The sequence below is a fragment of the Vanellus vanellus genome (assembly GCF_965231255.1).
Source record: "Vanellus vanellus genome assembly, chromosome: 4".
Lineage (NCBI taxonomy): Eukaryota > Metazoa > Chordata > Aves > Charadriiformes > Charadriidae > Vanellus > Vanellus vanellus.
In genome coordinates, this window is record NC_138909.1 from 74,186,953 (window position 1) to 74,250,049 (window position 63,097).

At 36.7% G+C, this 63,097-nt stretch overlaps 1 protein-coding gene across 2 annotated transcripts; it reads right to left on the minus strand.

Moving 5' to 3' along the window:
* Positions 1-4,579: 4,579 nt before the first annotated feature.
* CLOCK (clock circadian regulator) lies at positions 4,580-33,579 on the minus strand. Of its 2 annotated transcripts, none has more exons than XM_082482831.1 (20): positions 33,528-33,579; positions 31,825-31,884; positions 31,279-31,427; positions 26,988-27,079; positions 25,454-25,543; positions 23,820-23,940; positions 22,560-22,673; positions 20,305-20,423; positions 16,780-16,862; positions 16,449-16,555; positions 15,674-15,821; positions 15,378-15,453; positions 14,331-14,472; positions 13,847-13,947; positions 12,826-12,915; positions 11,752-11,898; positions 9,979-10,185; positions 8,495-8,703; positions 7,951-8,215; positions 4,580-5,701 (listed from the first exon to the last, which is right to left on the minus strand). In XM_082482831.1, the coding sequence occupies exons 1-20, from the start codon at positions 33,572-33,574 to the stop codon at positions 5,516-5,518; spliced, it is 2,553 nt and encodes an 850-aa protein (XP_082338957.1). In that variant the 5' UTR covers positions 33,575-33,579; the 3' UTR covers positions 4,580-5,515. The 2 variants fall into 2 exon arrangements, with proteins under 2 accessions (XP_082338957.1, XP_082338956.1); XM_082482830.1 differs by having other exon boundaries at positions 11,752-11,910.
* Between the last annotated feature and the right edge of the window lie 29,518 nt (positions 33,580-63,097).

Here is a 63,097-nt window from a genome sequence, read left to right on the forward strand (position 1 = left end):
TTTTGAGTTGCGCACATTCGAACAAGTGCTGCGTGAGTGAATTCCAAGGCAGTAATGTAAATAGACAAATCAAAGGTCTCTAGCCTTTAGAGTGGGGCATCAGTTTATAAAAGAGATACAGAGAGAAGACAAGGAAAAAAAAAAAAAAGAATACAGTATGCGTTTTTACTGAAATCTCACAAGTCATTTGTCTGGGTAGGGGAGAGGAGGTAAAATCGACATCAACTTCACACGAGTCGGTTCTGTGGGTGGGGGGGGAGAGAGAGAGTGCCTTTGTTACAGTCGTGGGAAGGGTAAGAGAGCGCTTCACGGTGAAACTTGGATAAAACTGACATCAAACAACTCAGAAAACAACCCAACTTCTAGAACCTTAGAAGCTACAAAAAGCAAAATTTTAAATGAGTTACATTTATTCAGTTAAAAAATTGACAGTTAGTAATGGTCACATGAACACCAGGGAACTGTATCTACATTTCCTGACGTCAATATGAGCGGCACCGGGGTTTTTCTGTTTTTCTTTTACGTATACAAATCTAATGCCAGTTAAAAAAATACAAAACAAAACTGAAACCCAAGACCCTGTGAAATCAACACTGCTTAAAAACTCAAAATTCAATATCTGATATATTTGAAAATAAATAATTTTTAGCTTTCTTGTTAAAAAAAGACAACTCACCGACTGCTTTCAAAGCAGTAACATCTTTAAGACCGTTCCCAGAAGTGTTTCATAAATAATTACCCATTGATTGTCTATTAATGCAGCATCTCTCAGTCTCAGCTGGGGTCTCTATATTAGGCCATACAGTATTTTGTTCAGACACAGTGTTTTGTTTTGTGTTCCCCACCCCTCCCCTCCTTTTTATTTAGGTACAATTTCTTTGAATATAGCATATCATGCTGGCAAAATTCATGCAGATGACGTAGCATGAAGCATAGCAGAGTTTAAAATCACCTGTTTAACAAAAAAAGAAAAAAAAAAAGAAAAAAAAAAGACAAGGAATGTAGTGTTAAAAATCATGAGAGTGAAAAAGCAACTATCCAGTCTCATGGACAATCAAGACAATTTCAAATGTTCTCTCACAGTTGTCTCATCTACTACGATTTGTTTAAATATGTCTTTTTAAATCCAAATTCACTTAACTCTCTTCAACTTTTTCCACCAGGGATAAGTAAAAAAATAAAAGGTTAATTATTAAAACTAGTCTCTTTTCCCTTTTAATCAAAATAACCATTTTCCAGCCCTCTGACTGTACATCTGATTTTAATAATGATTTCAAATAGAGCAACTTATGAATCTGACACGTTTGACATCTCCTGATGCCACGACATTTAAAACACTCATAACAATACCTGGGTTAAATCTCTGAAAATAGAAACAGTTCTTGAATCGACTTCAACATTCGAAAAAGGCCACATCTTTACACCTTCAGAACGTTTTCACACAAATTATAATCCTAAGGGACACTTAGAATTATTGAGCAGGCAAACGAGCCTCCAGATGATTCTCTCTCATAGGCAACCGTGCAACTTAAAAAGCCTCCCTCCAAGGAAGCTGTCCTCGCTCATCCCTTCCCCTGGCCATATAAAACACAAAGCCAACCGGTTTTAGAAGCCTTTTTAATCTTGCACGTTGAGCCTCGAAGGATCACCATAGTAAAGAAACATTTTCCAGAAATGTCTCTCTTGACAGTCTTACGCATGTTATTCCTCAACTCCCCCCCCCCTTTTTAACAGTTTCACTGACTAAAGAAATAAACTGTTTTTCAAATAGTCTTTTCAGTAAAGTGCTTGTTATTACTCAAAAAAAAAAAAAAAAAAAAAAAAAAGAGAAAGTGCTATTTGAGTCTTAAGAGGATTTCTTTTTCTGTGAAAAACTGCCTGATATAGCTTTATTTTACTCATTTTTACATAAAGCTGAAATGAAACCTATCTCTTGTAAGGATACCGGGTTACTAATTTTGGTGTTTGGCAGTAGGCAAGATGCCCACAGAAGTTGGTGACACACTGGAACCGTAGTGCAGAAGGTAAACCTTCTAGGTGAAATGGAAGGCATATGGAGAGCTCCTACTAGAATCCTTTCATATTTATATACAAATATAATATATATTAAATATAATATAAAAATAGCTATATTCTTTTTCTCTGAAGTTATCCTAGAAGCTTTTCTTCAAATCCTCACCCATCGCAGGCAAACAATGTCCGTCTCCTAAAACTCCATGCAACTATGCCGTCTTTTTCACTCCATCAGGTATCACCAGCCCATTTCTTCATAAATACCATCCTCTCCTTAACAGACTCCTTCCTTTCTGTCAGAGCCATTCGGTGACGTTTACGCCCCAGAACCTGCAGCATCACAGCGGTCGTTATCATGCTATTTATTAGGATGCTGCAAATAAGTCTATGCCTGTAGTAAACGAGTCAGGCAGAAGCAAAAGGCTGATTAAGAAAGAGGCAATAGCCTGGTCCTCTCCCCACTAAGGATCGAGGACAGTTCCACAATTGGTTCAGCAACAGGCGAAGCTGCAGACCCTTTAAAAACACACTTTTTAGTCATCAGCTGTGAAACAAAGCACCTGCACCCTTGCACAGAATCTGGAGCAAGTTCTACATACTTGCTTTTTCTAAACAGCTCGCCTGATTCGTGGCAGGGATTTTTCAAACGCGTGCTATATTTTTCCAGTTTCTTTGAATCTCCCCATCTCCTATACTTTCTCTGCTAGCTGGTAGTTCTGTAATCGAAGGACCTCTCTCTGAGGTTACAAAAAGCTTCTTGATCAAAGCGTACATTTCTATAGTTCTCTTTCAGCAGCCATGCTATTGTCATCGTCTAAGTTCTCTCTCACCTAGTTTAGCCTTTTTACTGACAGACCTATAGCAGCACACCAGAGTATTTGGGAAGGGGGAAACGGGAAGAGAAGTTTAAATGAAGCTTTATATAAAAAGCTGCATCATTAACTGTCTGGCTGGTATCTCTATTTTCTGTAATTCTCAGTATAATAGCTTAATAAACCTATTTTACCACTATTCAATAGTTCTAACAGCACTATTAAAGCTCTCCCAGTTGTCTTTTTTAGTGCTATATTATTATTGGAATTGCTTAAAAAAATTTTCATCTAACCTATCTTCCATTAAGCAAAAGTACTGATAGCACAGACTTCTAGTCAACGCAGCTGACTTTAGAAACAGGTGGAATGGCGTGGTAGGGATCGGAGAGCAAGGCAGGATTTCTTCACATAGAACTTTACAGAAAGAGGTTTCTAACAATTATTCCAGCCCAGAAAACCCTTTAAGGAAGGGGACGTGTTCCTTGCTACGTTTGGTATTGGCATCTGTTCCTTGCTCCAGGTTGCAAGAGGCTTCTTGGAGCAGAAAGCAATCTGATTCTCTTTGGTACTGTGTTCCTCACGCTCTCCTTCCTCGTTCACTACTGTGCTTTTTGGTGCCAAACTCTTGCTTTGTCACTGGGGAATAACAAAAGATCTACCGGTGGGACACGTGCAGAGGCAAAGGCTGGCCTCAAAATGCAACCAACTATCAAATGCTTGGCTAAACTGCTATCACCTTCCCGCGGGTTTGGTTCATCCACTAATACAATCAAACTGTTTCGTAGTACAAAATAGTCCACCACCGTTCGGTTACATTCATTCAACTCCTCCTCAGTATTCAAGATTAATCCAGCTTTCTCTCCCTAGTACTAACTTTAACTGCTTTTACTGGTTTTGTTTTTAATTATCAGACCTATCAGCATTTATTCATTTTCCTCTGAAGTTCTGGTTTCCACAAACTAGTACCATAAAAACCTACTGAACATTTACTTAAAATAGCACATTGTATCTGTTGGAACTTTTTATTTTCTTTATAAAGTGAAGTTGCCTTCTGAAGTCTTAGTTCAGTGGTATCTCTTAAATCAATAGCTCAGTAGTGTTAAATGCAATCATGATCTCCCCCAACACACATTTGAAACACTACAAAAATGATTAAAAAAAAACCCCAACAACAAAAAAAAAAATCAGCTTACTATTCCAAAAGGAGTAATTGATACTTTTTTTTTTTTTTTTTTTTAAATCTTTTAAGAGTATTACCTTCAAGGTCTGAGATTTTAGAGACTCCTCTGTTTCTGGCTAGTGTTTGAGGGGGAGCACCACTCAAAAACCCTCATGTTCTCAACTCAGACCATTACTAAAATCAACACGATACAGAAATAGCTATGAAGTAGATACACAAGTTTGGCTGACAATGTACTAAGACTTCAAAATTGAAAATGGTTACAGATTCAAGATGTTGTAATTCAAGATGTTCAACATTATCACCTGAATTAAAATCAAGGCACTATGGGTTTTGTTGTTGTTGTTAAAATGACCCTGAATTAGTTCTGACTAATTTTTGAAGGAGAATAAAAAGATTCCAACATATTTTAACAAGTTACAATTCTCACCACAGAGAAAGTGGTTAAAAAGTGCCCAAAAGGTTATTAAATGTAAATATATTTTTGTGCAAATTACTCCTATAACTGAAACATTCTTGAAAATTACTCTCATTTTTTTTTAAACCTTTTACATAAATATTTCCAACTATGAACTATATCAAAAGATAGCTTTGGGGAATAAAATTCCAAACCATCCGCAAGAAAGCAGTGCAAATTCCTATTTTTCAAATAAAACGATGAATTAATTATGAAATGATGGATGATATTCACGAATCTGAATGTCCTGAACCCTGATGCATGATCACCAGTTCAAACAGCTTCAGCAATAATTTAACTTCGAGAAGTCAACTAACCAACACACTATATACCTCACCGAACAAACCCTGACATCACAGACAAAGCACAAACAAGAGACTTGTGCCCACATTAAGGGTGAAAATAATGATGCATCATGTTGTAAACAAAAGGGTAGAACAGAGGAAAACATTAGTCTGAGTATGGCGTGAGAATTTAGAGAAACATATTCAAACCTACAAATAACAGATTACATTTTCATGCATCATATAAAATATTTTGCTCTTTCTCCTTTTATGCAGACATATACACAATATTTTACAGCATCTGTACAACAGAGAACTGGATTTCACACAACATTTTCAAAATATTTACTGTCCCATAATCATCTGAAAAAAATTAGATGGTTTTTGGACTATATTCCTGGCATTTTTTTCTGCTAAATCAAACAATTGCTCTGTGTCCATTTTAACACTTTAAAAATGTACAGGATTGATAAAAATACCAGTATTTTCAGCATCCCTCTCACTTCAGTCACATTTTGAGATTTCACCTGGACAAATTAAAACATGGCAGCAAATCCTTTAGAACACAGAAACCGGGGCAACTATCAAAGTTGGCCATGTCCCCATCACCGTCTTCTGGCTTTTCCTAACAGATTCCAGAAGTTAGAAGTAGATATCGACACCGTGGTGTTAGAAAGACTTCGTACTACTACCTCTGTAGCCTCAGTGCACCTGTTTGTGGAGCAGCTCCCTCCTGGTAGTTTGCTTCAAAAAGAGGCAGAGCCCCACACTATTGTGGCTGAACTTTGGAAGGATCAGTCATCTTGTCAGTTCTGTGTCGCGAAAGTTGCTGCTGCTGCTGCTGCTGCGACTGATGCTGCTGGTGGTGGGACTGAGTAAAAGTGCTTTGTTGTAGTGGGAAAGCAGCCGAGAGGATGAGCTGAGCTGACTGGTTTCCATGAAGTAACCTGGATGTCTAAAACATGCAAATAGCAAAAGATTATTTTTCCTGCTGCACTGAGAAACACAGGTCTAGCCGGTTTTTAACTTTTCACAAGGGTTCAATCAAAATAAACTTCTGATTTGGTCATTTAAGCTGAGCAAACAATGCAAAGATTAGTTCATACTCATAAAGTTAATCAGAGCATCTGACCAATTAAGAAAACAGCTGTAACTAGTCTTCCTAATTTCCCGTGACAATGGGTAGGAACACATGGCAATTTGTCTCCATTTCAAACCACAAGAGCATAACAGGGCTTAAGGAATCTATTAGAACAAGTGCAGGTGGCTGTCATTGAGGTCAAATGAAAAACCAGTGCATGACTTGGCACAGACCACGTTTATCCCCCCCTCAGCCCCCCCAGCCAAAACGAACAAAGAAACTGCCGCATTTGCAGACCCCAAACATCCCCTTTGAAGGGAATTTATTATTATTGGAAACAGTACTTAGTTTTAATATTAAACTTCTTGGAATCAAAAGATGATGGTTACTGAAGAAAAGTGACGAAGGATGGGTACAAATCATAGAATCATAGAATGGTTTAGGTTGGAAAGGGCCTTGAAGATCATCGAGTTCCAACTCCCCTGCCATAGAATGCACTTGGATCTCTCAATCCAGAAACACAGTCTGCAGCAGAAAAGTAAACTACATCGACTGCTGCACCTACAGAATCAGACTGCAAGGAGCCCCAGTCAGCAGAGGCAGGAAAAGCACTTTTCTCCCTTTTTAAAGAGCATTTGCTTCACTTCGAATTCTAGTACTTTTAATAGCTTGTATTAAAAATACTAAACTTTTGCCTAGAAAGAAACTCTAGGACAGGAACAGACCTTTGGAGATCTTCATCTTTCACAGATCTTCTGTTTTTCAGCAGAACTAAGTCACAATTGTACCAACTTTATGATTTAGAAACAGAAATGCAGACACTACCAACCTGCTAAATAGCACTGTTGTTACAGTATTTATCTGACTTGTGAGAGAACACATTCAAATCTGCGCTCTGGTTTGATTCAGTTCAAGAGCCTCCCACTCAAATCACTAGGTATTCCACAGCTCTCTTTTTGACAGTCAACCCGCAGCTGAAAAGCCTTTGCCTGATGCATGACTGAAATTGGTATGTTCCCATGAAAGACTTTTTTAACAAGTCAATATTTTCTGTCAATGATCTAGTGAAAGAAAATTTTACTCAGCCCTAAACAAAACCGTAACCATTCCTTGTGCATATAGATGTAGGTTAAGCCTCCAGTTACTTACTGCATTTGTATATATCTCACCTATGCACAGGGTACCAAACTTAGTGCAAGTGGGAGACCACACATAGTAAGAAATACTTGCAAAATAAGGACTTTCAATTATGTGTACTCTTAAAGAGTAAACAAAAAAAGTGACAATTCCAGAGTAGTTAAAGAATGTCAGGAATGTGCACAAACTACACTCTGATAAGTTACATGGACTTTATCTTTCTTTGGAGAAGGCAACATCAGAGGCCAAATTAAGACTTTTTTTTAACTCACACCTTCTTGGAAGCACTTCCTCTCTAGTGTTCTAGCTACTAACACATCTCCCTCACCAGCATCACCTGCTGGGTGAGCTACGTGCCAGCGATTAATCGGAATCAACAAATGTCAACAGATTTCCCCACCAATTCTTTCTACACTCTGTTTCTTTTCTTTTTGAGATTTCCTATTTCTAAACTCCTTGGGTTTTGCCTTCCTTCTCTTTTGAGCCAATCTCTCCTCTTTGTCCGCTAAAATAAGGTTCTTCTCTACTCTTTGCTTACAAGGTGACTTGCAGCTCAGTCTCGCCCGTAGCCTCATGTTATGGGGACAAGTCCTGCTTTGGGCTGCATGCCGCTTTCCAGACCAACCAATTCTGTTTGAGATCATCTCTCATACCTTCTTGAATTAATATGTGAAAGCAAAGAAAATGCAATCTGCTTTACAGGGAAACATCTGTTTCTTCATCCCATGCTCAATAAAGAGCAGCAATTCAAAGGGAAGAAGATATAAAACAGGGCATAGCATAGAGTGAAACTGCAGGAAAGACAACCTCTCCTTTAAGTAGTAAGATTTTAAAGAATGGTTGCAAGATAAGTTTATCTCATGCATCAGGCTTGTTCATAGCTTACTATTTTAAGTGCTCTGTTTTCATACAAAGCACCCCTAGGATAAGCTAGCACTGCTGAAAGTATCAGGAGTTTGAAAAATGTGTAGAGAATGCTGCATTACCTGTAGGAACTGCTGGGGGTGCTGGGTCAGCTGCGGCTGAGCTGGTTGCTGAACTGTGGTGAGCTGCTGCTGCTGGTCTTGCTGACTTTGCTGCTGCTGCTGTTGTTGCGTTATTGACAAAGTCTGTGGCTGCTGCTGTTGGGCAGCAAAAGTGGGATAAGCTGTCACCACCTGTCCCATAAACATAGTACTTGGTACCATTACCGCTCCGCATGCTACTGGGGCCGTGACAAGTTTTGTTACAAGTTGCTGACCTTGAGAAAATCTGTTAACCGAAAAAGACATTTGGAGAAAAAAAATATGAAGCATCATGTGCACTTCAGAAATGAAGATTTGTCAGGTTCATACTTTGCTGTAACAATATTGGTTTTGATGAGCCTGTGAACATGTTATTTTGGGCAAAATCTAGTTTAACAGTTGCATCCACAGGTAGTCAAAATAATAAATCACATTAATTTTTTAATGTTACTTGAGTTCTTTCTGTATATGATGTAACTATGTAAGCACATCGTTATAGCAAGTCATTTGAATATTAAAGATTTACCTGATTTGTCTTTCCTGTGTAAAAGTGGTTACTGCAGCAGCATTCTGGTTATTGTTCTGTGGTAAGCTGGAAGGAACCTGGACCACATTTCCCGTAGTTGGCTGAGAAATCACCATAGTGTTATACAAAGGTGCTGAGACTGTGTTCTGTGACTGACTGGCAAGAGAAGACTGTTGATTGTGTCCACTAATTACATTTTGTTGATTATGCTGGAAAGAAAAAATATTTTATGAGCTCGTAATTTGAAAATAGCCAGGTACTACAGCTGCCCTGCTCATTGTCATTGCCCATTATTCACAATTGCCAATGTTTTTCTATTACAAATGAATTCTTAATTTAAAGTACACAGGTATTTCTACTGACTGAGGATTTGGAGGTGGGACTGGCCCTCAGACATCTGAAAATCTCTTAGATTAACCTCTTCCCCTGTTCAGGTTATTTTTTTCCTGATGTTTTCTGCTACTTGCATGCTGTTTGTTCAAGAGCCTATTTTCCACTCCTTTAGCATCTCTGTGCCAGACTTAAGACTAAAATGTACACATCACATCAATCAATTTCTTACTTGAGATTTTGGAACTAGCTAACTGCTGAGATGGTAACACTGTGCACCAGTAGTCTGCCTCTTCACAAATCTCAAAAAGAAAGTATAGAATTTGGATAAAGGCACAGAAGAGGGTGACCATAGAGTCAGAGGCATCAAGAGCCTTCACACACAAAATAGTCAAATCCAGTAGAAGTATTCAGCTTGAAGAACAGGCTTCTGTGGACATACATGTGACACACGACTTTGAAATCATGTAGGACTGAGAAGATGAAAAGTGAATAGCTGCTCAATGTGTTTCCCAGTATATGAACTGGGTGGCAGGTTTAAAAACCAAACATAATCCTATTTCACAGGAAGTAAAGCTGCAGAATGCACTATGAGATACTGTGGATTTCAAAAAGTTTACATGGAATTCAAAGAAACTAAATGAACTCATAGAAGAAAAAGGCTGTTACATTACAGATGTCATACAGCTATTGCATCTAACTGAAATTGCTGAAAAGTAGAAAAGTCATCTGCAGAAGCACCAATATATGGTTGTCCTGTTCCTATGCTTTTCTAGTTATTTGCTCTCAGGACACCAGGTTTCAAGCTCACCTAGTACAAATCTCATGTTGTGTGTTCTGTCAACAGAAGATTCATAAGACATTCAAAGAAAGGCAAGCTAAAAGTTTTCTTGATACTGGTCTTTCCAAAAAGCTACTTGTTATTAATTATTTACATGCCTAACTCTTAAAATAAAAACAAGACCTGAAATTGCATTATCAAGAACATAAATGCATTTCAATTGTAAAACTTGGAACACAGAGAAATTAATACGACTCAAAGCACACCGGTCAAAAAAAATTTGGGAGGTGGATGTCAGGGAAGTAATTGTTGTGTTTCAGCTATGGTTTTCAGCATGTATTTTATCAACCAAAATCGGGAATGAGAATTTTACCTGCGTTGCAGTACTCTGCAAAGGCTGTTGCTGTATCATGTGTGGAGTACTTATATGGCCTGTGTTCATTCCACTTTGAGTCTGATTAGCCTGAACAACTTGACCTTGCATGTTTATTGGCGTAAGCTGCTGAACATTTGAAGAATTTCCAGAAGCAAGCTGCACAGAACCAAAGTTGAGTCCAGAAGTTGACTGCTGCAAGAACATCTTAAAAAACAAATCCACGAGTTAGCTTTTAAGAAAAATCTGTTAATTGTTTAAGATGCTTTAGAGAAACTAAACTTAATTATTTTAAATCAATATAAAATAAAGTTTCATCTTAGCTATTAGAAGTGTCGAAACAGCACTGCATCCACCAACAGCAAAAGGCCCAACTCCTATATAGGGTCAGTATTCAGAGACTCTGATAAGATACAAATCAGAATCCTGATTTATAGAGCCCTAAACATTAAGGTTTAATATTTGTTCTTAAAAGTACTATTTAGAGACTAATTTTTAATGTAGTCTACAACTGGCTAAAGACAAAATGTATTTGAGATCACATTTCTATTTGTAAGATCTCCAGCAGTGAAACTAATTCAAATGAAGAAAATCCCAGAATCAATGGATGGAGGTATAGCACCAAGAACGTAATCTTCCTTGGCAATCACAAGATCATAATGATTATAGTGAACTTTCCAACATTGTTGTAATAAACTGAATTCAGCACAAAAATACTTGAATCTTTACAAAAAGTTAGGCCCAAGACTACCAGGAGACAGGGTAATAAGGTAGAATGTGCAGCACTGAAGTATTTTCCCTAGTTTCAATCGTCCTGAATAAGGTCCCTCCCCCAGTGGGAAGGGAAGGGATGGGAAGAGAGCTGTGAATCTCTCCTTTTGAGGCATCTGTAAGGCAGTCTACCGCTGGCAGGCTTACGCTAGACACGATAAAACACTGAAAACGGCACATGCCAGAAACTCCTACTCTGCAACAGAATTTAAGCAACATACTCAATACTTCCAGGAAGTAATTTTTTCTACTTTTTATTCACATTCCACACTAAAAATATTTAGATTACTTCCTTAAGGTGTATTATAGTTTTGGGTGGGGTTTTGTTTGTTTGTTTGGTGGTGGTGTTTTTTTTTTTTTTTTTAACTAGAAAAACCCAACAGGGTCATTCTTTCCTTCCAAAGACAGCTGCTGAAAAGCGAATGACAAAAATCAGAAAAAAATATACTGGTTAAAATGCAGAAATCAAGTAGTTGGCTGCTAAACTGAGTAATGCATCTTCTAGACTTCCTGTCTGGCTCAGTAACTATGTCAGTACGCCACGCAAAGTAGAACCACTTCACCAGGAGGGTGCGTGAGAGGACCACAGCCTTATAGTTAGGACAGTTTAAGAAAAAGGTATGCATTTGACACCTTTGAGCTAAGAGAGGGAATAAATGCTTATCTTACACATTTTAATGGATTAAATATTATAATGGCTGCAAAACTTTGCAAGAAGTAACGACCACTGTATCCTTTTACATTTCGGTTTAGGCATAAGCTATGCTTGAGCTGCTCAGCATTGAAAAGCTACACCGGGGCACTTCCAGATACGTTCAGAAGCAAAATGGCAGGTACCTCAGGAACAGCAGCTTCAGATGCTACGGATTTTAGGCACATTAGGTCCAGATGGCAGCTGACAGGGCGTAGGGAAGATCAACTTGTGGAAGTTAAGCGCCCAAGTCTCATTTTAGATGGCTGAATTTTCTACAGATCAAACCTGTATGAGTTACACCAACTCACCTGGAGCCCTTGACCGTGGACAATTTGAAGCTGCTCTTGAATCTTACGCAACTCTTCCTGTTGTCGATGAATATTTGCCTCTATCATGCGTGTTCTTTGCTCTAGCTGGTCCTTTAGATGCTGCATAGCTCCTAACTGAGCTGAAAACTGAAACACAGGCTGTAGTGTAAGGAATAAATTAAGAGCTGAGCAAAAATAATGACATTTTATTTACAAGCAGTAAATACACTCCTCCACAGTAGCAATGAAATCAAGCACTGCTTTTTAAACTGCTAATAACCATAATCTGAGGACAAATTCATTAGTACAAAAATGTCACAGAACTCTCATTTAATTGATGCATCAGAATTGGTGAACTAAAAAAAAAAAAAAAACAACAACAAACCCATAGCAAAAGAAATTGACTGGTGTCCAAATCACCAAGACTCTATAAAATGCCTCAGTAATTTACAAGATACTGTGGATGTTAAAGCTCTCTCAGGTTAAAAATTAGAATTGTACCAATTTACCAAAAAAAATCACCCAGAGCTAAAACCTATGCAAATAAATTGGGAATACCCTCAGTCACAAACCATTGAAGGCTGAGCCCACAGAGAAATTATGTTAGCCACTTCTGTTCTTCCCTAGACATCTGCTACAGGCCACAAGTCAACATAAACTTTTGATACTTATATTGATACTTATATCCTATCTACAGGACGTATCAGTTGGACCTGATACCACAGTTCTTATTTCACAAAAGTGTTTCATAGACTAAGTTGCCTTGTGTTAGAAACGTATGTGTAGAAAGTTACCAGCATACTTGATACATTTTTAAGTTCATATCCTAAAATATTTTACCTTAAATTATGTTTGTATCTGTTTCTAATGGCCAAGGCTGAAAACTATATCCACGCAAACAACGAGAAATAAAAAATAAAGAAGTGTCAAATTGTGGAATTTGCTCATTTCAGGAGAATAATGTTAAAGGTGACTTTGGCACCAAACAACTTAATTTCTGAAAGAGAAATTAACCTTATATTCAGAACAAGACTGTTTAAAAAATAATAAACAATAAACCAACTTAACCCATACCTGGGACATGCCGGACTGGAGCTGTAAAGTTGTAGGCTGAGACATCGTTGGCTGCGCTACTGGTTGTCCAAGAGACTGGGAGCTTAAAGACTAGGATTTAAAAAATTATTCCATAACTGGATGAGAATGAACTTCATACTTGACAAGAAATATTTCTTTACATAAAGTGTCAATTCCAAAATAGCACCATATGAACATATGATAAAAACAAGTAAATGTTTCCTGAAACATCTAACCTTAAATATTAGAGAACTAGGAACACAAGAGCAACTGATTATATAGATAATATATATATATATATATAATTTTTCCATTGCTAAAAATATATAAAAGCAGTAGGTATAACACAGGACAAACAGAAATTATAATTACAAGTGTTTTAAAAGTCTTATTTGTAGTAAGGAAAAAACTTTTCAACAAGTTTGGAAGTTGACTCCTTTGATTTGTTCTTAAACAAGTAATTTTAAAAAAATGCATATTTTAATAAGCATTTTATTTTTGAAGTGAATGTATTAGCTCAACTGGAACATGAGCACCAAGTACATGAAGCATGACATCTTCTCATTTTAACAAGATTTCAGAAACTGTATGAAAGTATTCACGAATATTCTTAGAGTCATAAATCTACATGAATTCTCTATAGGGATACACAGCATCACATTACCAATTTTGTGTGTGTATATATATATATGTAATTGCTTATATACATGTATATATTAAAAATGCAGAATTGTAGAAAGAAGTTACGTGTGAGTGAGAGCAGACATTCATATGCAATCTTGCAAACCCTAATGCCAAAAAATACATACATATATGCTTAATTATTGTATTCCCTTAAAATGCAGTATACCCAAGTTGCATATTGATGATACAATTCTGATAGTCATGTACTCCAAGTGGAACTGTTACAGTTTAAATCATGTGTTTTCAGAAGAAATAAAACAAAGTTTATATGGATTTAATAATACCTTTTAAAGGTGAATTACACTGATTAATACAAAATTTTTGTCTGAAGAGTTACCTGACTACTCAGAGATGATCTTCTTTGCGCAGTCTTTTCATGACCAGATAAGCTTTGCCTTGGAGGAGTGCTAGTGTCCACAGTCATTTTAGTTGGCGTTGCTGACAATGTACAGAGTTACAGCAGAAACAGACATGTTAATAGTAATCTCAATTCTGCAATGTAATAATCAAATCACAGGAAGCTTTTCATAACTAAAAAAACCCTTAAGGTTTGGACTCTTTTTTTACCCAGACTATCCAACAATAATGCCATCTGATGGACTGAAATAGGCTGCTATTTTACTTTTAGAAGTAGAAATCGCTATACAAGCTGTGAAAATCTGAACGGTCAGTGGATCTCTGAACCCTCAAAAAGAACATTTTCATTTGCACACTTTTCACAAAATGATGATTAACTACTAGTTATGCATTAATTAAAAGTAAGTAAAGTAGAAAAAGCCTTCACTAGTAAGGCAATTATATTTTCAATATTTGCTGCTTACATGAATGATCTGATACTGCAGTATGTGAAGATTTTCTTGAACTCCTGGAGGAAGCAGAAGGTGTGGGGCTGGTATCAAACCTTTCCAGTGCTTCTTTGAGACTCACTGTGTTTATGTGGTTGTCAGACCCAGAGTCCTGACTCTGAAGAGACACACAGAAAAAACAATTATTTCATCTGATTCAGCATACAACGTACATTTCTGCTAGCAAATATCTAAAACCATGCTGTGTCTAATCAACCCCCTTACACAGGTGACTGTGCAGAAGCAGTGGCCCGGTTGATGTCTGTAAGCTGAGTTTCCATTTGCGGCTTTTATCCTTGGGAAAGAAACCAAACCAAAGCCATATAAGCCTAGAAACTAAAATGCATGCAGACATAGGCCACAAACTGACTGCTGAGTTGACCTCCTTCTCTAGCAACTCAGTTCATTCTGAACACCTGTGTAACGAGTGAACTGCTTATTCTTTTGAGGAAGGATAAGTTAATTCCATGAGAAGGAACACTGTCAAATGAAACTTGCTGAACTGCCAAGGGAAAACATTTCTGAACCGCCAGGGGAAAACACAACAGAGCACCTGCACAAGCTGGCTTATCTAAGACTCACTGAGCTTCCAAGGACGTTAATTCAGAATGAGTTTTGTACACTTCTAAGAAGTAGGACAGAGTCACACAGTAGAACAGCTCCTGCTTTCCTCTTGTGAATTCCTTTAAGCCATCTTTGTGTGTTGACCTTAGTTTTTCAGATTAAAGAACAACACTTATTTATGAATCAAACCCTGCAAGAATCAGATTGTAATAAGGACTTATGGATGTTTGCACATGAACTCATGGAAAGAGCAAGGTAAGTGTTCAGGGCAGAATACAGTTAAACAAACACTCTTCCTTGACTTCTTTGACCATTTTAAATAGTCATATTATTCAGAGATCAAAATAATTACTTTATCTGTACCCAGACAAAATACTTCTTGCTGCTGTGTATTAGCTTACATATCCTTTTTAGTATGAAAGAAAGATGAAGTAAAATAAAATTATATAAGACACTCACTTTATCTGCTGTTATCTCTGGAAGAGACTCCTCAATACCAAGTTCTCGTCGTCTTTCTGCTCTAACTTCTGCATAACTAAAAGAACAAACCAAAGATGACTGCTATATTCTTGGATGACTTAGAAAATATACCTCAAAAAATAAACTCCTCAGAGGTACCTTGCTTACAAAGTATCCTAGGAAGTTTTCCAATGTTTCTTTAAACTGCTAAGATTTCTCTGCCTCCAAAACCACCAGCAATATAGCTCCCATGCCATTAGAACTTCTCTAATACAGATTTATAAAAAATAACTTACCTTACAACTGTGTGCGTACAGACAATAAACTCTGGCCTGGAATTCCACTGGTGATACGTGATATAGTAATGTGTTTGCAGCCAAATCCATTGTTGTCCCTTTGTAAGGAATCTGTAGTAACATGACTTCCCTTTCCCATACTGCATTACTATAAAAGTGAAGAATAAAGTTTGCAATATTTACAGACTGGAAAGACAGTAATTACATAATAAACATATAGCCTCATATGGCCCAAAACCATGTCCAAATCCAGTATTATGACAATGACTAAATCCAGGTTTAAAACTGTAGCTTTCTTAAAAAAAAATTACACTGCATTTTTCAGAGAACTGCAGAATTCAAACTTCCATTTTCCTGTTTTTTTACATATTGTGAAAAATTTATGTGCAAAAAATTTAAATACAGCTTTATAAAGAAAACCATAGCTAAACAGAAAGCTTATTCTATTACATGCTTAATCACTTTTTGCATTTATTAAACTTCACAGGGCCTTTTAAATGCTATTGGAAGAATTGGACAACTATTAATCACAGTTCTATGCATTCCAATTTACCACAATAAACCTCATAAATTATAAGATAAAGTTAAATCTGCTTTGTAGTTTTGTATCAAAAGAAAAAAAGATGAAGATCAGCAGTGCAATAATGTCAATGAATGGGAGTAAAGGCATTTCACTCAAATATATCACTAAATTTCACATTTGTACATTTTAACAAACTTTAAACTGACATCTATAAAGCAAACCTGTTCATTGTAGCAACTTAGTTGTACTCACAATGCTCGTGACATTTTGCCAGATTATCTAGATCATCCACATGATAATAATCATAGCCTGATGTTCCCAAAACTTCAAATGGAAGATAACCTATTATCGGAGGTGCCCTAATTAATACAAAAATTAATGTCATTTTATTTTCACACAAAAAATCCAACCAAAAATTATTTCATTATATAACTTTTCTTGTTTACAGTATGTGCTCTGAAAAAAATTAAAAATTAAACCCAACACAAGCTATGCATACTTAATGCTGATTAGCAAACTCTAAATATTATAGTCACCACTCTGATTCAGCTACTATTGCTGCTATACATAGAAGGAATTGCACCTGTGATCCAAGAATAGGAACTTCCATTCTAAGCTATGTCTAGATGTGAACTCTTCATTGGGTTCTTCAACAGTGCACATTTCCTAAAAAGTAAAAAAATAAAAATCTCTCTCAAAACTGCTCTATTCTAATTCATAAGCTCTTTCGCAATTCAGACTTACCTAAAGTTAGTAGATAACTCCACAATAGTTATAATGTTATTTTTAGACAGCTTCATTGGTTTTGCTTGTTTAGATGCATAATACTGAGGCAGAATCTAATCTCAGCTGTGCCAGGCTGACACTCAGTTGATTTAAATTGAACAACCTCGGCGTGAGATTAAACTCAAACTCAGTATCTACAAACACAGTAGCACAAGCAGAAATCAATAGTTCCTGCAGTTATGCTTTTAACTTGTAACAAGCAAAAGAAGAGATGAAACACTCTCGCCAGACACTCTGATTACAGTATATGCTTATAATGGGTAAAAAACAACATTAGCAAGATGGTCACATTACTTTGACTTCAGGAACAGGATTCTTCCTTTTAATGAACACAGAGTACTCTAAAACACTTTGCCTCGAGGGTACAGGCAGCTACTACGAATAATACACTACTGTTACGTTTAGCACTCATGAACAGTAAGAGAATGATTGTATTTCCACCATTACAACAAATCCTCAAGGTATTCTGTACATCGTTTTAAATGAATTCTGCTCAGACACATGCGCAATCACTGCATGTCAGTCACTTTCTATTGTCCCCTTCCAGAGAGGTAAAGGTGCCCCACCAAGGACTGTGCCTCATGCTGAGACAGTACCAGAGATAAGTACCCCAAGCCAGTCAGTTCTTTTCCAAATACCTCTAGTACTGCCTTTCAAGAAGAAAGATGGATGATGGAATGCATGCACACCTACAAATACACCCCTCAAAGAATTACAGTAAAATTAGAGATCAGTAAATCTTTCTTTTTTGGACACCTGCACACATTTGTCGCACTGGTAGGAGCTTGCAATGGTATTGCCAGGAACACAGTAGAATATACTGATGATCAGATACCACAACAGTTTCCTAAAGGCTAGAGTATGGAACCCGCTGCTGCGCTGACATAATAGTCCCGACAGATGTGGAGAGATGAGCACGCTGCCACTCTGCAACCATCTAAATCAAACGTCTAAACTAAAATGGTCTTGTGGAAAAATACAGTAGAAGGCAAACTCTTGTTCCTACAAAGGGACCACCTTCCTTTTCATTTTTTCATGTTATAATACAAAGAGTTTAAGTGGATGTTTTGCAGTTCTTTAAATAAATTCTTTTTATGAAAAAAAAAAAAAAAAGTAAACATATCTAGTCAATGTTTTTTCCTCACCCTCATCGGTGTAAAATCTAAAGACAATGACCAGAAAGCGAGTTATATGATGGAGGTAATGAACAAAGTTTGTGACTCTTGGTCTGACTTCCGGTTAGCAAAACTTAACCTTCAAAACTGACACTACCCCTAAAACCCAAAGGTCATCTACTTTACTAAGATTACAGCATTTAATAAAGCACCACTTGTAGCAAAGTAAAATAAATTACAGAGCAAATGTATATCCTTGAGAAATAGCTTTGATTTGTTGTTTCTTTTAATAGAATTATTTTGGCAGAAGTCAAAACAAAAGTAAAAATAACTTAAGTGCAGGTAGTAAAATCACAGTAGAAACATCATTGTTAGAGAGAAGCTGGCAGCAGGTTAGTATCTGATTACTCAATGCATTTATATTAATGGTTTACAGATATTCCACTGTAAAATACCCCTGGATAGAAGCTATCTTGTTCAACAAGGCATCTTGTTGAAGTTGTCAACAAGGCATCTAGAAAAGGAATACTTTCATTTGTAACAAAAAGTATTCTGGTAGAATCCTTTTGGCTGGATTAATCCTGCTTTCTTGATAGGATTCAACCACTCACCAGCCAAAATGCAAGGTATCAAAAGACTATAAACAAGTATTGTCAGATTAAGAGTCTTCACTCTAATGTTAAATTGTCTTCACAAGAATATTGCTCAGATGAAAAGCACTAGTCAAAACCCTTGAGAGGATCTTAAAACCTCTGTAACATAAAAGCTTCCTTAGGTGCTATGTGCTCAGAAGTAAAGAAGAAGTAAAGAAGGTAAAGAGGAATGAAAGTTTGGCCAGAGTATAATCTGTAAGGTTTTTGACCTCAGGAGACTAAGAGACCTGAAAGATCACAAATGGATGTTTCTCATCTTCCAAATGTCCTGTTCCAGAAGTAGGAAACACAAAAGCTTTACTATAGTACATTCTAAACTGTCAGACTTTAAAAGACAAAAATGTTTGCAAATACTGCCGGGTTGGTCTTTTTTCCCCCAAATATTTCACGAAGCAAAAATCACACATTTAACATCTCTACCAACCATAGGCATAACAGGAAGAACATTATTTAAACCAGCACAGGAAGAAAGGCATCAGATGAAAGATTTCCATGGTTTCAGGAAAAATAAAAAACAAACTCTCTGGCAGGTAGTCTGGAGAGACCCAATTGCTATTCAGCCTGACAGAACTGAAGAAGTTGATATGATTTCTCCACTACACTTTCAAAATACAAAGCGTGTAAACCATATCTTCAGAGGATACCACCACCAATCTTCAGCTTAAGACACTAGTGCATTCAACTTATATGCAGAACATTTAAATATTCAGAGTTCTGCATGACAGACAGCATCTTAACCATGTGCCATATACATTTCATGGCATTTGTTTATAACTGAATTGAAAGAACAAATGTTTGATAGTAGACTATCTTGTACCTTGATTAATGTATTTGTAGAAAACATATAAACTGAATCACATTCACAGACTATCCTATACTGTATCCTGAGTAATTATTTTGATTCATTTTGGTGAGGAACAGGCTTATACTTATTAAAGTCTATACATTTCACACACATCCAACTCAAAACTTGTAAAGACATCTTCACTTTGCGTAAGCAGTTAAGCAAAATGTTCCCTTGAAACAACTGAGTTATTCAATAGCAAACAGTACTGAAACAAAATGAAATGTCTTTGTTACCTCAAACCTGACTCAGTTGCTGACAAATAATTCAAGCTTTCATTAAGCCCTAAAAGATTTGCTTCTGTGTCCAACTGCAACAAGATCATCATCAGCATAAAATTCACATCAAAGTGTCAACTAAAATTATTCATTTTTCCAGTTAAAGTGGAATCTCAGTGCTATCTTTCATTGTGTTTAAGTTAAACTCAGTAAATAACGTTCCTATGGACTTCTAAATTGATTTCTTGCATATTACTATTTTATATGACTCTTTAGAAATGGCACTCACCATAGCAACTTCATTTGATACTTGGCATAACATTTAACCTATTTGTATGCAAAGTAAGAAACACAGACACTTTCAGTTTCCTGTAATAAAATGTCTTATGTTTTTCATTAATAGCATTTGAAATGTTGTGTGCATTCTCTCTGAAGCTTCCCTGCTCAGAGTACATTAAAAAGGGATATAAAAGGGATTTCATTTGTACATACCTTGATAAATTGAGGTGTAGCTAATCTAACTGTGGCTACAAAGCAAACTTTGTCTTCATATGAAGGCCGGTGTGACCGCTGAATAGTTCCTTCAAAACCGTTGTGCGCTGAGTTGGGAACTGAGGGAAGATAGATGAGGTCAACACAGATTACAATATAAACATGGAGGAAAATGGCAGTAATATCACAGGATAAATGGCTCAATATTTATCTATTGTGGTCTGCTTGTAACTTAACGTGCATTAAGGAAAATGTTACATATTATATATATATGCACAGCAACAGTAGCTGTACAGTAGTAATAGGAACACAACCATCAAGTGACTTTCTCAAAGAACTAAAATTACAGTTAACACGATATTATCTGTGACAAAGCAGTTTTAAGAAACTAATAACAATTCTAATCCTTCTTGGTAACTACTAAAAATGACTGGAATACATCTTAAAAAATATCTGTAAAGTCTTTATCTTATCCCTTTTCCTTTGTTCTTCAGAGTTGATCTTGCCTTGTAAGTTAGGTTTTTAAATTTCTGATTGCTTTCATTGCTCTACTCTGAACTCTTTCCAACTGCTTGACTTAGTTCTGACAAACGGTGTCAAAAACAGGATGAGGACATATGGGTACTAAGAAGTGTAGAGGGATTTCTTCAAGTGGTTTAGACTGTATTTTAGAAAGACTTTTGCATTTTCACAATTTAGTGACTGATCATGGTGTTCAGTTTACATTCCACAGTAGCTCATTTTTCTTAAGGACTGCTGTCTAGATGACTGTAACCTTTTCTACTGTTCAAATAGTTTGTTACTCCTAAATGTAGTAATTTGCATTTGTTCTTAGTCAATTTGTCTGGGTTTTTTTCCCCCAAAAAAATATTTTCCGAATTTGGGGCTGAATTCTTATCCTGGTCTTAGTGTTATTGCATCATTTCATGACTGAAAACTACTTTCCATTATTCATAACATTAATGAAAATACTGATCAAATCCAGTAGTCCATTAAAACTCCATTTTGACGACGAACATTGATAACCTTTCCAACCAATTTCTGCAGCTACTCTCCAGCGTTTCCAATTAACATGTGCTTCTCTTACATGTTTGTGAGAACAGAATATGATAATTGCCAAAAGCATATTAAAAACGGCCATCACTTATTTGCGCTTTGTCCCCGTATTCACACAGTGTGTTACTCTTTGGCAGAGAAAACTGAATTGATTTGATGTCATTTCTACCTCAAAAATCCACGATGGTTGCTATTAAATTCCTTGCTAGCTTCCTGAAGCTCACATATAGTTTAATTATTCGTTCTGGAATATTTCCCAATATTGAATTGCAACCAATAGGCCTGCAGTTTCCCAGCTCCTCCTCTTTCCAAGACTAGCACTGTATTTGGCCTTTTCAAGCCTGTTTCTTCTCTTTCCTATCATATTGCATACCCACATTTGGCACTGAGAATCAACATCTCCCCATTAAGTGAGAAAAATACTGGTATCACATCATATAATACAGGTTTATTTACAAGATACTGTTTTTGACAATATTTTTGGGGGTAATCTTTATGAAGATCTACTACTGACCACACTGCACAACCCATATGTCTGGCTGACCAAATAAACACACCTCTCAATAAACAGCAGGGGCTGGCCAAACAGATGAGATCAGAGATGTCGTACAGAGGAATGATATCAGTACATAACTAATACAAACAACTTCAATGGAAGGGAGAAGGAACTCAGTGTGGAAAACTGTAATGGCCCATCCACTCATCTGAGCGGTAATTCTTGTCAGTGAAAGCACAGAATTGAAATGGGGGGGGGGGGAACGACACACCTACATTTTGTTTCCCAGCTCACTGCATGATGAGAACTGCAGGTACTCAGTACCACTGATCTTCAAATTACTTAGTCACCTGCTTAAGTATGGATTATGCATCATTAACTGAATTCAGGCTATTTATTTTAAAGCGTTTGCTTAGATTTCTTTTACATTCTTTAAAAATGTTTTACAAGATAACAGTTTTCTTTAATTGAAAGCATTAAGCGAAATTATAACATTTCGCATTCAAGCACAGACATGTAACACTCGATAGACAGTTTTTCTTCTTTTTCATTAAAACAGTATACAAGTGATATAACTCTGCTTCAAGTTCTTCTTTTGAAAGACTCATTTTAGTTCATCATTAAATTTTGTCCAATGGTCCCAAGCCTGTTTAGCTGTGAAGCTGCTGAAGTATTTCACTCTAACATCGCTGAAACTACTTACCATTATTCAAACACTTGAAATTTCCTATAAATTTTACATATTCGTATGTAGGTTGCTCTTTTGGATCTATTGTTCCTCGCAGCATATGGCAACAGAATTCTAGTTGATTTTTTGCTGAGAAAAGAATAAACAAATTAAAAGGCTACGCACCTGATGAAGCTCACAGGCAACATGACATGGAAAGGAGGAATAATTAAGCTGCACACTTATTGAGTTACTGCAAATGTTGTGATTACAAATGGCTACAGCCTCTGCTTTTAACCAGTGTGATATTAACTAACCTAAAGAAAAGAACTCCTTTAGAATTTGTGCATGAAAGACCCTGAATGCTTATGACATAGAAAACCCCTGAAACCCAGAGCTATTTTAAAGAAGCAGCTATCCTAAACTTAAGTTTACTAAAGCATGCACTTCCCAAACCCATTAGGCTGCTATATTTTTATTCTTGCCAACTGCTACAACTGTCTAAATAGAAGCTATATAAACAAGACAAATGTTTCTAATACATGGGGAAAGTCATAGTGTGAAAAGCAATGCAACGCTGAAAATTTGTGGGAAAAAACCCACAAAAAAAGCACTTCTGTTCTTCAGGGCTCACACGTATGTTTCTGCTTAAATAACACTGGAAGAAGAGAACTGATCACACGTGATACAAAGCTGATTAATTTTAACACTACTACCATACTGGTTTTGTCTAGGATAGAGTTAATTTTCTTCATAGCAGCTCACATGGTGCTATGCTTTGGATTTTGACAAAACCAGCACTGATAACACAGGGATGTTCTAGCTATTGCTGAGCAGTGCTTGCACAGTGCAAAAGCCTTTTCTGTTTCTCACGCCGCCCCACCAGTTCGCACGCTAGGGGTGCACGAGAATCTGGGAGAGGACACAGCCGGGACAGCTGACCTAAGGGCTATCCCAGACCATATGACATCGTGCTCAGCAATAAAAGATGGGGAAAGAAGGAGGAAGGGGGACAAGACGGTTTGTCTTCCCAAGTAACCACTACACGTGATGAAGCCCTGCTTTCCTCGAGACGGTTAAACACCTGCCTGCCGATAGGAAGAAGCAAATTAATTCCTTATTTCGCTCTGCTTGTGCGCATAGCTTTTGCTTTACCTATTAAACCATCTTTATCTTGACTGACAAGTTTTTTCACTTCCACCCTTCTGATTCTTTCCCCATCCCACTGGGGGAAGTGAGTGAGCAGCTGCGTGGGGCTGAGCTGCCTACTGGGGTTAACCCGCAATAACTACTTACATTTTAAGTATTCAGGTGTCAATGAATCACTTTCCAGCAGATGAGAAGACAATATTTTATATATTTCTGAATGTTCCCCCTCTGGGATAAAATTAAATACACTCTGATCCACAAGATCAGACTGAAAGAAAAAGATTTAATAAGCATTAAAATAACACAAGATGTACAATGTCACAAAGCCTATTATTTTAAAGCAAAACAATTCCACAGATCAGAAAAACATCACTGACTCAACAAAGCCACCTGCTGGAACACACATGAATATTTTGCAAGAAAAAAAAAAAAAAAAAAAAAAAAAATCGCACTTTGATCTGCCTTAATTTTGACACTGCGAACCATTTAATGAAAAACACCGTGAATGCAGCAGGTACACATACACATTAAAGTACAATGGAGCTGGTATTAACCTCCCTGGGATGTAACAATTCCAAGTAAAGGAGCATTTTAATTAGAAATTATAGGGTGTTGTTCTAAGGCACTGTAACCTGTTAGTGGTGTCCAATACATTGAAACAATATCTTGGAACAAAAGACAGTCTCTCCCTACATCATAGAGATTATTATGTTACCAATAATTATATCTAATTGCAATTGACTTTATGAATAAATTTTATAATCAGTTCCCCAACTATGTACACAAAACTGGGAACAAGAGATGCATGCAATAAAACTGAACAACTAAACAAGTGACTATATGCATAAATGCATTTGATTAAGTATTCAGAAAAGAGGGATTTTAGAACTTATGCTTAGAATATATAAATCACACCTAAAAGCCAAGGACAAACATGCCTCTGCAAACTTGGTAAATTCTACTTAAAAAAAAAAAAAAAAAAAAAAAAATCACAATTACCTGTACATTTTTCAAAATTCTCAAGCTGATATCTTGCATACCTTAGTGGAATTTGTGTTTTGCAGAATCATTTTTTAAATATGCCACTCCAAGTTTTACAAAACTTGTGTTTATCACAGTAAGACAACTAGCCTGTAACAATAACTTGTCCATCTCTTCTAAAAAATAACTCATTGTTTCACTCAGTGGTTGTTAGTACTTTTGAGTACTAATTTGCCTCATTTCAGAAAAACATTATTCAAAGGTAACATTAAAAAAAGTAGAATGTTACGCTTACTAATGCCACCAAGATTAAAGATGAGTGAATGGGAAAAAACCCAAAGTATATACCTAGCTTAAACAGCAGAACCAGCAGCAACATATTACTAATAAGAGTTCTATGACAAGAAAGGAGGTAAAGAAGTAGTTTAAAAAAAATCCAAGGATATAGCTCTTTAGCAATACTCTTCTGACTCAAGTAGAGACTGTGACAGGAGTGAGCTCTAAAGGGTCTCCTGCAGTTAACTCTGTTATTTCAGTTATGTTGAAGAGAAACTGATGCTAGTCTGGAACTTCACAATTCTGCCTAACAGAGTGCCAACAGCATTCTGTATTTCCAAAGGAAATGTTTAATATAGGAGACAGACCAGTAGGAAGGAACTGTGCTGAAGAAAAAGCAGAAGCATTAGAACAAAGCATACATCTGTTCTATAACGCCAAAAAGGCTAGCGATTAATTAGTACTCATAGCAGAACACCATCCATAGATAAACTGATATGTTACTGAAAGCAATTTGTACTTACTGGCAAATGTTCAAGTAAGGGAGTTATACTTTCAGACACATATATTATATTTCCATCTGTCATAATTGCTAAAAAAAAACCATCAAGAGCCTGAAATTAAACATAATGGGCAGTTAAACAAAAAGAAACAGAGCATATTAAAAATGTTAAGCTATATTCAACATGGAAAATAATTTAGATCAGTTTTAGTTTCCTTTATTATAAAAATGAGAATACCTTTCCCCACTAAAACTTATTAGTCTTGCTTTTACACTACAAGCATTACAATTCCCATACTGTTCTGTTCTTAAATAATCTGTGGTTCCACAAGCAAGACTTCAGTCCATATACAGCTAGCCACTGTTTCCCCTACCTCCCACTCTGCCTGCCTGTTATTTTGCACATCAGAAAACTCAGAAAAATGAGCTAGAGACAAAAGCAAGAAAAGGTAGAAAAACTAAGAGAAGAACAAGTAAAAAAGGTGGCAAAATCAATGAATTTCAGTATTTACAATCTCAATAAAAGAAACTTGTAGCAAGATTGTGAAATATAGTTCTGACTGCTTCATCTTCTACTTAACTCAAACTTATTTGTACTGAACATAACACAAGTATCTTTTAGTTGAACACTACCAGACATAAAGGCATTTTATGAGAACTATATTTCTAAATAGGAAATTTTAAAGCTCACATCTTTGGAAAATTTTTGTATATCATATTGTTCCACCTTTACTGCCACTAGTTGTGGACATGTAGTTTGTAAGAGGACTTGAGAAACACTAGAAGCAGCTGCAAAAAAAAAAAATCTCGGAAAACAGAAGCAACTACTTCACTGACTTGTGGGAAAAAATGTGCAAATTCACCAGAGTCTTTTTGAAATTTTTTTTAATTACAGAAAATCAGAACTTTTTACTTTTTAAATCTGTGCCTTAAAGAAAAGGTTTAACTATGGAATGAAAATACAAACTTCTTGTTCATTTACTTTAATATTTTTCATTTAACTATTATTAGAAATTGTTTCACTAGCAAGAAACAAATGACTTTTCCTCATTTCCAATGAAATGATAGCTTATACTGAAAGTTTATTTCTAGTAGTAATCCACCTATTCATGTAATCTTCTTTAGCAAAATGATGTTCGCACACCATCTTTGGAAAGTGTAACCAGCAAAGAAATTAAACACTTTATTGCTCACAAGTTACATGGATGTGTTGAGCCTCTTTGATAATTAGGATTTTAAGTTATGCATAACAATTCTTTATTTGACTAGTACCTTCCTTATCTTGATAATTTAAAATACCCATTTTGACAGTAAAGATGTTCATTTGTGGACTAGCTCTGTTATAACGTTTTATGTGATTGAAAATGCAGTTAAAATAAAAACTGTTTTGCATTACACTGCACACATAGGAATTTTGACTGTTTATCTTCATGGAAACGTATAGTTACAATTAAAATATGAATATGAAAAGTTATGTCATGAAACTGAAAAACGTCATCATGGAATGACTCCCTGTGAGGAAATATTCTACTCCCAGAAAAACAGAAATAATATACCTCTAACATTAACTGTGTGAATTCTTCATTACTAAGGAATGTCGGTTTCCAGTCTTGTCGAATCTCACTGGCGTCTGACTGTGCAGTAATTTCTACAATCGAACATATATATAATATAAGGATTCACACTTTCAAAAGGTATTATTTTCCCACTAAGTCGCATATACACAGTAGGAAATTGCAGAAGGTTCTCCAGTCTCCTGTGTTGTTCATTCATTACATATAGATGTTGTTCCTTAAAAAGAAAATAAATGCTTTCTCCCCTACGTCGTAATGAGATTTGCCTTCTTTCCTTCTACCACTTTGTGCTACTATCCTGCCAGACCTCATGGTAATGCTGAAGTTGATGACGGTAAGTAATGGATTTTGACAATAGATAAATATTCTTTCCTCTGAGACTATAATAAAATGTTTTATTGAGAGTGTTACTTTTCAAAGATTCAGAAAGCCAAAATTCCTGATCAGTTGAGGTCATTAAAACATCTAATCCTCAAGTATCTCGGCCAATTCTCGTCACACTAACCTTTGCACTAAAAATTGTCACTGTCCTTTCTCTTCTTCCCACCCTTTTCTGTAAAGAAACAAGGTTACATTCAAAAAAGAATAGTTTTGCAATAAAGACTGTTAAGAGCTGTATGACAGACCCCACTGCAAAAATACTGTATGATTTGTACACAGAGATGAATTTTGAACAGCGATTCCTGTAGGACTTAAGAGAAATACATAGATTAACTTCCCATACATAGGTCAGAGAAAGAACATCTGCGAAGCAAAACTAGAGTCCAGGTTCTGAAAGCTGATGCTCCCTTATCAACTGATAACTGAAACCACAAGAAGCAAGACCACGTACTACTACAGTTTTGATGAGTAACAAGGGCATTACAGAAGTACTGGTTGTAAGAGCAACCTTGAACAAGTAATCGTGAAGGAGGAATTTAGACAAACCAACAGAACCAAACCACTTCTTTAAGGCTTTTTGATTTCTGAAGGACAAGTCCGTACAAAGGCCGTAACCTAGCTTGTCAGTTCAGATGGCTCAAAGAGAAGAGAAAACCTGGAACTGAGTTAAATATGCAAAGGGCTGGAACAGTTCAGAACTTTGTTTCCCGGACTGAAGGAGGAAAACTTTATGAAAGAGCTTTAGACTTAAGTAAAAGAACAGTAAACAGCAGCAATGTCGTGCAAGAAACTGGCAAGAAGCGGAGAGCTGCAAGGAGAGTGGAAAAAAATACCAACAAATAAGACAGACCAGAATTTCCACTGATCAGATCTCACAAAAGACATAAATTGATCAGGCGTTTGCTGTCTCTTTCGAAATGGTATCACAAAGCAGTAAGAGTAGGCTGGAGAATAAGGATAACCTTAGTATAACCCCAAGCCAAACTTTTCAGTCAGAACAAACATATTAAGCACTGAGGGGGAAGGCAAAGGACATGGAAATGAAAAGCTCTGCCACCAAAGTAGAGGCAAAACACAAGGAACTACTCCAGAAATAAATACAATAAAAAAAGTCAGCCTGGCTTCTACAGTAGAAAGGATTCATACTGAAGAAAAACTGAAGTTTATGCCTTTAATGAACCACTCTGAATTATCTTACCACAAGTACGGGTATTTTTTCACATTTCCCATAATTAGTAAAAGTATGATGTTGGAAAACAGAGCCAAAGTAACAGGGAAAATACTTGTTTCAACTTGGTAACTTTAGAGAAATACTTAAAAATGATGGCAGAAGGTTGCATTCAAAGATAAATGCCACTGAGGTCATGTTCCTGAGCTAGATACCAGACAAAGAAGCATAACCAAGCTTGCGTGTTAAACTCATCCAGCCTTCAAATCCTGGAACTGATTCAGCGCTGAGCATCCTTAAAAGAAATTGCCAGCTCAGTCAAGATCCGTAGCATTTACCAGTGGGCTGTACGAATATCAGTCTACTAGTTGTAATTATAAGCAGCAAAATTCTTCAGTATTTCATAATTTTAAAAAAAAATTTTGTTTACAAATTCAAAGGAAGATGATAGACAGTATTAGCCAAGGAGAAGCTATCCATAATATAATTTCAGTGTGCTTAGACTGCTGTTTTTTCCCCAATGAGAAACAGAATCCACACTGGCCAATAACCAGCTCAGATAGTTCATCTGGAGCTGCCGACAGAGTACCAAGCCTGGCCAATATGGAAACGGTCCAGAAAGAACCAGAAGCAACGCAGTTAATCAAAACCTGGTGGCTGAACAGTAGGATTTTCAACAATAAAGCAGCTAATCAGTGCTGAACAATTCATTTATTGCTAGGGTCACTCTGTTTTATTGTAACAAGCAGATCCAAGCACCTCAGGAGGCGAAGCATGCTTCTGACCTTTGCCAATATTTTGTCCAAAACATTTTAATGTAAACCAGTGCAGAGCAATGCTACTAAGTACTGGCAGCCAGGGCTTTAGAGACCTTAATATGATATGTGCAGTCACACAAAGCTGCATTCTGTCCCACCAGGTGAAGGACAAAAGCACCATGCCCTAAAAGGCACCCACTTCCAGAGCTGCTTTTTTCCCCTTTGTCCTAAAAAAGTAAAAATAATTAAAAAAAAAAAATCTCAGAAAGAACTGTGAAGAAAAAAAATATGACTGGTGCTGCTGGTCAGCTGATGCATGTTCATTCTACACTTCATATTTTATGATAGGAGGCATCAATACAAGATAAAGTGATTTTGAAACAGAACCAATTTTCACAAAGGCCTTAGAATCTACAGAACTGACTTGTACAGAAAAGAAGCCTTCATACTATTTTTCTTTTTGTTATGAGACAAATATGTCTCAGAGAATTAAAACAGCATAATTGGCAAAAAATTTTAACTGGCAACATCTCCCCTCCCCCCCAAACCCATGAAGTCATGCCCAAATTATTTCCCCTCCCTTTCCATTTTAATTGTTATGTTTACCTTTTAATGGCACTATTCAGTACACATCTGGTGCTACTGGAACCATAACACTAATGGAAGAGGTGTGCTAAGGGCATGGAAAAATATTTATCATACCTTAACATACCTTAAATTGACACACATACTGTTTATAAATACATACCTAACCATACACTTAATACGTTTACTTATTTTCCTCTATAACCTAACGGCTGCTTCTTTTGTCTGTACTGCTTTCTAATTATTATGCATGGTCAGAAATTACTCAGAGAAATAGGTTAACTAGTGAAAGAGCTCATTTTCTTGAATTTTTTATCTTGTTTTTGGCAGCGTGTCCCACAAGGTGCCATATTAAGAACAAGTGTAGGAGCAGGAACAGAGATTTTTTATATACACAAATATCAAACAGCCATAAATAAGTGTAGGCTTGGTGGAAGAATTTTTTCGTGACAGAAATAACGATCTGTAACGAACTTCAGTACAATGTATCTGGGTATATCCTACCATGACCTGATGCAAATAACCAGAAAAACAAAACAGAGCAAGGATGTTCAAAGGCATTCATCGTTTTGACATTTCACATGACGGTTTACAAAACAACAAACACACGCTCACCGGCTTACACATCAGTGGATACATCTTGAAAATTAGAAAGTTCAGCTAAAAGTATTTATAGATTTTCTAGGGTTTTTTTTGCAGCTAAAAAGTAAAATGCCCATGCTCCTCGTCTGTATGCCCACTGCACGCCGCCCTCTCTCATCAGACAACCTAGCCCAATAATGCTTGCTGGAGACCACAATGCCCTATTGCCTCCTGTTCTTTGTTAAAGCAGCCAGTTGTGTAGGTACCTGACATGAAGAGAGGGAGCATGAAGTTCCCTCAGACTACCTTTTTCAGTGATTTATCTTGCTCTCTGTGGAACTTGGAAAGACAAACCAACTGTTCAAACCAGTCTTATCTAAATATCAAAATAAGTACTTCCAGCAAGTACTTCCGCTGAAATGGATCAGCAGAGTTTTCCTGAGAAGCAAAACTTTGACAACTTGCATCTTATGAAGCAACTATATTCTAGAGGTCTCAATCTGTCCACAACAAAAAACTTGAAGGTTACTTCAAAAACAAATGCTTCTCTTTATGAAACAGACTTCTTTAACAACTATGGGACAAAAAAATATTAGTACTGGCTTTTGCATAATATTAGCAAAAATACAGTTATATCTCTGCTACCTAATTTATGATCTTAAGGATATCTTTCTTTGGGAACTCTTTATTTTTTAACAATCTCCTTAAAGGAGTTGCAAAATTGTTAATATTTTATGAATATAATTAAAATAATTAAGAATTTACAAGGTTTTTTTTTGTAATTATTGCAAAGAATTACCTTTGTGCTTCCGTAAAAAGTCAATGCTCTTCTGCAGTACAGTGGATTTATCCATCTTCCGAGCATTACCTGGAAGCATGGAACCCAGCTCTTTGATAAGTACATTAAACTGATCACGACGTTTCTTTTCAGACTTGTTTCTAGACACTCTGAAAAACAAACCAAAACATTTTATTACAACTATGACACCTTTTTACAATAACCTGCATACTACTGCCAGGTTCCTGATGCAAATACACCCTTAAGAATCTCTGCTGTGGGAACTGTCACAAAAACATGTACTCCAGATCTCAGACACCATTTTTGAAGAATTGCTTCCTCCTTCCCAGGGAGGGGTGCAGCTAAGCCTTTGGAATAAAGCATATTCTGAAAAAAATACAAATAATTGAACCACGGTTACACAACAACATATCTGAATAATGACAGTAAAAAAAATGCTGTTGAATAATATGGTTATTCACATTTTTATTGTTTTGAAATCACCCTGGTAAGCCCAAGTATACTAGTATAGGACATTTCTTAGCTTTAAATAACTTTAAAACTTACCTCTTTGCTTTATCTTTGTCATCTTCTTCCACCAGCCCATCAAAAATGCTTCCATCATTTCTGAAAGAAACAGATGTTACAGTGTAAAATTTCTCCCTTATGGAGTCCGACCACAACAAAGCAGAAAAAAAACTATTCACCATCTCCATTACATCAAAAAACCAAAGCACTGTTTTACTGTGATGTCTCACAAAGATCGTCATCAATTACCTAAAGCTAAGTCTGCTATATGTTCTTCTTGCCGGACATTTACTAAACAGAAAGCAAAAAACCTTGCATTTCCGACACAACTCCAAGGATTTTCAGACTATTTTTAATGAGGACTTACAACCCTATGCAAACATTTAACTGAACACTACTTAATTTTATTTTTCTGTCTTCTTGATTATTTGGATTACCTCACCCTTTTGAAAATGTAAAAGAGGACAAATGTAATTTATTTTTTACTTATTGCCAACTTCTATTATAATTACTGGGAATATTTATAGTAATAAAACATATTTTTCATAAATACTGAAGTATCATTAATGGAAGAGGGCTGAGGAATATGCTATACTTTGTCCTTGTATGTAATTTTATAAACATACAATTAATATCAATGTTAAACAGTAACAATAATTATTCATTATATTTGTTTCCCAACCAAGTATCACATAAATTTTCCTTAATTCACAACTGTCCATGTATTGCTAAGGAGGTGTTACAATATCAAAATGAGAACGTTTCCCTTTGAAGGTGCGCAGCGTACTTCATACAACACCTCTGTTTCATTTCCTTTTGTTTTAAGTCAAGTCAAAACTGTTCTGTTTTCCAAAACTGCTGTATAACAGATTTTCACATTTTATTTCTTTAACTTCTCTGTCTGCTCCGAGTATATTTAGTCCTGTCCACACTGACCTATGTGTGTCCAGCCTTAACTTTTTTATCCTCCTCTTAACGCAAGTAACCGTCATCAAGCAATCATACATTACGATAAGCAGTGTTGTTAGGAAGTAATTATTTTGTACATTGCTACATAAACATAAATCAATTAAAAGGAATTTGTATATTAAAAAGGCTGATGTTTCAATGAAATGTCACAAAACCTCACTAAATGAACTGAGAACTCAGACAACTTTTACCCTTTGCTTTTATTGTTATTTATTTAGAACAGGTTTAAGTTTCTGTAAATTTGATGCAAGCTTCATTTGCTGAAGTCTCAAAAATGGCAATACACAGCATATTAAGGACAGCTGTTCACCTAAGCTGCCTAGAAAGTCCAGCTCTAGAAATCAAGCAGAAACCATGTCTCTGCTATTACTTTTCCCCTGAAATAGGTTAGCAGGTCACTTTATATCATCTGCAGCATCACTAATTATTCAAATGTTTCTGTTTTCCTTAATCAAAGATTGAAGTACTCCAAAAAAATTGAAGTAAACATTAAAAATCAACTCAAATTGCACAGATGCAGTTCCATGGCTGAAAACAAGTAATTCGTTTTAAGACTCATCTCAAACAATAAAACTCGCTATTTCCAATGACTACAAAACAACACATCGAACAACTACCAAAATAACTTTGTAAAAACAAAAAAAAAGCCCTAAACTCACTCCTCTTATTTTTTGCATAAATTAATATTCTCTATGTATTAACCATAAGAAAAGATTATTAAAGAAAGCATTGAGCAGTAATTCCCCCAAAACTCTTAGTGTTTATTAACATACCTGTCTGCAATGGAGCTCATTTTATGGGTGCTTATGGTAAAAAACATAACATATCACACTTTAGTCTTGTGGTAGACATTTGTACGTTTGCCTATAAGAGAAGAAAAAAACATTAAAATGTGACTCTGGAGGAACAAGCATGGTCTTCGTTAAAGCATCCTGAAATTTTCATTTCCTCTATGAGCTGCTCTTAATCTTCCCTTCTCTTCCAACCTCCTGCTTTGCCGTCCTACCTTCTCTAGGGCAGTCTCCATTACCAACGTAACCTGTGCTTTAATATCTCATTTTACATGACAGAATTCAAGAGAACATTGTTTTATTAAATGTCATGATAAATAAGTCTGGACTAAACCAATACAAACCCTTCTCTGACTTTGAGTTCAGATATAGCTTTTCTTTTTTAACTTTTACCTAAAAGACTCTCATAATTTTGAACGTTGAACAGATGTAAAATACATTCCTCAGTAGTAATACATTCTGTTTAAAAATTGTGCAAACAAAAAGGATTTGGTATATAGTCTTTTACAGCTATTATTTATTTCTTACTATATTTTTTTCTTGAGCACATTGCTATAATAGACATGTGAAATGATGACAATAAGATACCTATTAGAATGTGACTTCCATACTGTGAGGAAGTTATAGTTAATCTGGCCATTTCTTAAAGCAGTCACTTATTCGTTACAAAGGTTCAGTAGGAAGCTTTTGTTTTTTCATGTGTACATATGATTTTGAATAAAGAATGTGAATGAAATATTAATAGTGAGAGAAGGGAAATAAAATTAAAGTATTTAATTCAAAAAGTACCTGCTTTTAGGCTACCCAAAAATTACATGACTGTATGGAAATACTGAAATGTTTACGAACACATAAACCAATGCAATTAAACCTTTCTCCTTGAAACAGAAAAGTCAGATGTCAGAAGCTGCTCAAAGCGAGGAGCAGGACTGTAACTCTGTCAGTGATTAAGGAACAACTGCATGCAGAAAGGAGTTTTACATGAGCTTCAGGAATTTTTACTATGTTATAAACTTAATAGTAAAAAGGCACTGCATTTATTTCAAAGGAGCTGAAGGTTTAGTCACTTTAGTGACTCATCATTTCTGAGAAGGAAGGATTTGTTTGTTTCTGAAAGTGCCAAACTCGGTGGAACTTGCAGTGTTAACACCACAAGAAATATGGCAGCTGCAACTCCACGATCCAGACAGTCTGCAAAACATTCCAGGAAAATTGTATCCCAGTTTTTTAATATATGGGGAAACTGAGGAAGAAAGCTTATGTTTCCACCAAATTGTCTCAGGATCTACAACAGTCATATACTATGCAGGTTTGCTTCACAAGGCCGGGATTTTTCCCCCCAGTTTCACAACTTGAGCGCAGCAGGAAAGCAGCTGGGAGAGCAGTGCTGCAGCACAATCTCTTTCAAGGCGCATCACAAGGTGCGCAGGCAGTTTTGCCCAAGTTCCCCATGAGCCCCCTTACCTACTTCAATTAATAAGGCCCAACTTCGTCCTGCCCTTATTATCCAAATCTAGTGCCCTGAAGAGACACCGGAAACAAACCATTCCTTCACTCCAATTCTTCAAAATAACAACTGCATTGTCCATACCGACAAATTAAATTCCCCAAATTAGTTGGCCAGGTTTTAAAAAGTAACAGAGTTGTGCTATTTAAAAACCAGCCAGAAATGGCAGGAGGAAAGTAAATTAAGAAGTGTTTGTTTTTATCAAAAGCAAGCAACAACAGACAGGTTGCTCAGCAGTAAAAGCAAACTACCATCATGGGCAAGGAATTGGGTTTTAAATCAAGACACCAATTAGAAACTTGTTTTCGTTTAACTTACGTGGTATGCACTAATAGAGGGATGTACTAATTACATTTTCAGCCCTTTTAAAAATTTTAATTGAATTTAATTTAATTTGGTACCTAACATTATAGGGATCGAGAGTAACATGAAATTCTGTAGGACAAATGATTTATCGTTCCATTAATCTGCAAAAGAAAAATACATGTAAAGATAAATACAAAAACCTTTCACCTGTGACACAACTGACATCTTCATTATGCAGAATCAGAATTTAAGAACCAAAGCACTCAATTTCTAGAATTCAGCAAAACCAATCACTTGTTACAGTACACAGGGCCTACGTCAGAACTAGCAACCTAGGTATGGTAATCCAAGACAAATAGTTAAAAGAACCTAAAGACTACAGGAAATGCACCTGCAGTGCATTTGTTTCTCTGTCTTCGACGTCTGACCCTTCTGTCTTTGCAGCCAAATTTGCAATACACTAAGCATTTTCAGCACTTATACGTGCCACTGGGCAAGACGGCAGAGATGATTCCAATGAAACCACTCACGTTTAAAGCAAACAAACACTATAAGAAAACAAGGACTATATCTATTTCTAAGAATCAAATTCAGTTGTGTTCTGGAGAACAAAAAGACACTACTTAACATTGCTACTCAGCCCTTCAGTGTTGATTCTCAGCCCTTCAGTGTTGATGACTGAAAGCCACAGGAACCTTATTAATTGTAAGAGTATAATTTTACCTTTTACACTTTGGGACTTGTTAAAGCGTGAGGTTTAGTGATAAAACCTGGTTCCTTTGAAGAACAACGTGGAATCAAATGTATCCTCTTCTGCAGAAAAGCATTAAATTCTGAACTGTAAAAATATAAAAAAGAAGAATTCTATAATCCAGGAGTTTTAAAACAATCATTATTTTTTTAATAAAAAAGAAGTAATCATTCCAACAAGAGTAATTTATAAATGCAATATTCTGCTTGCTAAAAATATCCCAAATATTTCACTATCCGAATTCACGTTGATTTAAAGCTCTTCTTTATAAAATGGATATTCTGAAATAATTTCATTCTGCTTTAAGCTATCACTTTATGCCATTGTTTAATCTTGATGTCATTTTTACTTTTGAATTCGGTACCTTCCACACCATCTACATCTTCACTTGCACTTGCCACCTTCAAAGTATATCTTCATACCATAATTTCAATACCTTTTCTACAAAGACTCTTCCTTGGGCCTCCACTGGCTTTTTCAGTTACGTCTTTTCCCCTCCCTGTCTCCAAAATTGTCGCTTCCAGGACTCCAGAATGCCTAGAATGCTGCTGCTGGCAACTAGCAAAGTTGCCCAGCTACGTTATTGCTGCTACCTCAGATACAGTCATTAACCCCTTCTTTCAAAATCCAATTCAAAAACACTTTCAAGAATGTATTCCAAAGCTACCCCACAAAGGCACTTTTCCCATAAAAGTCTCAGCACCAGTATAAGTGATGACCAACTTCCAGTCTCTTTATTTACATAGTTTCTTCCCTTGAATCATGCTATTTTCTACATTTTTAAGTTAAACGAAATCTGTATTTTCTCCCATCTTTATTCTGTTTCTCTCTGCTTTGCTTACTGTTCTTAAAATAAAATGTATTCACTATAAAATGCACATGTTACCACTTCCAAAAATTGTATTTTAAAGCATATTAAGTTCTAAAAAGCAGGTTGCGATCTAAAAACTAAGCTTATGCTACTCCTAAATTCATTAATGGATTTTATGGAAAACACCAGAATTATCTCTTATTTGACTAGAAAAGTTAAGTTTCTCCTTCCCTGCACCTAACAGAGGCTCTTCAGTGGTTAAAATACAGATGCAAATATTAACATAGGCAGTTAAAGCACAGCAGAACAATCTGCCAACAGAAGAAAAACAATTACAGCATGATTCAATGAAGCCACTCGTTCTTTTCTGGCCAAATAACCTGCTGGCCCATTGACCTACTTTTTTAGGTGCTTACAGCCTCCTCTCTTATTCTGTTTTGTTCCGTTTGACAAGCGCAAACATTAATAGTGACAAAGACTCCCATGGAAGTCTAGGTTACAGAGACTGCAACATGAAACCCGTGTCTTTAAACTGCTCGGAGTCAAACAACTCTGCCAACTCTCACCCAGCTCCTAACAGAGTTCCGATGAGGCAAATTTTAGACCTCAACTCTGCAGTATGCAGAGGTGCATTTTTCAAAATATCACAACTAAACACTAAACACAAATACCACCAGACTTTAGCACAGAACTGTATTTGATAATGTCTAAAACAGAATAAAAATTAAAAAAAGGAAGTTTTAAAGGATATTTCAAAAAGGGATCTTAAGATGAGGAGGAAAGGAAAATGTTTATGTCATAAATGAACATAAGCAAGCTTAAACCAGACCAAAAGGAAAACTCATCACAGTGGAAAAGCTTTTGTAACCAAAACCACATAGATCTCTAACTCAGTAGAAATGGCATGCGTGTGAAAGCCAGCAGAAAGGTTAAGACGCCTACACGCCAGCATGGTCAGCCACAAGTGTTCAAAGGTCATGGGTCTGTCTCCACAATTCATGAGGTTTTTTTTTTTTTTTTTTTTTAATACAATGAATTATGTGTATTTGTCTCTAGATACCATGTCTTTTGTACACATTCAGTGCATGTTTTCAAACTTTTCTGCAACTCAGAAGGCTAGAACCTTACTGTCTTTAAGAAAGCTGAGGTCCTCAATCAAAAACCTTAGCTGCTGCCATGGATATACGAACTATTAATATACAACATTGCTCAATCTGTAGCAAAATCACAAAAACTAGCAACACTGCGACTTCTGCACTATGCTGACTTAACACTCACAGAGAGGCAATAAGTTATTGGGTGCCAAGTTACTGCTTGGCCAAAGAAACAAGGATCTGAATAAGTCATGGGGTAAAAAGCCACAAACCAACCTAAGGTAAGAGTGAAAAGTTCACACCATCTGGTAAAACATTCCATGTTTTAGACCGAAAGAATTCCAGTAACTTAAATTTTATCATCAATACTGGCATGCATGTTGGTGGTATTAAATCTTAGAAACGAATTCAAAGATTGAACAAATGGTGAAATTACACTACAGTCTTGCTCGTGACAGATGTTCTCTCAGGACTGAACTAAAAAAAACGGATGGGACAACAGACAATGTGTTACCTGTACTTAATACTGTATATAGTCAGTACTGAAACCCTTATGTCTCCAGCATTGCACCATAACGGTAACATTGCTAAATATTTCTGAGGAAGAATCACTATTGCCCTTATATTGTAAAAAAAAAAAAAAAAAAAAAAAATTACATAAATGTCTTGATTTTATAAGTAATATTTTTGTGACTTTTCAGATTACAGTCCTCAGACAGATGTAATGCGAGGTGACATGTATTACTAAGACAAATGCTTTCACCCAGGAAAGATTACAGGAAAAACATAGGAAACAACACAGTTTTCCAACACTACAGTTTCTGCAAACAGAAACAGATTAACTTCTTTAATACAACCTGATCTCTGTGCCATAATCCTATTTTGCCAGGGGAGCAAACTAGTTATTATAATCACTGAGGATTAGCCGGAGAGAAGATCTTGTTTAAAGAATCAAAATCACAGGATGCTAGTCTGCACTTCCCCAGCACCTGATGCCCCAGCAGAGCTCCAGCACCAGTTCCATACCAGCGGAAAGAAACCAAGGAAAAGAAAAACCACACTGTAAGCAGACAGTTGAGACAGAACCTGACTCCCAACGTCAGCACAACACCAAAAGCCCTGTTCATTATACAGATTCTGAGGATAATTATAAACCTTCTTAATACGCCTTTTCAGCAGCAAAGAAACGCTTCTGATAACCTGGATTATGAACTTCTGGGGGTTTACTCTACTGGGACACCCCACTGTAATGGGCAAGCAGAGATCCACCCATTATCTCATACCCAGAATAGCACATCACTATCATTCATGTTTTCCATTTCGCTCTTTGCTTCATAGATTTCCCCCTCCCCAGCCCAACCATTTCTCTCTTTAGCTCTTTCTGTTTTGGAGGCAATATAGACGGCAGGAAAAAGGGAAGAATTTGCTTCGGTTTAGTTCCTCTCTAGTAACCATAAACTTTTGGAGAGAGCAAGAGATCTTTAGACAGGTAAACCATAACCTGCTCTCTAATCAGACATAGTTTGGCCTAATAGAACAAGCTAACAGGTTTTGAGATACTTGCTCCTTTGCTTGCAATGGTATACACACCGACTGAAAGCAAATTAGGGTAATGACTGATTGATCCCCTATCACAGGCTATCAAAGGCTCTGTTAAAATACTATGTTTTTAAAACTGCCATATGTCTCTCTCATTTCCTACCTCAAAATAACAATAGAGGAAAAAAAAGCAGAACAAACCAATACGCAAAAATATCAGAAGATAGGGCTGAAAGGAATTTCAAGAAATGTTGTCAAAACTTTGAGCTGGAAAGGTTATTCTAGCAGCTAGGAATAGTCATATAGCACAACCTTTTCTCTACCATGTCAACAAACCAAGAGTAATCTTGGTCTGCACTTGTGCAGAAGAGATGACACATCCCAGAAATGTTATTTTCTGTAGATACAGGAAACCAGAGTGGGAGAGGGCTGCTTCTAGCACAGGCATCCATGCAACTTGATCCCAGATAGCCTTTTAATAGGAAAATTTGTGAGTGGACAGAGAAATGGTGAGCAGGAATGTTTTCTCTAACCATGAACAAACCTAACTAAGTTTATATGACAAATTTGAAAGACAGTGTTTAATGACCTGGCCATCAGAAACAATTGTTATTGTTCTTTATTCTCATTTAAAATATTTTCTCAGTCCTTTGCATTCACGCTTCCTTAATAGAGATCCCCTTCCTTCAATAACAAAGGCGTAAGTGTGGCAGAAATAATGCAAATCCTGTGCAACTAGTCTGTACAAGAGAAGGACTGTGGCTACATGTTACGATTCCACTTTGCGCTCACTTTTATTTATGAGGCTCCACCCTGCTTCTTGCCACCCTTCTGTGGCTTTTACTGGAGGAACACACCCCTTCAGCTCCGGACACACACTGAAGCAGATTAGAGAAATTATGCGTCTAAAAGAACCCACATATCACACAGTTTTAAATATAATTTTTATTATCTTCTTATTATTAAAAAGCATGGCTTCATATACCTTTTAAAATTGGCACAGCTGAGGAACAGTACCACTCTACAAAGAGGAACAGGAACCTCTTAACTACGTCTGCCACCGATGGATCTGTAACAGGGAACCACGGGTTAGACTTAAGAGTATGCATTGTGTTCGCTCATCTAAAATACAATTTAGCTCATCATCAAGCCTGCCCGAAAAATACACCTACTGCCTCCTTAAACAGTGCTTAACAAAAAAAAACCAACAATAAACCAACCCAGGACTTCACAACACGAGTTTTAATCAAGAGAAGCTAACATATTAGTGTTACAATTCAAAACTGAAAATCTTCAGGTCTCTGTAAACCTCCATTTCCTTTAATGGGATTCTGGGCACAACCAACCTGCAGCCAGACAGCTCAAGAACAGATTCTGAATTAACATTCACCGTGCTGCAGAGAAAGTGCTGTATATGGTGTAAGATTTGGAGATTCTGCTGTTCTCTCTCACAAGAGGCATCTAAACTTGGTATATTTCAAAATGAACAAAGAAAATCCCACCTTCCTTCTTCCAGCCTCCCAACTGGAATTAAGGTGGTGGACAATTGGCAGGATTTTTCCAGAAGTTCAAAAGGGGAAAAAATACCACACACACGCTTGAAATTTTCAATTCCCACTTAATATTACTAATTATCCCAGAAAATTAACTGCTGCATATGAAACAATGACTTGCTACAGAATAAAGTTACCAGACAAAAAAATTTCTTCACTTGATGATTTCTCAATATTAATAGAAATTTGAGAAAAGAACCTTTAAAATATGGTACCAAAATATCTATCCTTGAGTTAACACTTTGAAATGATTCATCCAATTACAAATGTGTGTATTTATGAAACAGAGCATTAGCAATTTTAAATGTTCGGTATCAGATACAGATCTTAGTTTAAACAACAATTTGTCTAAAATGGTTTGTCACTTTTTCCTCAGAGCATAAATAATATCAAGAATACTAATACATCTAACCAAAGAGGAAAAATTTATTAAACGCTTTATTCCTACACTAAAAAAGATACATGAAAATTCACCGAGAAATGAGACAGATCAAAGAGTTAACTGGTGTTTTCCTCTACCTCAATAACAAGAGGGAAGAACATCTAGATATAGAAAGTAGGCTAATTTTTGAAAACTGTCCTGGAGAAAATTCATTACCAAATTCAACAGACATTATTACACATCCAAAGCAAGATAACGCCAAGTAAATTCTTCTTCCATTCCATGCAAAATTTCTGCTTGGTGTTGATATAAACTCATGTTTAAATTTATAAAAGGAGACTTTACAATTATTACGACTGCGACAAAAACAAGCACTCAGCTATCCACTACAATTAATCTTGCTGAAAAACATGAGCCTACATGCTAGGTCAGCACTTTAGCTGCCAGACTTTTAGCATGCGTGTGTGCATTGCGAGGTGGGAAAGGTAGCTAAAAAGCAGTTTTGAAAATTCATGCTAATGAATCTTTCCAAAATTCTATCCTACACCAGAAAAATCTACCCAATGAAGATTTAATAGCTTTTATATCCAAATGAAGACTTATACTTTTTACATATCTCACTATTGCATTCTAAAAATCATCAAAAATCCAAAAAGTCAACTGATGGACAAGAGGGTCTCTAAAAAGTTATGCATACTATTTCTGCACCCAGTGCTTTTACAGTCTATTTAGATTAAATTTTAAGGTTAAAGCTATGATTCTTAAATCAGTGTTGTTTGATTTATAATCCACCTTACCTTTTAAAGTACACCCAACTATTTCACATCAACAACTTATTCCTTTAAGATATCATTATCTAGCACATCCAGATATCCAGAAACATCTTATCGCTTCTCAGTTACGCACACATTAAAAAGGGGTGGAGGAGGCAGAGGGAAAGTGGCATGCCATGCCAGACAACCCAATTAAATGAATGCAAGTATTCTTTTTTTTTTAATAACAGGAGACTTGCTCCTACCTCATGGGCAGGGTACTCACCTAGGATGTGGGAGAAACAGACTAAGTACTTCCTCCTAATCAGTCCGCAGGTGAAGAATTATCATACGTGAGATAGGAAGACCAATACATACATAGACCATGCAGGTAACTACATGGCTACAGATACGAGACACTTCACACCCTAACAGTTATTTATATTTGTAAGCACTTTTACCAAACCCCTCGGTCAAGCTGCAACTTTTCATAGTGTTAGCCTTTGATCATCACTTTGACCACTCATTTCCACACCTATATTAAATTCCCTCTCTTCTGCTAGCATTAGTATCTGTAATCACACAGTCAATACAGCCAAAAACTGGTCCAGCCTAAAACTAACCCAAATATTGTTTCATTCAGCTAAATCAATTAAATTTGTTTCACCATATGGCTGCTCGAAAGCTGTGTTGGCACAGGGGAAGGGGAAGCAATGAATCACCAGGTTAGACATCTTTTGGCAACAATGCCATTTCATGCTGACCTACACCATGTGTTAAATTACAACCAGAGAACAGAATTAGGAAAAATGAGATTCCAATTTGTGCTCAAAGAAACGAGTGTTGTAGCTACTACTTGAGAAGTCTGCTTCATATTTAAATAAAACTTCTGTACTTGCCCATGCATTGCTGCATCTCACGTGCCAACCCGTGACACATGAAATTTCTGGACAGAATGAGGTTTGTTTATACACACTGATCCAGACTCATGGATCAGCTTCTGGATATGAAAACAAATCCAGAACTCAGCCTCAGAGTCAATGAGAAACTCAAGTGAACCGGAAAGAACAGGAGTTTATATACCTGGCGCATTGCTAAATAGTTATCAATCTGTCTATCAAATAACATGTTAATTAGTGTGAACTGTGACTATTTTAAGATGATCCTCAGTACAGAAAATTATACAAGGGTATTCACCAATATGAAACTAAGAAAATTTAATGAAAGAATGCTTTGTACCAACAGCAGCTATTTGTAACTCTTAGGGTTGTATAAGTGTACCAAATGGACATATAAAAAAAGATTAGGACAGACAGCTACTAACAGCAACACCCAAGAACAAATGACAGGTGTTTCAGAAAGTTAATATTTAATCTGAAACTTAATTAACCATCTCATGCAGAAATGCAAACATGTAAATAAAACATTTTAAAAATATTTAGTGATGGGCATAATTTTTTTTCCAAGTCGATTGCACAATCCTTGATTTGTGCAGCTGTGGAAGCGCTTCTGATGCCTAGATTTCCCAGTGTGGGTGACTCATGCACAGCTAAATTATTCTGTGAAGCTTTTGTGAAGGGGGGACTGTCTGAATGCCTGAAGAATGGAGTAGGCAGTGCGCTTCATTGGAAAGTGTCTTCAAAAAGAAAGAAGTGAGACTTCACATTCATGTTTCCATGAAATGAGAGAGTAGGAACATCTTAAGCTCCAACACTGCAGCACAGTCCAAGTCAAAAATTACCAAACAAGAAGCTCCTCCTCCCTGTCTCTCCCACCTCTTTCCCCTAGAAGTCCTCCACATCATCCTGGAGACCAGAAAGTGATAACAAAAGAAAAAAGAATGAGGCAGTAAAAGAACAAAACAAAACAAGGGAAACGCTAGGGGATGCTAACTTCAGTGTATTCAAAAAAGAGGTGGCAAAATACACTTCTGTATTAACATTCTTACTGTTATATTCGTAAGATTAACAAGATTTAACAAAAGTAAATACTTACTTTTCTAAAATTCTGGTGTCTGCCAGTGGATCCTTCAGTTTTATCCCCCAGTACAGCTACCTGTTATAGAAAGAGGAAGGTTATACATTACATAAAAACTCAGTACTATAGTTACAGAATTCCAAACCCCTGCACTGCACTACTCCTTAATTTTGTTAAACAAAACACTAGAGTTATTCTTTTGTCAGAACTTTCAATGTAACAATCCAGGCTCAACTGGAATTACAGTGATTGCAAAACCTGAGATACAGGACACATTCCTGCACCCTTCATATTACAGAGGCAAGAAGTGCCTTAAGAGTAAAGGGAAAAAAATAAAATAAAAAGGTGCAGAGAAGAAATGTCTTAACTGTTGTCTTCGGTAAAGAATGGACAAAACCAAAGCAGAAAGACTTTACTTTTCTTATCTTACTCGTTGCAAAAGACTTTGTAACCACTTTGGAAACAGATGTTAGAGATCCTTTTGCCACCCTGCTCTAAGCAAGAATCAAAAGGAAATGGAACATCAGCCAACACTTAGTCAATTATTGGACTTGATCAGGCAGGAAAGATGGCGCATTATTTAAAAAGAAAATTAGCACTGCATCAACTTAGCAGAAACAGGAACAGAAAAAAGCATATAAAGTCAACTCTGAATTTAATGTAATTTTACTGTAATCATTTTGCATATAAATTCTTATATATATATGGAAATAAGAAAGGAAGAACATCTTTACTTAAGTATTCAAATATTTGAGCACTGAACACAACTGAATTTCTAAGTGTTCAGTAAACACTGTTCAAAAGAAAATTATAGTTTGAAGTAGCACTGTAACATTTAACAAACCATTTTTTAGCCTTCTGTGTTTCTAAAACATTATCAATTCATGTAGATATCAAATTTGCTCAAATTCTTTGTTCATTCTCCTGAGCAGCAGCAGCATGCAGTCCTCTTTCATGGCTTGCTACTGACATGAGCAGAAACTTTCAGAGCTTGTGCTAACTAAGCAAGTCCAGAAAACCCACTGAATTCACCTGCCGAGGGTCACCAGAGAAGCAGTATAAGCAGACCGACAAATTCCTTTTTCCCATAGATCAGTATGATCTTCAAAACGTTGGGCCCAGTCAATTTAATTATAAATTAAGTTGATCAATTATGATGACAATACTACTCCAAGCATTGGGATTTTTTTTTTTTAAATGAAGGTTTTCTGGACTTTGCAGACTAATTCAACACTCATAGCAAAAATTCTGTCAATTACTTCCCATTCCCCTAGCTCTTTCAAAAATATTTTAAGATCGCAATATTGATTGAAAGAAAAAAATCGCACTATAACTGAGGAATTTCTAAGCCAAGCTTTGTTGCTACCATATTTGAGATAAGAATTTCCAAGATTAGGTATGGGAAAAAAAAGAAGTCACATATTCATTCCTTTGTGTATTTTGGAAATTCAGGTTCTGTCCTGATACTTCCATATAAACTTTAAAAAGTTTTAAATGAGTCCTCAAAGTTATTTGTGCGAGTACTATTAGTCCTTTTTACTATCTACAATACTCAACACCAAATCATATCAACTGCTTGAGACCACACTCACTACATTTGCATGACTTTAAACTCTTTTCCTGAGCTTTTTTCTTTTTCTCTTTTACCACTGCTCAAGCTTTTCTTTCACAGAATGATCAGACTACACTATTTCTATGTAGCAAAATGCATGTTTCGGTACGCTTACTCCTTGCTCCTCAAAGCCTTCTCTGCACTCTCAAGTTCTCAACACCTCCCAAATTAGTATCACCATAATTTATTTGCAAACATTTAGAACCTTCCCTTCCAGGTCACTACTGAAGATGCTGAAATTAGCACTGCTTAAAAGACTGCCATCTCAACTAGCAAGTAGGACCTCGTTAAAAATCACATTGGACTAGTTAAAAATCAAGTTGCACTAGATGTATTTTACAATTAATACTTTAAATCAAAGCAAATGTGGTAATCCACCCCTTACAGACTTTTTCCACTTTATTAACAGAACCTGACTTAAGATCATTCAGCACGTAAGTCCTGAAAAGTAACATTAAGAAAGTATTTATAAGGCCATTATAGCTATTCCAATCCCCAATTACTACATCAGTTATCAAAAAGTAAAACCATAATCAGATTTTATTTTAAATGGCAATTCTCTTCTGCTCAGAACATTGTGAATATGGCTTCAGTGACCTAGGATCTTGCTAGTGGCCTATTTAACACCGGTATCGAGGAACAGGATTCCAAAAGCTATCAAAATTCACAGGAAATCCTGAAACTAATATAAATTATATGTTGAGGCCACATGCTAACAGGCTACCGAAAACAGCTGTATTGTACTTAAGCATATATTAAGGCTTGAAAATGTTTTTTTATGCCTAACACATTAATAAATATGCATATAGAAAAAGAATGAAATATACACTTCAACATAACAGTGCAATATTTTTAAGACAAGATTACCTAAAATAACAAGGACTCTTCATAACTTGCTGCTTTACAATTGTGATGTTTTGACTCTCAACATTTTTTTTTCATTTAAATTTAAATTGAGGCTTGTACCTGCCTTAAAGAGGCTTCCTCCGGAAGCTGCTATATGAAGCAGCTAAGTACTAAATTTTGATTTTTACTTAATGCATTGGTTTTTTGCTAGCTAACGTGCTACATACACATGTGGCAGTAATAAACAGTCTATTAGAATGGATTATACAAACTGAAGAGATGCTTAAGCCTAGAAGAATAAAATACACTTTTATAATATGTTTCTGCTACTTACAACATGAGGGAACAGACTGAACAAAAACAATTTAAATTACACTGCAATTAACGTGGTTTGAAAAAACTAACTGGCTTTAACAAAAAAACGCTGATAGTTGTGCTGCTACAACCTTAGATTTTTTTTAATGGCTATATTAAAAGGCTGTTCTTTTAAATGTCCCTATCAATAGAAATCTTACTTGAATCTTGGAAATTTTATGGAAAACGCTGAAAGCTAAGGCCTAGATTCAGCAAATACCTAACAAACAAGAAATATAACTGTGTTTAGTCATAATCATTGGCTTAGACATGCGAGACTTACACTAGCAGTCAGTGTGCAAAATTCTTCAGAATCTCTGAACTTAAAATTACATGGCCAGATGGGGAGATCTCTTACAACAATTACTTCAAGATAAAATTATTTAACATTGGCAACTAATATTACTTAAATTTTCAAAACCTCAACAACTGCCATCTACAACCTCAAGTTGAGGAATTCAGTCCAGGGGGGGAAAAAAAAAAAATCTGTCAAAAAATCTGCCTTGATTCATGACAGCTTAACGCACAGAAAAACGGTAACAACTGCAAGCACCCATGAAAACCATCTCTTTTTTATTTTTTGTCTTGCTCCTACTTAATGATTGCAATAAAACACTGGACTTGATTTTTTTCAACGCAGATGAGCAGCTCAAGCAAAACACTTGGGATGAGAAGATGACAAATTTTAGAATTCTCTATAAAAATTATGTAACGAAAGAAATCAGATGACTCCTATTTTTAAAAATTTAAGAACATAGGCAGGGAAGAACAACAGACTAAATGATCAAAGTTTCAAAAGGCAGTTATGATTTAGTCATTTGATTCACTGTCACTTGTTGTATTTGTCTGTTTCCTTGACAGTTTGTATTAACAAAAGTTGCAAAAAACATTAGTGGCACTTTGAAAGTTGTAAATATTAGCACTGAAACCTATAACTGGATTTGTAGAATAAATACAGATAACACATGTTCATTGCCTTCGTTTACTGACCTACAACCGAAGTGAACATTTTTGGCTATGTCTCTATTAGCAAATAATCTGGAGCAGTAGAAATGGATCAGTAGATCAAAGCAGCTGGTGCTGACACTCCTATGTTAGCTGTTCAAGAGGGTTTCTTTTAGATTAGATTTCATCTCGTCTCCAAAAGCAACCATCACCATCACACAGGCCATTCAAAGTTTTCTGGGGATTTAATAATTGATTCAGACCTGTATGTCCCCAGTGGAGACAGAAGAGCACTTTGCACCTGCAGCAGAACTTATAAACTTATAAACTAGTTTTCTGGGAAAGGAATGTTGTTCAGACACACTGAGCAAGCATATGTAAGGGGAGATAATTGAAAGATTTCCTCCAAAACAGTATTAATGATCCAAATCAAAATGGTAATGCATACACTGGAATTATGTCCTACCTTTCCAAACCAGACTAACCAAAGCAGGTGTCATCTCATAAAACAGAATACTCGAGGGCACTGAAAGACTGTACTATGGCAATTTACTGGCTACCACAAAAATAGTTCATTTCCCCTATTCCAGAATTCAGCAGAAGACATAAAACTGGATGTCCCTATCACTTTGGTTTCTTTTTTTTTTTTTTCCGCTTCTTCACTCCATCTTTTAATGTCCTTTCTTTTCCTTTTAAATATTTCACTTCATTTCTTGGTTCCCCCTTAATTCTTAGATTTTTCTCTCTTTTATTTATTTATTTCCTCCTATTACCTGTGCTATTAAATACAGCAAGAGAAAACAGAAGCTTCTGGCAACTCAGAACTTTTAGATAGATCTCTCAGTGCTGTTTTTTGTTTGGAAATGCAGATGGTGTAGACTGAGACAGGCATGTAAGCACTACCACTGTGATTTAACTTTCCCTAACTCAAAATTTAAAATGGCTAAAGATGAACATGTGTTTGCTTCAATCATTCAAATTGACCTCTAAATCCAGTGCTAAGCAACTACGTGAATTGAGAAAAATCAGATTAATGACACAGGAATATTAGTCTACCGTAAGACTGAAATTAGCCTGGTTCTGAACATCATCTCAGAGCCATAGGAACACCATGACAGAAATGCTAAGAGAAACTAATCAAGCAACTTATGTTATGGAAGAACTTCATTACAGAAACACTAGATAAAAATATATTTGGCATATACACAGCTTTCTACCTTAGGAGTAAAGCCAGGAATATATTGCTTAATCTTGGTTTTTTTTCTTCTTCTTTCTGAGCTATGTCATTTGTTTATATAATAATTTAATCTTCTAGATTTTAGGTTAAATGCCAGAGTTTCTCTTAGCCTAGTAAGGTATAAACAGGACTTTGTCACACACAATTAACTCATTAGTTGCTTAGAATAATCAAAATATTCAGAGACTCACCTAGTTTCACTGACATTCAATATACAACATCCAAGTAATTTTCCAGAAGATTTTTGCAAATGAAAGAACGGGCTTCACTCTTCATTTGCTAAAATTTAGATGAAAAAAAAAAAAAAAAATCAGATCTCTTTAAATCAACTCCTAAAGAAAAATTGTCTTTTAAAAAGAAAAAAACAAACACCAAACCACAAAACAACATTATACAAACTTTCACACGTACGTAAATTGAATATTTTAAGTATAATGACAATCCTTTTAATTTCAGAAGCTTCTTTCTGTGTGGACCTGGGCTTCAAAGTAAAACACAGAGCTTGTAATTCTGGTTTTAATAACAAAAAAAATAATCAGTTAGCAGCAATTTTCATCAACATTAAGTAAAACATTCCATCGATTTTTTTAAACCCTATTAAGCAATGACAGAATTTTAATATTAATTCAATACTACATTTTTAATCCACAAAATTCTAAGAAGCAATACATCATTCCATTTACTCCTATACTGAACACAAATTCCATTTTCCTGTAACTCATGAACATCAGATGCTCTTGGGTCACTACAACAATAGAAACCCCCCCAAATATTTGAAAAGGAAGTTCAGTGCAGTCCTATAATAAGCAAAAGGGAGGGGTGGAAATATTAAGATCATCCTCCACAGAATAAATTCTAGTTTCAGCAAAAGAAAGTAGAACTAGAAGTCTCCAGCCTGTCTTGTAAGTCTGCCTTCATTTGTTCCATAATTTGAATCTTTCGACAAACAGGGTGGTGATTTCTCCCACATAGCACCTCTCCCTCCTCTCTGCCTGGCCCAGGGCACACCTTTGCTTTGGTCAGCAACTCCACTACTTTATTTCATTAATTTAAGCCAACTCCTCTGATCCAAATGTAAAACCTAGGATAATCTCTTAGCTTGCTCAGAAACAATCTCATTTTTTCCCTTAAATCTCAGTGAGGAACCGAGAGACCATTTTCAGATCATTAGCTCTCTATATACTACTAAACAAATTTTGATGTAAGGAGTTGCAATTTTTTTTCACTGTGACAGGCAGAGCAGCCCCAATAATTATGACCAAGATAATTAACCACCCTGCAACACTACATTTCCCATTCCTAGTGGATGGGCTCTGATTTTGCTGCTGCTATTCCTTATTCATTGCACTTTTACATCAGGTGTATAAAAACAAATCAGAATAAGATAGTGGATTGACTTCACTGTTCTCCTGAGTAAATGTGGGTTTGCACAAGCAGTGACATGGGCATGTTTCCAGAGAAGCACAGAGGCACTACTGCAAGCACTCACACCCGCACACAAGTCAGTGAGAAAGAGTACAGCAACTTTCAAATCTCTCTTCTTTTCCATTTCTACAAATCAGTGTCAAAAGTATTTTCTCTATATTTAGTTATTTGCTTTTCATGCTTTCATGAAAAACATGAAGAAACAAATGTACAAAAAGATAGTTTTTTATAAGTAAATACAAAAGTTCTGTAACTTAAGAACAGTTTTAAACTGAGGGTTTTCAGCACAAGTTAAAAAAAAAAAAAGCTCTGAGGAAGAAAAATAAGTAAAAGACTAAATGAAAATGTAAAGGTGAAGGAAAACAGCCCATGGAGAGACAAGCAGGAAATAAACCTGAAGTAAACCCTGGAAAACAAAAATTCCTAATAAAACAAAGCAGCTCTTCATGGTCTAAAAAAGCTATTTGAAAAGCAACACCAAAGATGCACAGCATGCATAAGTTTTCAGGATGCTCAGAAAGAAGTTTTTTGTAACTTTTAACCACACACAGTATGCATTGTTCAAAACAATTTTATGATGAGCTGTCCTGAACACAAGAACAGCAATAAAGAAGAAAAAAAAAAATCAAAGAATATAGAAAAGTTGAAAGAAAAATGCACAACAGTTATGGAAATACATTACTGAAACAGCATTTGAAGGACAGAATCAACAGTAGATGGGGATGTGGTTAAGGAAAAGCACAAGGAGTGCAGAAGAAGGTCTCCTTTATTCAGTGTTTGTACCTGGCATTATAATGGAGTGGAGGAGATTAGGCCTGCTTACTTCTCCCAGCCCAGCTAGAACATGTTCAGTAGCTCTGTCTGGTTATGACTAAAAGGATTTGGAATATATCTATCCCATCTGATTTGGACAGATGAAATGGATTTAGGCAAATCATTGAACTGGTAAAAAACGTATTTTCAGAAATCTATCGTGCTGCCTAATGTAAGAGTTTGGGATGGCGCACACACACACACACACACAAAAGCCTGATACTGCAGCATAAGAGTTTAAGTTTTCTCCTAAAACCTCCAGTGCCTGCTAATATATGCAAGTGCTTTATCTTTCCAGTGGTAAGATTTTCATTGCATTTTGAATTAAGAAAACAGCACATTCCTCCCCCTCATCTCATTCTGAGACACAGGTTGACTTTTTGGTAAAGTTTTAGCTGAAACAGATATACAACGTGGAGAATTACTGCTCAATGATTTAAGTCTTGGTAAATTATAAGCAACTAAACCCAAGGTCTTAGAATAGAAAGTGTCAAGCATCATTAACTACAAGCACTGCTACCTGTAACTCCATTCACTTTCCTTCATGCACGACCGAACACCTCCAATGCATGATAAGCCATTAGGAATATAGGAAGGGTTTCTGCCAGCAAGACAAAACCATCCAGTTTCAGCAAGATTGGCACAACATCTGATCTATCTAAACAGATCTATTTCTTGAACCCAGTCAAAAAAAAAAAAAACACAATGGAACATCTGAAAATGTTTAACAATAATATATACTTACAAAGAAAAAGCATGTAAAGATGTACATGAAGGCTACAGGGGGCCATGGCTGCGATCATCATGATACACTGAATCAAAACCCCTTTGTCACTCATAAGACAAACCTTTAAACAAACTATGCCGTCTGTCCTGTGTTTTTCTTTGCGTGACCATGGATGTACAAAGTAGTTAGTAACCTTACTGCAAGATAAGACAAATCTTGCAAAGATGAAAATCTGCACTTGCTGGCCTATCTTCAGCTAGATAGTACATAGTGACCAATCAACGAAGCGGGAAGATGCAACCCTTTCACAAATAAGATGATATGTGAACAGAGATATTGCTACTTGAACCTTAGTAGATACATTATTTTGCTTTCTATATATTGTTATATTAATAGGGTATTAAGCTCATCTCCACTTTAACAAGAGCATCTGCAAAAGAAAAAAAAACAACACCCAAAAAAGCTGTGAGCATGGCAATACCTATGTTCATTCACTGCAACACATCCCTGGGAGAGATATTATGAATGTCTCCAGAAACCACAGGGCCACATCAGCACACTGCATTGCTGGGGACAGTGCCATCACAAGGTTTTGGGTTTTTTCCTTCTAGTTTCCAAGGCAGCTCAGGTACAGTTAGTTCAATTGCATAATTTCATGTTCCAGTGTACAGGATGAAAGCTTATTAAAAGCTTATTTGAAGTTTATTCTTGCCCCCACACAACATTAATTTCAATCTCAAATTGAAGTGGAATGTCTACCTTGCCTGAGGTTGAAAAAGAGATGCTTCTGTTTAAAGCATTACTGTTCTAGTAGCAATAAAATCTACATACTTACTTAAATTACCTAGAAATGCATTGTGCCTCGTAGAGTGGGTGGATAGCATTAGTAGTCCAAATGTGATGTCATCTGAGCAAAAGTCGTCTTTGGCACAATCTTCTGAAAAACAACAACAACAAACCCCACAGTTCTAAAAAGATGAATCCATTCAAAACAACTTTTAGAGGTGACCCCTTGATTGCGCTCTCTGTTTTCTCTCCTGCCATTTCAGTCACTTTATTTCCATCCCTAAACTGTCTACAATTTCACTTTCCAATTCCTCTATTCAACATAGTGAAGCAAATACACATGAAGGAGAACTTCAAAAATTGCATACCACCTTTTACGTAGCTCTGGCAATGCCTGAAATCCAAACATGTGAGACAAATGCAACAGCCTAATGGTAACATTAAAGTTACAGTTCTGACACTGCCTACAAAACATTAATATTACGATTGCTTTGGGGTATATTATGACCCAGAATATTATGATGCAGAACATCAACAATACACCAGGCAAATTTCTGGAAAGAAAATACATCAATACAATCTTAACTCTGTGTGTGTATGACAGCTCAAACAGGATGTGTTCTACCTCAGAACACAGTTTAAAACTCTCAGAGAACATGGCACACAACAGCATAAGAAAAACTCAAACATCTTCCCCTCGCTAATGAAAACAAATTTCAGTAAGCTGTACTGAGCAGGAGCTAACTATACAATAGATATTTCTATACACAAACACTCTACTTATTCCAGAAAGACATAGCTCCCCATCTATCACAGATCCCAAATTCTGTACTCCTATATACAGTGCTGTGTTTTAAATACGTATGCACCAATTTGGTAATATAATCTCACTGCTGGCAATCCTGCTGGGAAAACTACTGCTAGTTTTCACTATTGATACTTGCTATACAGCACTCCTGCGTGGCAAAATACATCCTTTAAGGTATACATAAATCTATTTCCTTCCATCATATGCAAGTACAGGCAGATTGCCTTTGACACAACAAAAAAAAGGAACATCAAACCCCCTGTGCTTTACCACTTCGTCCCCCAGTACATACAACATAGAAAGAAGCAGCTGCCAAGCTGGGGAGGAAGAATGCCAATGTTTGAAGAAGGTCTACTCTAACAGGATAAGAAAGGTAGACCATTATAATTTACTTGTCTACACAGTAAAATTAAATATTCTGTTAGAAATCATCATTTTGAATCAAATACCAGCACAGATAAGAAATGGCAAACTATACCCTATGGGGCAGGAAAAGAGCCACTTTAAAAACCAATCTATACAGAAGTTTATGAGAGATTATTCTTCATTTCTTATGTCAGCAATACAAAGATTAACATAACTCAATATAAACCAACTATAAATTTAATTGGCTGTATAAAGGTAGTACTAGTTTAACTAAAATAATTTTGAAAAGCAATTTCAGTTATTTTAATGAAAAAAAGTTTGTGATCCTTTTGACTTAAAGTGGTAGGTAGTGCCTCAATTACCTTTGATGTTAGCGGCTTCTACAGCCCCACCTCAATTGCACTGAAACTCATAAAAAGTCCTCCAGCTTATACAAAAACTGGGTGTAAGAGGAGATAGTGGCCGAGCAACATGAATGCTTGAGATTGAGTTTTCAGACACAGTTACCTGTTGTTTTGCCACTAACGTTAAAAGTTAAATTGACAGCTGATTTTCTTAAGGGGTTAAAAAAATTCTTAGTTCTAGAATTTGTGTCCTGACTTTCCTGCCAAACTGATCAAACCAGCACATTCTCAAATCTTTTTCCTGTCTTTTTTTTTCTTCATAAAAGCCAAATCCATCAACATAACTTCTAAGTTTCTACATATCTTTTTCCTGCCCCATTTCCTAACACCTTCCAGTTACTCTGCATCTTGATTCAGACTGCTCTTCTGATTTTATTATGTTTTCCAGATCCTGCAAAAAAACATTATCTCTTTTCCTTCAAATCCCAGTAATATTTGGACTTGCTTTACGCTGTCTTTGGCTTCTATATTCTCATCTTTCTCCTTGCTGATCTACCTTACTCTGTTCTTAGAAACGACAACTTGTTTAATTCACTCACTGTGACTCACTTATTCATTTGAATCCTTGTCCCCATTTCTAAGGTCATTCTCCTCATTTTCTATGTCAGTGCAATTAAGATCACAAGCTCTTCAAGGCTGGAACTGTATCTTACTATCTATGAAACATCATGCAAAGCTTTAGTGCAGCACAAAATGTTTAACTAATGCTTCTGAGCTGGAAAAAAAAACAATTTGAAAAGAAAAACCACCCTGATGTACAGTATTTTAACAAAAATAAATTCAGAAAGCATATTTCAAGCAAAACTGCCGACATGTTAGAGAGTTACCATTGGAACTACTGTACTAGTTTCATCCTCAACCACGCAACTGCTAGTAGTAGCTTGATTACATATAATGAATGTTGCTGCTGTAGATGGCAAGAAAAACTTTATTGAATCACATTAGTACATTAAAATTGACAGTGAGAAAAGTGTGTGTGGGGGGGGAGAATTTGCATTCCTATTCTGACAGTTCTTGGAAGCTGTGATTCATGCTGCTACTTGCTTTTCTACTCACAGTCAGAGGAAAACCCGGTTTCCTTTAGAATATTTGTTGTTACTATGAAAACTACTTTAAAATAAGCACAAGTCGAAGTCACCTAACTATTTTGCAGTCCATTAGGATATTTTAAAACTGAAGTATTTTAATACTTGAAAATAATGAATTAAAATTCGTGAATACTTTAACATTTGTGAAGCCTATATTGGTTACTGAAGGCTTGAAAAGTATATTTGACATTATCGAACAGGGAACTCTCTAGAAATTAAAGTACCACTAATAAAGTTTTCTTCACTTTCACCATTGCTAACTCTATCAGAAGTTTCTCTAAACCTATCAGTAGGACAGACTACAATTCTCCACTGAAACTTGATAAAATCTTACAAGTTGAATATAATGAGGTAAATTTCAGTCAGCTGTTTATCATGGTTAATATATAATGCAAATATAGGCAAGATAGGAAAGAACCAGAAATGTCACTCTAGACAGAAGTCCAGCTCCTTCTGCTTTTCAACTAAAAACTCCATGTTACAAGACAGAGGTTTACAGGAAATCCCATTTGGGAGGTACTATCTTTTGTTCCTACACTGAGAGAAAACCTTATTCTTTAGCTACTAATGGACATATTCCATCTAGTAACTGGTATAAACAGAAATTTAGATGGCACCCTACCAGTTTTATCTCTCCACTATTAAAAGCAATTATTCCGTACGGCCTTTAAATGGAAGAGTCCTATTTCTTAATCTCAAGTTACACCTTCTTTTCCTCTTTAATACTGAAAGCAAGGTCTAAGTTCTAGTCTTTTCAAAGAAATACACCAAAACCATTCTTTCCCCTGAAACAACAGGAAAATATGAATTTAATCACAACTTAAAGCTATTCTGTTAATTTCAGGATTTATTTTGCATGCTAAACCAAACCCTGAAGTCAGTGAAACATAACATCATCTAATTCTGATCAGGACAATAATTCCCTGGTTAATGGTCAAAATATCTGTTACCACCTTATCATTGCAAGTTCCTCAGCGGGCTGTAAAGCAGAGTTCTGATAGCTCTACTCTCCTCTCCCCCACCACGAGAAGCCAGCTTCCCCTCCCATCGTCCCTCTGACACACCAGCAGATTCTCAGTCCCCATCCCCTTCCAAAACAGCCCAATGTTCTGCCCGTTTCCTCAAGCCCTGCTGGCACATACAACCATCTCCAGTTCCCCTATCCAACACAGACCCAGCATGTGCTGAAAAAAAGCAGGTCAGAGCCAAACCCGCATTGCATTACCTCTCTCTCAAGAGAGGGCAGTGACACATGTTTCTCTCTATCCAGTTTGACTATTTTCCCCAAACCTGTAGGAACATGATGGTCTTTGAGATTTCTCCCTCTCCTACAAACACGGTTGCAATTTGTCAATGATTTCAAAAGCTATTGATGAATATGTAAGGAAAGAATGAGTGAAAAACAGGAAAAAGCATAAATCACATTTCCTTAGGAAATCAAGCTTAAAAAAAAAGGCAACTCCCTACAGCTTTTAATGGAGAAAATTTCTTGGTTGTTTATTGAGCCAAGGGAAATAAGCAGATTTTGGCAAAACATTTCCTGATTTCTCTGGCTTTTCGCAACTTCACATTTAGGTTTCAAATATACCTTTAGGGAAATAAGGACTGGGAAAGATACTCCATGTAACAAGACAGGTTTTCCCCTAATATGTCTTGAAGCTTTTGGATGATTGATGAAAACTCAGATAACCCAAACCTTTGGCACTTCTCTGAAAAGATCCATCTGAAAAATTACAAACCTTCTACCTTACCACACCAGCAGGAGTTTACCCTCTCTGAATTCACAATCACCTTCTTGCCAGCAGCCACCAAACTGATGGGATATTATTCTGCATGTCAGTAACAGCCACAACTAAAAAGGCAACACCAGTCTCTGACATTACATTAAACATGTAATGAGTTAGTAATTAAGTTCTGCTGCCTGTTCTGGCTGTAATATGCAATACTACCCTAAACTATACTCTTCACTAAAAGAGATTATTAGCAGGGCACAAAAAAGGGATTTCATACAACAGGATCCACAATCCTGCAGTACCAAAGCCAAGGAGAGTTGCATCATTCAGCAAGGCTTTTGAAAAAGTTAGTAGAGATGCGAACCATAAAGGTAACCAGTGAACACAACATTATGCCTTCGCCTTCACCTGTTTCTGAAGGCCTTGGTTAGTACTCACAATCTTGGTCCCTGTCCTTGACGTAAATAGCTAAGCTTCTCCCATCAAAGCAAAGCAGGAGAATATATTCTTTTAACACGCCGGCAGGAGGAAAAAGATGTGCTCTCATTTTGCCCAGCAGCATGGGGTTGCAGCACAGTAGCCTAGAACAGAGAAGTTTGAAAGCCAATCTCGACTCTGTCTGAAGGGGTTCAAACCGTAATCTCTCAGCAGGCTCCACACTGCACTGGGAAGATGCATGAACTTATAACTTCTCATTTCAGTGGCAATCTTCAGAACATGGAAGAAAAAATAAAAAGTAAAGCCTTGCTGGACAGGGCAGAACCAGCAGTGTGCATGCCTCTCTTGGGAGAAGGGCAACCAATTGAGAGAGATGAGTCCTGGTTTCCAGTTCCTGATGGCATTTAAAATTTTAAATGGAAGAAAATACAAAACAGCTTTTGGAACACAGGCCAGAACACAAGTACTCCTCTCCTTTTTCTCCCTGAAAATAAGTGGCCTAGTATCTTTCTTTGGCCCAATTAGACTTTAATCATCTTGTACACACAAGGAAAAGTGGTTTTTTAGGGCTTGGGTTTTTGTTGGTTTGTTGTCTACTTGTTTTTTAAAGAGACATCAACAAAACCTCTTCCTCCTCCCCGCTTTGTGTTTCTGAACAAAAGGGAGAGTCACCACAGGGTTTTGGTCTGAGTCCAATCCCATAGGTGTGCCTGAGGTGTGGTTTGAACATGCCTTTGGACAAGTGAATGCCTAATTTACAGATTGCCTAATTTATGAATAGTAAACAGATTTAGATGCCAAGATGCTTGGTTGTGACAAGATTATGGAAGATCTGAGTGAGAGCACAATTTCAAGGTGTTTAGAAAACTTTACTAGTGAAAACCTAGAGACCTGTAAAGTTTAGCCAACACATGGCTACAATTTCATTTGGGGCTAGACAGCCAAAATCCATCTAAACAACAGTTTTGATTCCTCTATATTATTTTATGGATCTGGCCATATATGAAAATAACATACATCAAAAACCTTCTCAGAGATACCTGCAAACATCCTTTTTAATGGAACTCTAAAAGGACCTCTACAGAAGAACAAGGCCACATATATTTATTTTTTAAATCCATTTTAAATGGATCTGTCTTACTCCAGGAATTGTTTTCTTCTATTTTAACATAAGCATAATATCCTAGTGCCATTTATCTTGTGGCACCAGGCTGCCATTATGGATAAAGTAATATTAGTTTCTCACGTACTCTGAGATTATTAAACACATAGTTATAAGGACAAAGCATTTAAGTAGCTACATTTATGCCTAATTTGGCTACATTTTTATCACGAAGATGAGCAATGCCCAAATATCTACTAAGCTTCGTAAGATTCACTCTCTAAATAGAAGTTTTTATCAGTCTTGAATCTCATGGGTGTATTTTTAAGGATCTATATTTAATAAAATATTAATACTACTAATGACGATTTTATAATATACTCAGCAATGTTCCTCAGAACATCAGTGCAGAATAAGAAAACTAATTCAGTGATTTTAATGACAAAATGTAACAGCTGGAAAAAGTCCAAAGTGTGCAACACTAAACTGCTGAAAGAATCTGAGAAGCCTTTGTTGCTTCCACAAAATACTAAATATATGACAACCGCAGCGCACCGAAACTTTTTACATACATGATTATATATTCTGAAAGTGGCTATAATTAAGAATTTATATTATACACAAAAAGTATGGTAAGAGAATATTAAGACTATAAAATTAAACACTCAGGCATGAGGTATGCCAAAATTAAAGTGGCTTTTGCATTACAAAGGAATTTTGTGGCAGCAGTAGGGGCTGAGAATTCAATCCTTCAGGGCAGCACTCAGCTGCATTAAGTCTCCTTCCTCTTCCGTGATTTTGCATTTCACACCTTTAACTCCTGCAACAAATGAATAGGGGAGTGTCCAACCAACAGTTTCAAATTAATACAGAGCGCCATTAACTGAGGTAACAAAATAATCAACTGCAATAGGAAGCTGTTTTCCCCAGGTGGGCCACCCACAGCAGTGAATGAGATATCTTCCCAATGGACACCGCCGAATTTGCTTGTGCCAGTTACAATGAGACACTGGAATCTTTTAGGACAGACTCTGCTATGTGACTGAAGGTGTGCTTCCTGCACCTCTTTCTACTCTGAAAGACCACTAAATTCAAAATAATTCAGTGTTAATAGAAAATGAGAAAGACAGCTGAATGGTTTGGCCACATATCTGTGAGACTACAGACAGGCATTTTTTTCCTCTCCAGAGACAAAGCGACCTTAAAACAGCTACTGCTTTCCCAGAAGCCTGGCGACTCTCTCCTGTTCTTGTGCCACCCCTTCAGGGGTGCCAGTATAGCTTTCTACAGAATGAACCAGCTCAATTAACATAGAAACGTTAAAAATACATTGCAAAATAAATAAATAGAAAGCAAGAATAGCAGGAACAGCTACTAATGTCTTTGCTACGCAACTATCTACCAATACCATCTATCCTCGCAAACATTTCTAGATCTGCTTTATCATGTGGCCTTTATAATTTCTAGCGTTCATACGGAAATAAGTACTTTAAAAAGACTGAAACCCTAAAACGCACTTTTCTTTACTTCAAATATCTACCAAAGCCTTTTCCTCACAAAAAATGAACTAATTACAATATGATGAAAAGGAAGGCACCTTAGCTGTAATTCCACTTCTTCCTAATTATATTGTGTGTTTTGTATTAAAAACTGTATCAGGGTATTAATTTTCTATTCTAAGGGGAGAACTATCCATATTCGTCAATCTACAAGATTAGGCTGACGCTGGGAGGCTTTAGACAGCAAATTATACATCTCTCCTGAAGGGGTGCATAGCTAAAAAAGAAGCTGTTTTCAAATGATGAAATTACCTAGAGAAGAAAATTGCATTTTTAATTCACAACTATTTTCAACAAGTCTATTATTTTTAGTAAATAAATAAATAAATAAATCACAGATTTTCAAGTTGATAAAAACATTTCATATAAAGAACATGTGGGGAGTGTAGGGGTCAGTATCTCTATTAATAATTTATATCTTCAACTTTTTGCACAAATTTAGAATAGGGGAAAATAAATAAATACCAAAAGCCCAAAGCTCTTGAAAGCAGCAATTTCCTTGGCAAGAGGAATCCATCCATGAAGATTAATGACTTCGGTGAAATTCTACAGTAACAAGATAATTAACCAACACTAAAAATTAAATTTAAAGTAATTACCACTCAGATTTTAAATTGCCAAGTACAAAAAGTGTAAAAATAGCTACAACAGAGAGCTTTTGGGGTCCTTAGAGCATTAATAGAGAAAACATTCTCTGCTTTCCTCACATCCTTTTATTTTACCTACAGGTTTAAAACTTTTCTATGTAAGAACACGAAGCGGAAGAAATAAAAACCAAGACATGGCTGAATGACATCTTAAACTATTAAATATCAACCCAGAAGTTTTTTTTTCCCCCTGTTTGGACTGTTTCTTAACAAGAGGTAACTCTTGCCTTACCAACAAAATTCTCAGACCTTAAAAATTCTCAGACCCACATTCAAGCAAAAAACTCTAACGCAAACATGTAATGTTTGGTAATTTGAAAGTAGTGTCTGTAACACTTTTGAGAAAGTATCTTAAATGGATATATATGAAAATCAACAGCTTATTAAAAAAAATAATTGCAGAGTTACTTGTTCTGTCAAGTAGAATTCCTCTATTATAACAGTCAAATGCTGTCTACCCACAGGTATTCGCAGACAAAATCTATTTTATTCCTCTAAGACGGAACAGCGTGAAACAACTGCAACTGCTCGTACTGAACTTTGCCAGTACTACCACAGTTGAGGTATATTTTTCTCAAGTCCTTCTTTCACTAGAGTATTTACTTAAACAATCCTCTTGCCTTCTGGCACACCTGTTACCCAGAGAAATGAGCTAGGTTAAATATAACTACATTAAAAAAAAAAAAAAAGGTAGTTAATTTTAACCTGGATCATTTCCCCAACCCAGTTACGGGACAGGGTTCCACGAACCGTTGTGCTGGTACAGCTGAGGGGGGCAGCAAAGAGGTGAGGGCTGGGAGCAAGGCACGGGCAGGCCTGTTTAAGTCAACACTGCCACCAAAAGCACTGCTTGTCAAACTATGTCATCAAAAAAAAAATACTTACTTGAAGGATTTAGAGGATCAGGATCTATGATCAGCCACTCCGCCTATACATGCCACTTCATATCCCAGCTAGAGCTATACCCGGCTTTTCCTGTGCCTCTTAGTAGGTCAACTTTTAATATGTACACGAAAACAACAGCCTTACAAAAATCTCACTACAAATACACGTGATCAGTTTACAAGCACTCCTCCTCACAAAAAAAAAAAAAAAATAATAAAAAAAAATCGAATTTATATCCATGCCTAAAGTACCAGGAAATTCAAAGTGAAGCCAACCAAAAATCCAAATCTACCTTAACAGAAACACAAAAATGAAGTACCACGGATTTCCAGTCCCTCACTGGTCACATTTCACACAGGCACAGAGTATCTGACACACTGATTTTAAAGATGCACCTGAGCCGGCAGAGAACCGGGGGCTACCGAGAAGCCCTCACGTTTAAGAGCACGAACGCGTTGTCCGCACGGCAATAAAGTTATCAGAGCAGGGAAATAAATAAGCCCACGAAGCGCGTACTCAGCCCCGCGCCCCGCCGCTCCAGCCCACCGGCCGCAGGGAGCCTGCACGCCGCCGGAGCGCGGGCCCCCTCCAACCGCCCGCGGCCCCGCAGAGCCGTCCCGCCGCGGGGAGGGCCCGGGGGCCCGCCAGGGCCCCGCCGCCTCCTCACGGCCCAGCCGCCGGGCGGGCACCCACCGCTGTGTAAACACCTCCCCTCACACCACCACCCCCCGCCTCACCGCGGTTCGGCACGGCGGCGGCTCGGTTCGGCACGGCGGCGGAGGATGCCGGGGAGTCCCGCGGCCGCCTCGCTTTGCGCGCAGCCCGATCGGCGGGAGCGGGAGCGGCCCGGGGCGGGCGCTGGGCCAGGCAGGCAGGGCTCCAAACGTGCCCGGGAGTTGTGACAGGAGCAAAGTGGGTCACCGGGCCTAGCGGCTGCCCCGCCAGCGCCCCCCGCCCCCGCCGCCGGCCGCCCCCGTCCGCGCCCTGCCCAAGGGCAGCCGCTGCCCTCCCCGACCGCTGCCGCTGCCCCGGCGGCGGGGGGACCCGCCGGCGCTGTCAAACTTTAACGGCTCTCCTCCGCCGCGTCCTCCCGCCTTTCCCCCGC

Excerpts from the sequence above, each read along its gene's own strand:
- CLOCK (XM_082482830.1), bottom strand. The coding sequence starts at position 33,574 with ATGTTTTTTACCATAAGCACCCATAAAATGAGCTCCATTGCAGACAG. Across the intron at positions 27,080-31,278 it reads CTTTTTACGGAAGCACAAAG|AAATTACTGCACAGTCAGAC; the intron begins GTAATTCTTTGC and ends GTTCGATTGTAG. Across the intron at positions 8,216-8,494 it reads ACACAGGAAAGACAAATCAG|ATTTTCTCAAGGTCAGCAAC; the intron begins GTAAATCTTTAA and ends TTCGGTTAACAG.